Below are 71,751 nucleotides of genomic sequence, written 5' to 3' on the forward strand. Positions count from 1 at the left end.
CTATATTGAAATTACAATATAACAAAACCAGGAAAAGCAGCCGAGTCGAGGAGGGTCCTCTCTCCGCAAGACGAGATACGCCCCGGTAGTGCTCTCGGTTTGGCGTGTCGTCCCCAAAGATGAAACGGCTTCGTCTCGTAGGTAGCAGCACCGCAGACCAACGAGCTCCGGCGAACTGGAATGAGGCGAGAACAGAACTTAACAGATGGTGCAGAATGCAGCAGAGTTTGAGTGTAATGCTTGTTTCAGATGTGTTGATGATGCATGGAGGCTGTCCTATTTATAGGCACAGACCACATCAATAGGGGGAGCCTGCGGGTTTAATTCCATTGATGGAATTCAAATAGTGTCGGGAGTTACAGGCAGTAACAGACTGTTTGAATCTGCCATGACTCCTCCGACAGCAGTTACGTGGGAAGCTTCCTGGGAGACCAAGGGTCCTCCCGGGCCAAGCCCTAGCGGGCCTCGTGTGCGTGCGCGAAGTTGGGCCTCGTCCCCTTTGAACCAAGTTTTCGTTGGTCCAAAAAGATAAGAGTCGGTGTGGGCCTAGGGTAGGCCCAAAGACCACCCAAAGACCAATTGCCAAGATCCAAGTCCACGGCTAGGCGCCGGACGCCGGGCGACGGGGCCGAGTGCCGGGGCCGGGCGGGCGGCGGCGGCGGCGCGCGCGTGTAGGTTTCGCAACCCGTCACGTGTGCACACAGTTTTATTACAAGCTCTGATGTAATAGCATTTATACTGTAATAAATGTTATCCACATTTCAATGTGGGATAAGCATTAAACCTTCTTTAATGCTTATCTTTTCCCACAGCTCCATGTTTCAAGTCTCAGCTTTAAATAATTATTTCTCACTCACCGAAAATCGATTTTGAGTAAATAAATATACTACGATCATCTACTCGGAACGTAGATCGATCCTGTCCCATTTAATTCTGCTAAATTAAATATTTTCGGTACTAAAAAAATTATCAAATATTGGTTACTCACAACCAATTTCCAACAATTAGAGCGTGTGGCAGTTAACCACAAGGTTGGAGGTTCAAACCACCATCTCTTTAGCTAATATATTTCTTTTACAAAGTTGTAGTATATCTTTTCTGAATATATTTTCTATTTCATTGATTTGATTTCTCATATTATTCATTTTTTTTCTTTAAATTATTCAAATTTCTGAATATGTCATTTTTCTATTTAATTTTTTATATTACCCCTCCTAACCGTTCTTTTTTGTTCAAATTTCTAAATATTTTTTTTTCTGATTGAATTTTATAGCGGAATTGATTTTTTTTTTTTTTGAATTCTAAGTTTGATTTGAAATTGGATAATTTGTTCTTTGTATTAGCTCTTACGAGTCCTAAGGGTTCAAATAAAGAAGACCTTTTATAGTTATATGTGAGCCAAATCAATGACCAATATCTCAATAACATATTTTTATCAGCAATCGTTAGTAGCTAGTTAAAATATTCATCAAAATATCCATATATTTTTTATATCAAATTTCTACTAAGTAAGAAAGATTCTCTAGAACTTTTTTTTATGCATGCTAGAAAGAAAGATTTTCTAAAATTTTTATTTTTTGATGCATATTATATAACTACGACTTTTTTTTCAAAATACTTCATTTGTCCCAATTATATAGACTGATTGAATTTTGCACAACGATTAAACAAAATTTTGATAAAGAAAATTATACAAGTAATTTTCTAATATGATTATATTTATTATTTGACGATACATTAATGCTAGAGTCAATCAAAGAATTAAATAGAGATATATTTATAAATGGTTTTAAAATGCATGATCTTTTATGAAAATCGGCCTATATTTTGAGACATAAAAAAAAAGAAAAATAAATCTATTTAACTGAGACGGATAGAGTAAATTTTATCTACGCGGATGTAGACAATAGACATGAGAGGATTTACGCTCCCGTGTATGCTTATCTTTTTACCTATGATCGCAATACCGAAGTGATGAAGGTGTTTTGAGAAGCTTGGTGTTCGACAACAAATATATTTCTTCATTTGCAGATTGCAGTGTGACACTTAATAGTGTTGTAATTGACGCACTATTACGACCCGTGTCATTCTATGCCTTAATAGTGTTTAGAAATTTTGTATTAATGAATATAAAAGATATCATGTCGTAATAGAGGCATTATAGAGACATATATATTATGGTGTCGTAAAAGTTGCGTAGTAATAGGCCTTTTTTCTTGTAGTGGCGATGGGTTATCTATTTCATTATGGAATTTGCAATTCTTGTCCGGCCTTCGAGCAATTAGCAAACTTTATGACGAGGTGGTACCTTGCACGAAGGAGCTTCTCGGTGTCAATCAGGATGGGAATCGATTTGTTCCTATAAGTTGTAGATATGTTTTCCAAGCCTATCATACTATTGGGAATGACAATGGAAAGGCTCCAAGATGCTCAGTCACGATTGAGGAGTGGATCAAGTAGTTGGGCTGTAGGAACTTATTTTTGGGGGAACTTATAAGCTCTTCGGGCTTATTTTTAAAGCTTATAAGTTGTTTAAGAGCTTATAATTACCAAACACTTTGAAGAAACTTATAAGCTCATAAACAACTTATAAACTGTTTTGAAGAGCTTATAAGCTCAATCAAACACCCTCATTATCATTTATTGGATATTGATGATGATGAATGTCATAAGGATTCATCCTCATACCATAATGGAATGCAAACATTAATTTTCATGACGTTTTTTGTTTTGATGCAACCTCACTAGTTAATATATATAGTTGCCTTTAGTAACCGAGTGCTTAGCTGAATTGGTTGAGACTCTCTTGTATAAACAAGAGGTCTTGGTTAAAAAACCTAGATGTAACAGTTTTAGGATCTCTGTGTATGTGTGTTGATCTAGTTTGGTAGGAGGGTTAATATCAGGTCTTGGGTTCTTTGTGTGTGTGTTGACCTAGTGGTAGGAGGTTAATATCCAAGACCGGGTCTTGAGTTTGAGTCCTCTATCGCGTAATCTTTAAATTTTTATTTATTTATTTATGTAATTTATCAAAAAAAAAAAAAATAGTTGCCTTTAGCTATTTAGTCGGTGTTAATCATCAGTATCGGTTTACTTTCTTAGGTTGCACTCTACTGGTACATGAGCATTCAAAATCGTTTGAGGGATTTTTCAGTAATTTGGTGGCAATAGGAGAGGTGCAGTCTACTAGAATATTGATCAGTCAATGTCAAATTATCTGAATTTTTGTTAAATTTTCTTTATTTACTTATGTAATTTATATAAAAAAACGCCTTTAGCTATTTAGTCGATGTTAATCATAATTATTTATTTACTTTCTTAGGTTGCACTCTATTGGCACATCGCATTCAAAATCGTTTGAGGGATTTTTCAGTGACTGGTTGGTGGCAATAGGAGAGGTGCAATCTACTAGAATATTGACCAGCATGTTAAAGTATCCGAATTTTCGTTTGGGAGTTATATCCGATATCGTATAATTAACATTTTTTAAGATTCAAATTCTAAAAAAATGGATATAGATCTACAGATCTGGAATGGATGCAAAATTTTATCCACTATACTACAAATTGAATGTTTGTGTTATGACCAAAATTTTCTAGCCCAAAAATAAAAATGACTCAATTAGCCCTAACTAAGTAGCCTAAGTAACAATCTAATAGAGCTGGGTTGAACTCAGATATATTTCTATTACTGAATACTTGAAGTAAATCCGGTAGAGTTGTGTTGAACTCAGACATGTTTTTATTATTTATTTGCTTATCAAAACTGAGCTAGGGGTGGGACGGTACGGTATACCTTATTAAATCGACCATACCTTATACCTTACATTTACCTACGGTATACCTTAGTTCGGTATACCTTAAGTACAGTATGGAGAATATACAAAACCTTTACCGTACCTTTATTTCGGTATACCTTACCGAATTTCGGTATACCGTACTTTCACGGTATACCGCACTTTAACGGTATACCAAAATAATCGGTATTACCGAAATCGAAAAAATTCAATACGGTAAAAAATTGATAACTTATTTATTTAAAACATGTTTAGATAATGAATAATATTTAACAAATATAATAATGACATAATAATTAAAATATATTACAAATAAACAAAAAGTAATACATTTATTATTAATGATATCAATGTAAATTAACACCCATCAGGTGTAGTTTTTATTATATTTTATATATAGAAAAAGAAAATCCTAAACTTTAGAGAATATAATATATTTAGTTCATAAAAAAAAATAGAAGACATACTGAATGAAATCAAAGACTCCAAGACAGAACATATACTTAAAACTAAAATCACTATTAATCAATCATCTCGTGCCCAAGTATTCAATACTTTCATATAATTAGTCTCATATTTAAATTATATAACTTACATACTATATTATATTTTATTCACTTTTATATCATTTGATGATATTTATATTCGCGTACTTGTATGCATTCATGTAATATATAGTAAATTATATAGATGTTATAAGTTACATACTATAATTTATATGTTAGACGTAATATTATTTATAATATAATACTAATATGAGTAAAATTTTGGAATAGCCAAAATGGATCATAAAACACAAATTATGGCCACTCATTGAAAAAACATAAATTTTGGCCATTTTTATAGCTTTGGGACGTTTTTGCCCTTAATTGGGCGGACTGGGTAGGGTCAAGAGCGCGGGTCGCGTGCCGGGTAGGATCAGGCACGCGGGTCGGGTTAGGCACTTATGGTACTATTAGTGCCATAAGTGCCAACGAAATTTTTTTTTACTCCCCCTGCCCTGTCTACCCCCTAGACCCCCGACCCCACCCACCCCCAAGTCAAAAACAAAAAACAAATTACTCCCCCTAGATAAAAATAAATCAAATTTTACTTTTGTTATTTTATTTTATGGCACTAATAGTGCCATAAGTGCCAACGAAAATCCAAAATAAAATAAAGTGAAATGGTCTTTTTAGCACTTATGGCACTATTAGTGCCATAAGTGCCAAACATGCAGAACAAATATAGAAACAACAGCATCATCTAAACGCTAAATGGAACATTTAAACCCTAAATGGATAATCTAAACCCTAAATGGAATATCTAAACCCTAGGGGAAGTGTTTAAAAAGTTCTTTTTGGCTTGGGGGTGGGTGGGGTCGGGGGTCTTGGGGGGTAGACATGGCAGGGGGAGTAAAAAAAAAATTCGTTGGCACTTATGACACTAATAGTGCCATAAGTGTCTAACCCGACCCGCGTGCCTGATCCTACCCGGCACGCGACCCGCGCTCCTGACCCTACCCAGTCCGCCCAATTAGGGGTATATTAGGCATATTGCCTAATTAATGACCATAATTTGTGTTTTTTCAATTAGTGGCCAAATATTGTGTTTGCATGTTCAATGTGGCCATTTGACACCATTGTTTCATACTAATATTATAACTATGCTATTATATATGTAACTATTACTATAAGTTAGATGTATAATCTATTGTAAAACAATAATTTTAGTTATATATTATAACTATACTATAATATCAAAATAAACAATTTTATTTTATTGTATGACTTATACTATATACTATATTTTATTTGTTTTTGTATCATTTGATGATATTAATAAATTCATGTACAATTGTATATGTTCACATAATATAGAGATTATATACATCATTTTATAAAATTTATAAATATTTTTAAAAATTTATATTATATATTTTAAACTATAGATTTTGATACGATATATACTGCGATTTTCGGTATACCAATATATACGGATAATTGCGGTATATCAGAATAAGGTATTGTACCTTATTACCGGTATATACCGAATATTAAGGTATACCAGAATAAGGTATGATACCGCATCACTGGTATATACAGTAATATTCGGTATACCAGTAATACGGTATCATACCGTGTTCTTGTATATACCTTTAATACGGTATTTATTGATTTTTTCGGTATATACCGCGGTATCGGTATACACCGGTATACCCCGGTATTTGGAAAATGCATATCTTTACATTATCGTAAATCTTCGGTACGGTATCATACCTTACCAAAAAAATCGATATACCTTAAATTCGGTATTTTACGGTACGGTATGACCCGTATACCGAGTTTTTGGTGTATTTTCCCAGCCCTAAACTGAGCACTCAATACTCAACCGCTTGTAATTTTAAAGAAATCATAGCCCTGCGCAAAGGATGAACAAATAATATTTAAAGAACATACAGTACTAAATATTCAAGTTGCTGGAATAGCTCAGTTGGTTAGAGCGTGTGGCTGTTAACCACAAGGTCGGAGGTTCAACCCCTCCTTCTAGCGTTGTACTTTTATGTTTTGGTTTTATTACCCATCTCATGTTTTGGTAAATTTTTGTACTTTTATGTTTTGGTTTTATTACCCATCTCATTTATTTTTTTTTATTTTTCTTTAGCCCTTTTTTTTGGTCGTTAAGTTTTTGTATTTTTGTACTTTTATGTTTTGGTTTTATTACCCATCTCATTTATTTTTATTTTTTTTTCTTTAGCCCTTTTTTCTGGTTTTATTATTATTTGCGTTAAGTTTTTTCTATTGTAATTTTATGTTTTGGTTTTATTACCCATCTCATTTATTTTTTATTATTTTTATTAAGCCCTTTTTTTTTGGTTTTATTATTATTTGCGTTAAGTTTGTTCTATTGTACTTTTATGTTTTGGTTTTATTATTATTTCTTTACCCATTTTTTAAAAAAATTATTTTCCCATTTTTTTTTCTTATGTACTCATTTCTTTTTTATTATTTTTCTTTAGCCCTTTTTTTGGTTTTATTATTATTTGCGTTAAGTTTTTTCTATTGTACTTTTATGCTTTGGTTTTATTATTACTTCATTACCCATTTTTTTTTAATTCTTTTTCTTATGTTTTTTTTCTTTAGCCACCTCTTTTTTCTATGGTACTTTTATGTTTTGGTTTTATTTTTTACTTCTTTACTCATTTCCTTTTTATTTATTCTTTCTTTACTCATTTATTTATTATTATTTTTCTTTAGCCCTTTTTTTGGTTTTATTATTATTTCTTACCCATCCTTTTTTTTATTTATTATTCTTTCTTACCCTTCTATTTTTAAATTATTTTTTTTAAAGTTTTTTCTATTGTACTTTTATTTTTTGGTTTCATTATTATTTCTTTACCCATCTCTTTTTTAATTATTCTTTCTTTACCCATCTCTTCTTCTTTTTTTTCTTTAGCCACCTCTTTTTTTATTATTATATTTTTTGGAAAAGTTTTTACTATTTTACTATTGTTTATGTTATTTGATGAGGAGTAAATTACACATCACCGCTGTCATTTATTAAACTATTCATTATTCCATTATTTTACTATTTTTATCATTATTATAACCAAAGATAGGATAATGAAAGACAAAGTATTTGAAGCCAGCGCCGTCAACACAAGGGAATGAAGCCAGCGTCGTCAACACAAGGAAATGGAGCCAATGCCGATTGAAGATAGACAAAAAAGAATCGAGAATGGAAACAACACCAAAAGAGTCAGCGTCATAAACAAAAGAAGATCAACGATGATTATTTACGAGGTTTATGAATAATAACGGCAAGTTAGCAACAAAGACACTATAGAAGTGGAATTGAAGTCGACGCCGTTCAATGTAGAAAGAAGAAGAATCAACACTCATCAATAAACTAAGCCAAAGACGAAGTATGAGACATCGACGCCGAATAAATATCTGACAGAATGACCGATAAAAGCTGCTAGTTAGTTATCATTGATGTTATAGGAGGAAGGAACTTGGTGAAGGGCATGCAGCGTACGTGAACCGTCGAATTTACTGCTTTACCCTTCTTGTATCTCTCTTATAAATAGCTAGTTCACTCCATTTATAAGACCTACACTATCAAAATATAACAAATTCATACATTTTTCTCCCGGGGTTCTTTGAGTGTTCTTCGAGTTCTTGGACGTTTTTTCATCTTGAATCGAACGAATTCTTCGACTCAGGTTTAATTTTCTCAAATTATAATATGTTTTATATTTTCTTTAGCCACCTCTTTTTTTTATTATTACGTATATTTTTTTGAAAAGTTTTTTCTGTTGTATTTTTGTTTCTGTTATGGTACTTTTATTAATTGATTTTTAATTTTCCAAAATCTCACTTGTACTAAAATATGCATAACTTTAGTATTTCCATCTTTTTTTTAATTTTCAAAAGTTCTACTACCTACGTGCATAAAGAGTATACAACTTTTGGTTCGTCACGAGTTTTAATAAAACATTATATTTAATATTTCCAAATAAAATAAAAACTATATTGTCTAAATGGTTATTAAAGGAAATAAATGTAGGATTAAAAAAAATAAAATAAAAATCTTTAATCCATATAAACCATGATTGAAGTCATTCTTTTCTATTAAAAAAGCAAGCAATAAAGAAAAACGTAAAAACTGAAATAACTGTTTGATTCAATTGTCAACTTTTAAAGTTTAATGCAGACATAGTAACAACTAAAACATTTACTTATTATATCCCACAAGATCAACATGATGACCTAATTAAACTAAGCCATACATTTTTTGTTAATTATATCCAAGAACAAGTATAGTGTTATGGTAGATTATGTAAAGAATTACACACACACATGAAAGGGAAGACACGCGATTGATGAGTTACTTGTCGACAATGAGCTTCATCCTAGCAAATTCAACATAACTTTCAAACTGATGGACCAAACCAAAATGAGCCATCAACAACCAAACAAAGCTTATAAGCTCCCCTCCTTTGCTCAACTGCTCCGCAAGCAGGGGCGGAGCCAAGGGGGGGCTAGAGCCCCCCCCCCCAAATTTTGAAAAAAAAAAATTTTTTTTTTTTTATAATATGTCTAAAAATGTTGTTATTATTATTATTATATTTGTATTTTAGTAAAAAAATGTCTAAAATGTATTGAATGCCCCCAAAAATTTTTTAGTAAATGTTGAACTATATTATCTATGAAAATGTTGTTATTATTATTATTATTACTATTATATTTGTATTTTAGTAAAAAATGTCTAAAATGTATTGAATGCCCCCAAAATTTTTTTAGTAAATGTTGAACTATATTATCTATGAAAATGTTGTTATTATTATTATTATTATATTTGTATTTTAGTAAAAACTGTCTAAACGTATTGAATGCCTCCAAAAAAAAATTAGCTAATGTTTTGAACTATATTATCTATGAAAATGTTGTTATTATTATTATTATTATTATTATTATTATATTTGTATTTTAGTAAAAAATGTCTAAATGTATTGAATGCCCCCAAAAAATTTTTTAGTAAATGTTTTGAACTATATTATCTATGAAAATGTTGTTATTATTATTATTATTATTATATTTGTATTTTAGTAAAAAATGTCTAAAATGTATTGAATGCCCCAAAAAAAAATTTAGTAAATGTTTTGAACTATATTATCTATAAAAATGTTGTTATTATTATGATTATATTTGTATTTTAGTAAAAAATGTCTAAAATGTATTGAATGCCCCCAAAAAAAAAATCGGGGGCTACCGCCCCCGAACCCCCGTAACAGTTCAGCCCCCCCCCAAAAAAAATCCTGGCTCCGCCCCTGTCCGCAAGAGCTTGCGGTCGGCATGTGACGGCCGCGTACGTCAGCATCTCCACCCAAAACTTTGCTCATTACCTCCCATTTCCTGTACCCCAGCTCATGAAGCTTGTTGGCCAGTCGGTACCCGTCGTACAACACTGATTTGCTCTTATCTCCCTTGAGGCAAACTGGCTGTATCTCCGCCTTAACACTGCGGATCTTTGTGGCAAATTTCTTTTGCTTCTTCATCCTTTCCTTCATCTCATCCCATGTGAAGAAGCGCACAACACAACAAGTATACCGTAGATGAGGCGGGAGTAGAGGCAGAAGCACGACGACAAACAGCGAGAGGATAAGAGATACAATGGGTGAAAATATAAACCAGGGGAGACATGCGCAGAAAGCTTTAAGAGCAGTCTTGATGAATTGGATTGAGCTGGGGTGCTTCCTCTTCTGGTCTGCGACTACCTCCACCTCAGCACAGGTATCACGGAATCGAGTCTGCCCAATATCCGTGACGCCATGCATGATTTCAGGCTGCATAACCACGAGATACATCATGTAATCGGAGAGGAGCTTCGAGATGTCTCTTTTCTTTTCGAGCTCAGGCTCCAAGATATCATCGTCGTCCTCCTTCCAACACCAGCAAAGCTCGGTAGCAATATGCCACGACAGGAGACTCTCATCATACTCCATGCCATCAACATAATGAAACAGATCTCCGAGGGCCATGTCGGTGTTATATATATTATAACGGAGGGCCACGCCGCCTCTCGCTGTGATGGCCTCTGGGAAAGATTCAGAAGATTCTGCCAATTCAGACCTGAGCTTCACCTCCTCGAAGATGTGATTCCTCAGCTCGTCGGTAAACGGCTCACGTTTCACATACCACAGGCCATTAAAATAGTTAATTAGTCCGAAAAAGTCCATGATTTCTCGAGCCTCTAGTGGGAGGAGGTTGAGACTATACTCGATCAAGTTGTGAGTTGACACAGATTCAGACCACCGGTGGAAAAACAACTTCTTAAGCACTGCGTTGGGCTTAGTGACACCTGGTATAAGCCAGTTTAAAGAGTCCCGATAATTAGCAAAAGCAGTGAGCCAATAACTCGTAAAGAACTGAATAAATGCTATCACATCCAATGCAATGGCGCCTACGAGCAAGGCATAGGTAATGCAAACATCGGAGCGTTGGAATTTCTTCTCCTCAGAGTAGAAGAGACCAAACGCAGTAACCACCAGAGCTGAGGAAAACAATCGGAGCAACAACCCTTTACGCGTGTACACAATGTTGGCCTTGGTGAAGAGGATATCGTACATGAAATTCAGCTCGAGTGCTATTATTCTGAAGGCCTCCTCTGCTGAGCTGTGGAGGAAGAACTCCCGACTTCTGACGCGTTCGGAGTAGCTGCATTTGAGGTCTACAATGAGACGCTTGAAGGTCAAGAAGAAGCGGTAAGCGAAAAGCACCGCCTGCTTATCAGTCAACGAGTTTATTTCTTTCACCCTGTTGGGTATTATCGCGGCACGTCGTCGTCCACGTACTCGTTAGCACGAAGCCAATGAGCTCTTCAAGCTTTGGAGGGAGAGAGCAGCAGCAACAGCAGGAGCGTGACAGCAGCTGTGACTTCCCTGGGAGCAGCTGCGCCGCGGCGACGTTCCAGCTCCAGCTGTAGAAACACGAGCAGCAGGGGGCCAAGCTTCGGCTCAGTCCCGTTTCCTTCTCTAAGCGCACAGCAACGTGCACCACAACTTACTCCGGTAGCTCCACGCACCCACGACACCCTTGACCCTCTCCGGCGGCTCCTCACAGTAGCTGCGTCGGGAATACACGAAGCAGGGGGAGAACAAGCAAGACACGAAGCTTCTTGTTCGATCCACGTGAGAAAGGTGAATGGAGAGATAGAGAACACGATTCGCTCGATCACACAAGAACAGCGACAACAGTCGTCTTCTCTCCCACACTCAACTGCACTTCTCACTTTATCTCACTAAGTGAAGATAGCTTCTCCCAATTCAAACTCACGCTGCCTCTCTCTGCACACTTTTCCCTCACTTAGCAATTAGGGCAAAGAAGCTTAAGTAGGCTAGGATATGGGCCTGCCAAGATGGGCTTTGGTGTGTGGGTTTGGGCTTCCAAGGAGTTGGGCCAAATAAGACTAACAATCTCCACCTTTGGCCCAATCGTGGTGCACAAACGAGAAGGACAATGGGATTCATCATCGCCGAGATCCCTGTAAAATCACACAGACAATACAAGGGAAACAAGTGAACAAACACAAAGTAAGCTCCGATCACACAGATCACCGTGTAAACTAACCGTGTCCAAACACCTGCAAATCACACAAGATAAAGCAACCAGTAGAACACACATAGAACATATAGATCACTAAGATCTAACAATCCAAAAAAAAAAAACCACGCAGATCACGGAGGACAGACTCAACACACAGTTGGACAATCACAAAGATCAAACCTGTAAAGTCACAAAGACATCACAAGCAAACTAAACAAACAACACAATGCTCAAACACACAGAAACACGAATGTTCAGATCACATAAACTAAGAGGGGTGAACAACTCCACCTCAAAGTGAGCAGTATCATAAGACAGACTAAAACACACGCCAATCCAAGTCTCTTTCAACTTGGGTGTCATCCACACAGTTAGACACAACAGTAACAGGATCAGCAAGGCAGACATACATGTTATCACGTTTTTCAGCTGTGAAAACAATCAAAGATCCTCTCATAATCTCCATTAGACCCTTTCCCCACCTACCTTCTAACCCATCACTCTCTAAGGCGGAACAAGACAGGAGGTTAAAACACAAATCAGGCACATACCTAACATGCTTCAAAGTGAAAACATATCCAGACTCAAACTTAAGACGCACATCACCAATGCAAACAACATGACATTTTGCACCATTAGCCATAGACACACAGCCATTACTAACGGTCTGAAAGTTTGAAAACAGATTCTTAAACGGCGACATATGAAAAGAGCAACCAGAATCTACACGCCATTCACTTTCACACAGACAATCAGAATGCATAGATTTCAACAGGTTGTTATCACATGCTCCAACCACCGAAAATAAATCACCCATGTTATCACTACAAGAAGCCAAATTAGCATGCTCATTTTGCAAATCACCATCAGACTCTGACTCACCATCTGAACTAGAACTACAACTAGAACTAGAACTAGGACAGTCTTTAGCAAAATGACCTGGTTTACCACAGTTATAACACTTCTTAGTCCTTGTCTTATAAGACTTTTTCTTCTTCTTCTTAGTGACATCATTATCTTGGTTACTAGCATGCTTTTGAGGCCTAAATTGATTTCTCTCTCTCACATGCATAACCTTGATCTCGGATTCCCTCCCAATATTATGCTTCAAATCAAGTTCCTTGCTTTTCAAAGCATTCACAACAGTATCATAAGTCACGTTATCTCTACCATACTTAATAGCAGACTTGACATCACTGTAAGACTCAGGAATAGCATTCAACAGCACAATAGGGGCATAATCATCAATGTGTTCATCGCCAGTCAGTTTAATGTCTTGCACAAGTTTTGAAAACACATCCAAATTTTCGTCTACATCCTTAGACAAATCAAGTTCAAACTGAAAAAATCTTTCGAGTAAAAACAATTTGGATGGTAGCGACTTTTCAGTGTAAAGCTCTTCCAATTTACACCACAAATCTTTAGCAGAATCACATACTCCTACTTTTCTAAGCACACAGTCAGATAAGTTGAGTATGATAGAGGACAAAGCAAGTTCATTCATATCAGATTTCTTTTCTTCAGTCTCATTATCAGCATATGAATGATCAACAGCCTTAAACACATGTTGCTGAATTAAAATGCACTTCATCTTCTGCTTCCAGATACTAAAATCGGATTTTCCATCAAAATGAGCCATACCAAAGAAAGACGCCATACCAAGCTATCACAGCAAGACACAACAAAGCTAAACACCGAGACCAAACACTAAGATGCCTTCACAGAATCACAAATGCAGCGGAAAAACACAAAACAGAGCAGATTCACGAGGCAAACAACAATTTTCAGATTAATAAGATAAAGGCACACAACTTAAGTCAAATTACTCCCAAATCAAAACGCACATTGGGAAACAGCAGCAAACCCAAGCCTAAACTGCACCACTCGGCAGTTTTCTAAATATAAGACAACGGGGGAGGTTTCGCCACTTTACCTGAGCGAGGTCCTAAGATCAGAACCTCGACTTACCAAAAGCGATTTGAATCGCTGCGTTCCGATGCAGCAGGTCAGGGACGCGACGACGTACCAACCGTGGCTCTAATACCACTGTTGGGTATTATCGCGGCACGTCGTCGTCCACGTACTCGTTAGCACGAAGCCAATGAGCTCTTCAAGCTTTGGAGGGAGAGAGCAGTAGCAACAGCAGGAGCGTGACAGCAGCTGTGACTTCCCTGGGAGCAGCTGCGCCGCGGCGACGTTCCAGCTCCAGCTGTAGAAACACGAGCAGCAGGGGGCCAAGCTTCGGCTCAGTCCCATTTCCTTCTCTAAGCGCACAGCAACGTGCACCACAACTTACTCCGGTAGCTCCACGCACCCACGACACCCTTGACCCTCTCCGGCGGCTCCTCACAGTAGCTGCGTCGGGAATACACGAAGCAGGGGGAGAACAAGCAAGACACGAAGCTTCTTGTTCGATCCACGTGAGAAAGGTGAATGGAGAGATAGAGAACACGATTCGCTCGATCACACAAGAACAGCGACAACAGTAGTCTTCTCTCCCACACTCAACTGCACTTCTCACTTTATCTCACTAAGTGAAGATAGCTTCTCCCAATTCAAACTCACGCTGCCTCTCTCTGCACACTTTTCCCTCACTTAGCAATTAGGGCGAAGAAGCTTAAGTAGGCTAGGATATGGGCCTGCCAAGATGGGCTTTGGTGTGTGGGTTTGGGCTTCCAAGGAGTTGGGCCAAATAAGACTAACACACCCAGGCTGCCTTTTTTTTTACGTATATCTCTTCTCTACATGTGGGAAGGCCAAGCCTTCTCTTTGGATCGAAGACACTCATCATCTTGGCATAATTTGGGCCAGGATCGGGCTTCTTGCGCATGGAGTCGCGGAGGTTGTTGAAGCTGGCCATATACAGAGACCTCGTTCTCTCGTAGTACTTGATGAAGCCACAAGCAAACATGAGCAGCGTGGGAAGCCACAGCTGGTTATGCGGGAGTGTTTGGATGAAGATATATGTAGCAGAAACACATTGGAAGGCCAGCGCCAGCGCATGCCTATGCCAGAATTCGTTGTCCTGTAAAGCAAAGGCGGTGATGGAGTCGGGGCCGCCTAAATGCACCAGAAGAAATGTGGACCAGAAGGCCAGAGGCTGGTTATCTTTGTGATTCTTGATGCTGCCTTCGCTGCTAGTGATCACCCCTGCAGCGTAGTTGGCCGCCCAATCCGCGAGCAAGTATAAGCACAAGATGCCTCCGACCACCCAATTGTTGGAGGTCCGCTTTCTCAGAGGGGCTAACAAGAGCAGAAGAGTTTGAAGGGAAAGGCTCAGCAGCATCAACCCTCTCACATCCCATTTATCCCAAAGATCCTTCATCAAACGGATCACTTGCTTCATATCCATTTTTCTCCTTTCTACTTGTCACCAAAATGATATCACTACATTCACCCATGCTTAGAAGCCCCAATTTAGGATGCATTTCGTCCCAGAGAAGCAAACTAAAAGATTCCTCGTTCTACATGCTACCTCATGAATTAGTACGAGCACCACCAATATACGCAACAGTGAAGCTAAAGAATATTTTATTACTTTAATGACATGAATTGCAATAAAAGAGATAAAGGCACACAACACGTGATACACACATGGAAGAAAAGAAAAGACAGAGAAGGAATAAATACATCGAGCTCCTCGCAGAGCCAACCATAAGAGGATCCCTTTCTTTCAAGTGTTATTTGAAAGTGTAGAAAAATAAAATGACGATGAACGGAAAAGATGCAGAACCGAGGCGAGAATAAATCTCTTTCCGTAAGGCAAAATTACTTTCGTTCTGTGCTAGCGGATCTACAGTAATTGTCCCAAAGATACAACGGTTTAGGGATGATAGACGAGTCCTTAGCTATGTTGCTCGGACTCGGGTGCAGGGATGATAGACGAGTCCTTAGCTATGTTGCTCGGACTCGGGTGCGGGTGTCGGACACGGATGCGGGGATACGTGTCCGACTCTTAATTTTTCTAAATTTAGGATACGTGGACACGGCTAAAAAGGATCCAAAATTAGGATACGGGTGCGGGGATACGTTTGATAAATAAAATGATAATCTTTAATAGATAATAGAAAAAGAATTGATAAATAATAATTTGCAAAAATCTAATAATGTGGCAGTATATAATTGAATTTAGTAATTTTCGTTCTGAATTTCAATTTTATTTATAGTAGTATAATCTAAGTTTAATTATAAAATAATACTAAAAGAATTGAATAATTAGGGTAAAAGTATAATTCTTTAGAAGGGCCCACTTAGTCAAAAAGTTGCGGCTTTGATGAACAAAAAATATACTCCCTCCATCCCATGAAGCATCCGTCCCATGAAGCATGACACACTTCTTTTCGGCACGGGAATTAAAAAATTGGTATTTTGTGTGTTAAGTGTGGTAGATGAAAAAGTGAAAATGTGAATAAAGGATAAATTTTTTGCCATTTTTAGAAACGTGTCATGCTTCGTGGGACAGACCAAAAAGAAAACTGTGTCATGCTTCGTGGAACGGAGGGAGTAAATTAGAAAGTGTCACAATGAGTTCCACCGCCTCAACTATGTATCAACTATCAAATTCAGGCTAAAGCACCGCCTCACACACCAATCAAAGCGTGTTGACTAAGCGGTAAGGGGTTAATGCTTAAGGTCAAAGCAGTGGCGGATCCAAGATTTATAAGTTGGGGGTACAAAAAAATAATCTCATAAACTCAAATGTAAAATATACTTTAATGTTAAAAGTACTATATCATAAAACATTGTTCAAAGATAGTTAGATGCAAAAATAATCTCATAAACTCAAATGTAAAATAATCTCATAAACTCAAATGTAAAATATTTTTTTTACCTTCAAAACTTCCACTATTATTTTTTAGAACAACTTGTTGTAGACTTGTAGTGCAATATGTCAATATCTATTATCCAACTCTACTCTCCTCTCTTTAATTTCTTTTCTTTTTCTTTGAGGAATAAAAAATCTCGCCCCTGTCTAATTTTTCTCTTTTTCTTTGACGAGTCAGAAGTCTCGCCTCTCGTCTCGTCTGTTAGCCTCCTCTCTCTCCAATTCTATTGTTTTTCTTTGAGGAATTGTTTGTAATATCTAATCACAGCCGCCACTTTTATTAAAGAGAGCCGCCACTTTTTCACATTCTAATGGGCCAAAGGCCCAAAGTCCAATTCTTTTTTTTTTTGCAATGCCTGGTGGGACTTGGAGTTTGGGATTGGGGGGACAAAATCAAGCAGCAAACTTTAATTACATAATACATATATAATACTACTACTAAAAAAAAAATTTGGGGGTACAGCTGTACCCCCACCGCCCCAAGTAGATCCGCCTCTGGGTCAAAGGTTTTGGGTTCGAATCCCTTGTGGCATGGTCTTTCAATTTCTTTATTTAATACTGTTAATTTATCAAAAAAAAACCACAAAAGCATCAAACGGTGCGTTCTCGCCGCCGAGTCCGCACGATATGTGAAGAACCCGGTGCGTATTCCGCACCCGGATCCGTGTCGTACCCGACGGACATGGGTACTCTCACATTTTTGAAGATAAAAGTCATGGAGGAAGAGATTGCGTCTTTAATGAAAAACAAAATATGTGTGCTAGTTGATAAGTCAACTGCTCAAAGCTGTGTCAACTGCAAATGGATTTACAAAAATGAATTTGAAGTTGGTTCAAAGAGAATGTTAGATACAAAGTTAGGCTGGTGGTTAGAGGATTTACATTGAAAGAATGTGTTAAGTTTAATGAAATTTTCTCACCGATAGTCAAGCATTGTTCTATTAGGTTGCTACTTATTATCGTTACCCAATTTGATTTGAAACTTCATCAACTAGATGTTAAATAACTTTTCTAATTGGAGATCTAGAATAAATTATCTACATATGAATCAACCAAAAGATTTTGTGATACTTAGATGTGAATCTAAGGTGTGTTTGCTTAAGAAGTCACTATATGGATTTAAACAAAGTCTAAGGCAGTGGATTCAAACAAAGCTCGTTGGGAAGCTTTAAAGTATATCTTAAGATACATATCAAGACTACTGCAAATCATGGTATAATGTTTGTGACTGAGGGAGAAACTTTGCTTGTTTAAACTATACATCTAATATTGATACAAGAAATTTTTCAAATTGGTTATGAGTTTACTTTGTATAGAACTGCTATTAGTTGGAGGTTGATGTTACAATCTATAATGACTCTTTCAACCACAGAGGCTGAATACATAGTTGTTAGGGAATTTGGTTAAATTAGAAGAGTTTAATCTTCCACACTTCTACAGAAGGTTGTTACTATACTTTGTGATAGTCAAAGTGCTATTCATTTAGTAAAGCATTAAGTCTTTCATAAAAGACCAAGACATATAGATGTCAGATTTCATTTTGTTAGAAACATTGTTGAAAAGAGAATAATTCAAGAGGTGAAACTAAGGCTAATGCATTAGACATTTTAACCAATTAACTATTGTCTTAAACTAATCAGTATTACCTCTCTTAATGAGAAGTGCAAAGTTTTGTTAGTACGAAATGAAGAGAAAAAAATCAAGTATCAATGATAAAGCAGTCGAGGTGCAGATTATTGGAAAAAAAATGTGTCTGCATCATACAAGTTTTATGTTGGATACTCATGTGAGAGATAGCTGAGAAAGTTATCAATTGATTAAGATTGTCAGTTGAGGGATATGTGAAAATTAGTTGAAAAGTTGTTAGCTAACGATAGAAGAACTTATCAACTGATTGAGATGGTTAGTTTGTCAGCTGACTAAGTTTGTTAGAGCAATGATTATTCAGTTAACTAGTTACTTTTCTGGAAGCTAATCTCCGATGTTGATCAGTTCATCCATGAAGCTATAAAGACAAGTTGATGCAGTAGCATTTTGTAACGAGAAACATTTTGTATTAAATTTAGTTTATAAAGAATAACAGTTAGAATAGAGAAAAAATAAAATAAAATAATATTTCCTCCGTCCTACTATAAAAAGCTCAAAATTTTTCGGCATGAGAATTAAGGAGAATGTGTAAATGTGTTAAAAGTGGTAGGGTCCACACTTTTTTAAAGGGTTAAACTTTGTCATTTATAAAAATAGGTCACTTTTAGTGGGACGGAGGAAGTAGTCAATATTCTTGACCTGAGAGCTACAAGTTCTTTTGTATTTGGAAAGTTATGTTGTTGTAACTTCCATCGAGATCAATGTATCCATCTTTTTCCTTCACATGAACTTAGATTTTATAATCAAATTCAAACTACGTAAAATTCTTGTATTTTGTTTTTATGTTTGAGTTTAAAGATTCTGGAAATCATGGTGGATCAATCTTAACAAAACTAATATGGCTTCTAAAAAATACTCCATCTACTCTATTTTAAATGACACAATAAAAATGAGCACGGAGATTCAGGATAAAATATTAAAGTGTAAATTGGATAAGGACCAATTATTTAATATGTGTAGAGTGGATTTGGACCACAAACTAAAAAGATAAGTGTGCTATTATAAGTAGGAGGAAGGGAATAGGTGTTTGTAAGCCAATAATCTTTTCCTCATGGTCACATAAGATATAATCTACTCCATCACTTTATTGATAAGTTACATCAACATTGAAACAAACTAAGCCTCGATGAGGAGCAGAGCTATAAATAAACCAAATCACTCGTAAATTATTCGAAGCTCAACTCAAGAAAAGCTTGTTCACTCTCATGTAGTGAAGTGCGATAAATAAACAAATCAAAATTGAGTTTAATGGTATTTGATTTGTTATCTCGTGAACAAGTTCATTAAGTGATTTTATGAAGACTTTAATATACTCTGAAAATAAATCATCAATCAATATATCTAATTCAAAATAAAGTTTACAATGATAATTAGTACTTGTAAAAAAGATTAGGAACTAATGTTACAATTTAATCATTTGGTCACATTGTTCTACTTATATGTAAAATTTCGAATTAAATATCGATGACTGTTGATCCTTTTGATAATTGTTAGTACAATAGATTAATCTGGATGCAAAATATGGCAAGACGTAACCCAATGCAAGCGTCGTAGATGCACCCGAATGGGCTCGTCTTCTCCCGAAGGTTCGAGAAACCCTTCACCTTCCACCAAAACTCCTTGAAATCTCCCGTCATCTCTCCTTCCCAATCTCATTCATAGATTACACCTTAATCTCCAACATTCCGAAATTCCCAATGGCCGACGAAGCCAAAGCCAAAGGCAACGCCGCCTTCTCCGCGGGCAAGTTTGACGACGCCGTCCGCCACTTCACCGACGCGATCAACTTAGCCCCCACTAACCACGTCCTCTACTCCAACCGCTCCGCCGCCTACGCCTCTCTCAATAGATTCTCCGACGCCCTCTCCGACGCGCAGAAGACCGTCGACCTCAAGCCCGACTGGCCCAAGGGCTACTCCCGCCTCGGCGCCGCGCACATGGGCCTCCACAGCTACGCCGACGCCGTTTCCGCCTACAAAAAGGGCCTCGAAATCGACCCCAGCAACGATGGCCTGAAATCAGGCCTCGCCGACGCGGAGAACGCTCTGGCCCGGAGCTCGCGGCCCGGGTCTGGGGGAAGTCCCTTCGGAGAGGCTTTCGGGCCGGAGATGTGGGTGAGGCTGGCGAGTGATCCCAGCACGCGGGAGTATCTCCAGCAGCCTGATTTCGTGAAGATGATGCAGGATATGCAGAAGAACCCCAACAATTTGAACTTGTATTTGAAGGATCAGAGGGTTATGCAGGCGCTGGGGGTTTTGTTGAACATAAAGTTTCAGGCGAGAGAGGATACGGAGATGGCGTCTAATGGATCGCCGGAGAGGAAGAGGCCTGCAGAGGCTGATCCTGTGAAGGAGGAGAAGAGGCCGGAGAGGGAGCCGGAGACGGAGCCTGAACCAATGGATGTATCGGAGGAGGAGAGGGAGAAGAGGGAGAGAAAAGCGCAGGCTCAGAAGGAGAAGGAAGCTGGGAATGCTGCTTATAAGAAGAAGGATTTTGAGACTGCGATTCAGCATTACTCGAAGGCGGTGGAGCTCGATGATGAGGACATCTCTTTCCTCACTAATCGTGCTGCTGTTTACTTGGAGATGGGCAAGGTATGTCTCTTATGATTATGGCTGATGGGTGATTGTTGTTTCATGTATGCTTGCATGCTTGGTTATTCGTGACAATGTGATTCGCCAAGAAATAGAATGGCATTCTAACGTTGGAAAAGAGACATAATTTTCTGATTGTTAAATTTTTTGAAGTCCAAGTTTGTCCAGCAATCTGATTAAAAAATCATTAGGAATGCTCGTCGTGTTAACCTTTACCACCTTATGATTGTTGACAAGTGTTGTTAATTTGGTGCATTATCTGTTGATGCTCAGATCTTATTTGGTTGGTGTCGGACACTCATTGAGGCTTGTTTACTTTGATGGTTTATAATTTGGTGATAGGTAGTTTAGTGATCAAGAGAGATATTTTTTATATAGTTGGATTGGTCGTTTGTAATCCGCTTTCTTATCCAACAAAGTAAACTGAGCCTGAGGTTTACTTGGGACTTGTTGATGCAGAGTTTATCTGGCATTGAATCTTGAGAAAAAATAGAGGTGCTGTTACTTGTATAACTTTCATATGGATGATTAGTTCTGTCGCTACAGCATCTTTTGGATGTGCCAATTTTCTATAGATGACCTTGCTCATTTAGTATATACTTTGAGGACAGTCAACAGCTCTCTCGCGGTTCTTCTTTCAGTTTCGTAGGATGCTGCATTGGGCAGATTGGTTTGTGGTAGTTTTTGGTGACAATGACTATTAGCTGCTCAACCATCGTTATCTTAATTCCAAATGAATTGTTTGTTTTCTTCAAAATTAGTGTTTCTTCGGTTCCCTTTCCGCTGCAACTTGTGCTATGTAGGATCAGCTACATTGAGCCCTTTGTTTCCTTTATAAGCTGTTATTTGCTCATTCAGAGTAATTTGTTGTCTTGTTTTTGTTATGTTCTCGTCTGTTTGGACTAGTATCGTGTTAGCTGTGTGGGTTGAGAAGCTTTGTTATCTCTTCATCTGTAGGTTCTCTTGTCATTTTATCTTTAAATGATATTTCTTCGTGAGAGGCTAAGAGCTACATCTGGTGAAGTGGGATTGAAAGATGCTGTTGTATTTTTATATTTTTAGGAATCAGTACCTTGTTTTTGTGGAAATTAGAGTGTTTGTACTATGCACTTTGTTGATTCTTTTTCGAAACTATAATTCTGGAGGAGGGTGTTGCTAGTTTCTACTATATTATCTGATCATCATTTTTATACCTTCTCAGTATGAGGACTGCATTAAAGATTGTGAAAAAGCTGTTGAGAGGGGCAGAGAACTGAGGTCGGATTTCAAGATGATAGCTCGGGCTTTGACAAGAAAGGGAACTGCTTTGGTGAAGATGGCCAAGTGTTCGAAGGACTATGAACCTGCAATCGATACTTTCCACAAAGCCCTCACTGAGCATCGCAACCCAGACACACTGAAAAAGCTCAATGATGCAGAGAAAGCAAAGAAAGATCTAGAGCAACAAGAGTACTACGATCCAAAACTAGCTGATGAGGAGCGTGAGAAAGGTATTGGGTCTTTTTTCCAGCACGCCATCTTGGCTCACCTTGATATTATTAACTTTGATTTGGTGATATTTTACAGGCAACCAGTACTTTAAGGAGCAGAAGTACCCGGAGGCTATCAAGCACTACACTGAAGCTTTAAAGAGGAATCCAAAAGATCCAAAGGTAGTTGAGACCGTAGATATACATGTGCCTAACACAATGGAATTCTTGTTTGTTATCATTGACTGTGGTGTGGCGGGATGTGCAGGCGTACAGCAACAGAGCCGCTTCCTACACTAAACTTGGGGCTATGCCTGAGGGACTCAAGGATGCTGAAAAATGCATTGAACTTGATCCAACCTTTACGAAAGGTTATACAAGGAAGGGCGCTGTTCAATTCTTCATGAAGGAGTATGATAAAGCGTTGGAGACATACCAGGAGGGTCTAAAGCATGATCCCAACAACCAGGAATTGCTAGATGGAGTCAGGAGGTACGGATCATTGGCCAGTTGATATCTCTTATCGGTCTCTAATTGGAACGAGCTGATGTTTTGACATCTTTCCCCAATTTTCATGCAGATGTGTAGAGCAGATAAACAAGGCTAGTCGCGGAGATTTTAGTCCTGATGAATTGAAAGAGAGACAGGTTTGTCATCTTTTACAAACTGCAGTGTTGTGATCGATTAGGTAGATGCCGGCTTTAACATCCCACTTGAAAATCTGTTTTAGGCCAAGGCGATGCAAGATCCCGAGATCCAAAACATCCTGACAGATCCGGTGATGAGACAGGTAAGCGAGAGTTGCGTTGTTAATGGGTTTTAAGGTTTGAGGGTTGAATTATGGTTGGATTGAGCGTGGATTTGTGTCGTGTCTGGATAGGTACTGACGGACTTGCAGGAGAATCCAAAGGCGGCTCAAGACCACATGAAGAACCCTCTGGTGATGAACAAAATACAGAAACTTGTGAGTGCAGGAATTGTACAAGTCAAATAGGTTGTAAGTGTCATATTTTTGGTGGCCTCGTGAGTTTGCGACCAACTTTGCTGGGAAAGTGAACCCACATTGTTTGGATGGAGATTATCTACATTTCTTCTGATTTGGCAATCATGTGAGCTTGTTTCTATTGACACGTCATTGTACTGCTTTCACATTTCCAGCCATTACAACACTTATTACATCGCTAATTAGTGTTGTATATAGAAGCATGGTTCATGGGTTCCTTCAGGAGAGGTGGTTTCTACAAGATTCAAATTCTATCGAATATTTAAATTGTTTTCTTTGTCAATTAAATAAACATGTTAAAATTATTCCCTTTTGAATCGTATGGAATCGTAAAGGAGAGAAGGAAAAAACAAATATAAAAATAGGTGGTGAGTTGAAGAATCACATTTGAATCCTTTCTGTGTGGCAAGCAGAAACTCATTGTAACCGCCATCCATTGGTGAATAATGAGGAAGCACTCTTATGTCTAACCCCGTTTCACATTGGAATGAAAAACTGTTAGAAGCAAGACCATAATAGCCAAGCAAACAATATTCTCCCTCGGTTCGGTAGTTTACTTGCTTTCTTCTGTCGATAGTGAGTATGATTTAAACCAAAGTGAAGAACAAGCATCTTCTTCCCGGCATGGACTCAGAACTCCTTCGAGAAAATGAAGAGAAGATCGGCTCATTCTCTGAACAAGTTGATCTCATTCTTTCGTTCTTTCAAGAATATGCCTTAAGGACCAATGATTAATGATGGCTCTGATGAGCGGTTTTGCTAGAATAGGCAATAATGAAATCACTGTTTTAGCTGGACTGTAGGAAGATTAACACTTTCGTTGGCTTGAACTACCGGTTCAGGAGAGAACATCTTTGGCATGCGCAATTGCCCACAATTCTAGGCTAAATATCTCTTTCACTACCTCCTCTTGAGCTTAGGGCTGTAAATGAATAGAGCTACTCGCAAGCTATTCGAGATTCGGTTCGAAAAAAGTTCGTTTGGAGTTCGATTTGATAATAAACGAGCCGAACTCGAGTCTAATTTCAAGCTCGAGACTTTTATCGAGCCGAGCACTATCAGAGCTCGAGCCTGACAGTGCTCGGCTCGTTGAGCTCGCGAACATGTTTGGATTTGATTGTTCGCGAACATGTCAGCAAGTCTGTGCACTAATCTTCAGTCGAGCCTTCAATTGAGTTAATACACGAACCTTAAACGAGTCAAACTCGAGCTCGAATAACATATTTAATTAAAAAAAATTATATTTATAACAAATTCGAGCTTGAACATCATATATATGAACATCTAACGAGTCGAGCTCGATCGAGCTCGAATTCGACATTATCAAGCATCACCCGAGCCGAATTCAAACCGAGCTCGAGCTTTGTGAGTGTGTAACGAGCCGAGCTCGATCATCAAGATAAAAGCTTGAATCGAGCTCGAGCCGAACTCGAACACCCGAATATTTAAACGAACCGAGCTCGAGCCTGCTAGTATTCGGCGCGGCTCGACTCGTTTGCAGCCCTACTTGAGCTCCCAAAATTTTATTCTTTATCAATTTTAGCATCCCAAATTTTTTATAGTTTCATACATAAAACGACATACCCTACATATTAGACACTTTGCTGATAAAAATGGAGATATTGCCGTTGCAAAAAAACGGAAACAATGGTGTTGTTATTGCTACATTCCAAAAGTAACGAAAATTGCTAATTGAGTTATATAGTGTTGCCACTCTCTCTTCAATAAACTAAGAGAGTAAAAAAAATATTATTCCTTCCGTCCCTCAAACATCTTTCTAAGGAAGAATGACACAAATTTTAATAAAAACTAGTGTATAATCCGTCGAAACTCGACGGGTCATTATTTTATAGTATAATTTATAATAAATTTTATTGTTAATTATTATTTTAATTTGATATTATCTGTAGAAGTTTTAGTGTGACATATTTTTTTATAGGGCAAAGGTGCAGATTAGTCCCTGAACTCGACCCCCCTAGAGCGTTTACCCCCCACACTCGACCCAGGCGCAAAAACCTCCCCCATAGTCCATGAAAAATATGCAACTCAACCCACGAAGAAAACGGACTGCTAACGCCGTTTCCTTGAATTTTTTATTTTTATTTTTTTCATTTATTTTGTAGTGGGTCCCACCTTAAACAAATCAACTACTCTCCTCTCTTCCCTTTCCTCTTCTTCCTCCTCCTCCGACCACCACCACCACCACCTCCATTCCTCCACCTTCTAAGGCAGCGGCGCTGCCTGGGAGAAGCAGGTCCGCCACTCCTCCATCCCCGCCGCCCAAATAGCTTCTCCGTCCTGCTCTTCCACCCCCCGCCGCCCCAACAGCTTCTCTGATAGCTTCTGCTTCACGGTGTCTCTACCCAAAACTCATCCGACCGCGCCACCACTGCCGCCTCATTCATCGCCAGGTGGCCGTACAACACCGACTCCACCACCACGTTGCTCAGATTCTCCCCGTCGTTGATGATCACGTCTTTGGACCGATCCTTGACCCCTCTAGGTAGTCGTCGGGATGCATAACCCCCACGTCGCCGGTGAAGAACCACCCATTTTTCAATGCCTTGACAGTGACGACAGCTCTTTGAGGTAGTCGGCGTCACGCAGCCGCCACTGAGCACCACCTTATTTTTTCTCCTCCTCCTCCTCCGACCACCACCACCACCACCTCCATTCCGCCAACAACCTCCATTCCTCTGCGGCGCCGGCGAACCTCGGCGCGGTGGCTCCCGCACGAACCCCGTGTCGCCGGCGGAGGTGACGGTGTAGAGGAGCTAGTTGTCAGAGAGAACCGCGTCTCCGCGCTTCTTGGACGGAGAAGCTAATGGGGCGGCGGGGGGTGGAGGAGTAGGATGGAGTAGTGGTGATGGCAGACGACAGCATGGACCTTCAATTGAGAAGGGTCTGCCGGCGGGGAGATTAACAAGGGCAGGGGGAAGGGTGTGAACTGACGTGTGTGAGAGAGAGAGAGAGAGAGAGAGAGAAAGACCCACTTCAAAAAAAAAATAATAATAAGTAAACGGCGTCAAAGGTCCGTTAGTAGCCGGGGCTATTTGCATATTTTTCATGTACTACAGGGGAGGTATTTGCACCAAAGTCGAGTGTGGGGGGCTAAACGCTCTAGGGGGTCTACTTTAGGGACTAATATGCACATTTACCCTTTTTTATATATATTTTCTATTGTAGACTGAATACTTAAACAATTATTAGTGTTATGTACGACATATAAGGAAACTAAATCGTAGAACATTAGGCCATAATTTAGTAATCAAAAGTAAAGTTAACGGTACTCAACACAACAACCCACTAAACAGGCAATTGGCCACATCTTCAAAAGCAAGCAATACAACAGTAATTTTCAATTCCTCACTACAAATCTGAATCTACAATAACCTTCATAAGCTTTAGCTTGAAGATGAAGTTTCTAAATCCAGAATTGTAGATCCGCACATAGCCTCTGCAAGTAAAAGATCCGCACATAGCCTCTGCAAGTAAAAGATACGATATACATAAGCAATTTTCATACATAGAAATCCAACACTCATTCCCATCCATCTAGAATAACAATGTTAAGTAAATAACATTATAAATGTTTAATAAATGCTACTGGTCTATAAAGATATGAATAAGATGATCAAAGTTATATCTTTCTTACCTTTCAATCTATAAAAAATTTCATTGTATACCACGTTAGTTGTTGTGTTGCTTGTCTGACCATTCTCATCACATATTAAAACTTTAAGACCTTTTTTGCTAGTGTGTAACCCGTCGAAATTTTGATGGGAACTAATTTACGTTGTTATTTATAATTATTTATCAATTTTCATTTGTATAATATTTGAAGTTATATTAATTTCAATCACTTTTATCAATTAAATATTACCTTTATTGGATAATAGAAATATCGCTTTGAACATTGTCTCGTTTGAAACTTGAAAGGTCACGTTTGACCTTTGAATAGGGATGTCAATCCAACTCGAAACCTGTGGACTGATCCGAATAGACTGATAACTTGAGAGGTTTAAGGTTAAAAGATTTCAGCCCGATAGAATTGCCTCGAGAATAACCCACAACTCGATAGAGTTAGCTTGAAAATAACCCGAGCCCTATAGAGCTGACCCGAAAATAATATGTTTGCCTAATTTTATAATAATTTTCTCGTTATCTTATTTTTCAATTTCACTACTTTGCTTCCGAAAGTTAGTATAATAAGATTTTTTTTCCAAATATATGTGAAATATATTTTGATTCATTATTTGAAAGTTCTACTCATTATTTCTCTTGTTTGTATTTTGAATCTAATATTTAATATAAATACTTAAATGTAAAATTAGAAAATTATAATCATTTACGAAAAATATATGCATATTTATCCCTCTATGATTTTCATATTGGTTATTATGTAATTCGATGTTGAAAGATCACTTATTTATGTGTATATTTATTTGTTACAAATGTAAAATTTATCAAAATAAATATTTTAATTAATTTTTTATAAAGATTTTGAGCCCGAACTAACCTGTCGGGCTAGCCCAAAATCTGAATGTTTAGGGTTAAGGTTGAAAATTTGTAACCCGAAAAAATTTCAACCTGAATAGCCCGCGGCCCGTATAGCCCACAACCCAATAGGGTTAGCTCGAAATCCGATGGGTTGGCCCGATTGACATCCTTAGTTTTGAGCATCATCTTATCAGGAGTTTAAAGATCGTAACTAACTTGTGATCATTATCTCGTATGGAGTTTGCAACATTGTAATTAAGTTATAAGAATTATCTTGTTTAGAGCTTTAATAGATCATCTCTGACGTCTGAGTTTCATCTCATTTGGAATTTAAACTATAATTGAGCTCTGAACATCATCTCATCTCAAACTTGAACATTATCCTTGTCATAACTTAAACATCTAAAAAGTTGTAAAAAATAATAGAGAGAGAAGAAAAAAATATTTTAAATTTTTATTCTTTCATAACTAATTTGTTTCAAATTCATTTTTGATGATTTTTTTTATCATACTATTAAAGATCTTATCATGAGTTTAAATTTTAGATTCATATTGATTTTTTTTATGAATCAAATTTAACGATGTTCATATAAGAATTACAAAGAGAGAGATGAGAGACAAAATTAGTAGGAATAAAGAGAGAAAAATAGTGAAAATTGAAAAAATTGATGGGAGAAGGGAGAGAAAAAGAGATAGGGAAGAAAATGAAGGGTAAAAACCTCCTCTTTTATATATTCCTATAGATTCGTTGTATCTATTCAAATTGAAGTATTTAGATTATTGTTAACTATTATTTTATATTTAGTAGCAATTATTTAAATAACTAAAATTACTATACTAATATTTTGACATTAAAATTTTGATAAATTTTAAAATGTAAAAAGTTGTTAATGAGCCAAGTTCACCGGGTTGTTGATCCGACTCCATGATGATGTGAAGAAGTAAATATTTTCTCTCTCAAAATATATTATAATATAAATAGGAGTGGTCTAAAATAAAAACGCATTTTAAAATATAAAATAAAAATTATTTTTAACCTTAGAACATTAAGATCTATAGTTGATTAATCACTTTGTTAGATGAATTCATGGTCCTAAGTTCGAATTCCATAAATAACGAAAATTTTAATTTTTGCAATTCAACCATTTATACAATTGGATGAATTAATGGTCCTAAGTTCGAATCTCATAAATAAAAAATAATTTATTTTTCGCAATTCAACCATTTATACAATGATTTCATAAGTGTTCTGCATAGAATTTATACATTTACATACGATTTCTCTAAGATTAAATTTAAAATAAGCCGGAATTCATACATTTACATACGATTTATCTAAGATTAAATTTCAAATAAGCCACTCTCACGTAAGCGGGACCTCTACACCACACAAATGTGAGAAAATAACCGCACGCAGGCGGGATCATTACCCACACAAAAGTAGGAAAACTACACCGCACGCATGCGAGATTGAAGTCAAGACCTCTAACAAAAGATTCTTTTGTGTGGAAAACTACACTGAAGATTGAACCCAAGACCTCTCACAAAAGAGTCTTTTGTGTGGATAACTACACCGCACGCAGATGAGATTGAACCCAAACCTTCTCACAAAAGAATTTAGGTGCCTCAACTTTGCCATTAGAGTTAGGCCTCATTGATTTTAATTATAGGTAATTAAGGTTTTAGTAAGAACTTATCGTTCCATAATTATAACTTAGCAATTCACAGTTAAAAAATTATTAATTCACAATTAAAATCTATTAATTCATATTAAAAATTTAATTAAAACTATAATTATCAAATAATTAGGATTAGGATGACAACATACATGAATGCAACTCTTTTGATAACGCGTCAAAACATACGAATGATACATTCATTAATCGTGCCATATAAAACATTCTAATCTAAGCACTAAATTTTCTAGCCACCAAATTATAAAAAATCTTAAAAGCAACCAAACTGTAATAACTGTATAATGCACAAGTAACCAACAACCAGTACATCCCTCTAAAAAAAAACAGTACATCATAGTCAGTACATCATAGTCAAATTATATGCAGTCTGGTGGTTATATTCACTCCATCATGGATTCATGATTATCATTCTTATTATCAATATTATTATCATACAACAAAAAAAGGGTATATTGCAGTCTGCTACAACAATTTTAAAAGAGAATTGCCCCCATATCTACCATCCATTTTACGCCTATTAAAAGAAACAAAAAGCAGTGGATCCAAACATCTAGATCTATGGTATCTCCACAGGGTCTTTCTTTTTTCTTTTTCTTTTTCTATTGCTTTCTTCTTTCTTTCCCAGCAAACATCTCTCCACCATCTTCCACTAATACAGAAAAGAGTTCAGCAAACGAGCATCAATTTCTACAATGGAATGAATCAACATACAGCTAACTCCCAAAAAATGACAACGACGAGTGCCAGACTCGCCTGGAGGAACACCTCCCTGCTCCCTCATATTATAGGTTAAATATCTTGTTGCTATATTTACAAGATAGATCAAGTCCATGGAACTATGGAAGACAATCAACTAGGTTTCATTCGAGAGAATCTGTAAGCGGCTAGTGATTAGAGAGACTGAACCCCATCAAGCATGAATCATCTGTACATTCTGTCGAGACCAAAATAAATCATGTGAGCAGAAAATTTAATCCATCAAACTGCATGAATGGTAAATAAGTGAACACATACAAAACTAACAATCTAGTTGCTCCAATTACCAAACTAACGGACATAGTGAAATAGTATATACATACAACACAAGTTGCACAAAAAGATAACTCTTCTTCGTCATCTGAGGGTGGGGTAAGTGTCAGTGACTGCAGACAGAAGTTGGTTAAATCAACCAGTCAATGACTCAATGGGTATACTATGTATACACAGTTCCCTCTATAGGTTAATTAGGAAATCCGCATCCTTATGCAAACTGAAGATTGTTTGTTTTCATTTCAAGATTTTCAAAGAAACTTTTTGCATGAATTTCTGATTTACCAGGATTTCTACATACTTGTAGCAAACAAATATGCAATTGCTGTGGAAGTAAACATGAATGCCATTAACATCTCACCATGTTGGGGGTGTTTCTTCCTTTCAGTGTCTTCATTGCTGCCTCTGCAAAAGCCTGGGCGGCTTCTGCATCAGCTTCTGCAGCCTCAGCCTCACGAGCTGCCTCTTCAGCTTCAGCCATTGCAGCTTCTGCTTCAGCAACTGCTTGCGCAGCAGCTGCAAAAGTGGTGAGATTCAGACTGAGATTCCATGGTTGCTGATCTTTGCAACCTCCTTGGACAGAGCATTCCTTTCTTTCTTTGCCTCTTTAGCAAGGTTAGTAACCTGGGCACAGATGAGTCCCACATTAGAGAAATATTCATGTTGGAATAATGTGTAAACAGTAAAATCAAGGAAACGGGCTGACTTCTGTTTGTAATTGAGATGCTTCTCTACTTGAGAATTTACTAAGAGAACCAGATTGAAGTATCAGATGTCTCAATCAGAAAATGGGAACAATTGCCAATACACAGAATGATACGGAGAATAATGTGTGCATGAAGTATTTTCCTGTGTAAACACAAATCCAGATAGGATGGAGGCTGGTTATATATCTCTTGCTTTGCTTGCCTTTATATCTTATAAGCAGAGCTTATGACACCTCGTATTTGCTTTCCAGCTTGCCTATATGGACAATATATAATGTTTTTGAGGATTAAACATCATAAAAAGCGAAACTTCATAATATAAGAATATTATCCCTCCGCCCAATTAAAAAATGCAATATTCCATCTCCAAATTTAACATCATAAAAAGCGAAACTTACATCGGTAAAATAAAAAAGAAAGCAAGAACCCAAATGATAATTAAATTGATGAATGATTCTCAGAAATCAAGAGTAAGATTTTTGTCACTGACCTGCGATCCTGGATCGGAACCAAACATGTTTGAGAGCAATCCGAGAAGTTCGATTAGGATCGTACTCTATCCCTTCCATGATTCCAGTGGCTGAAGTGCTTCGTTTCAGATCGATTCTGCGCTGAAATCGAAATCTCCTCGTCTTCGTTGAGAAGTTTCTTCCATCTACATTCCCGAAAATGAGTATAGTTAATTACAAATTAGAAAATGAGTATAGTCCGTGTATTTACGTACATGTAATTAACCCAAAAATAATAGCAAGATATGAAAAATGAGTAGGTAGAAGGGGGAAAGTTGTGCCAAGGACTATTCACTCCATAATAGTAAGCATTTACAATTCTATTCAGCCTGTGATATGAAGGTCAAGTCACCAATGGCTGCAATTTCTTTAAATTTCATCATGAGAGAGAATATGAGAAATCCCATTATCTCAAAAGCTAAATGCATCAGCAAATATACCAAGATTAAAAACAGAGCAATAGTTGAGTTAATGGATTGAGAGAGTGTTAGGAAACAATTACAAGTGAAGAATGTTCTTCAGTAGAGTTGAAATTTCTCCTTTGTTTTCTCGAAAACCTGCTCTGCAATCATGGCCCCATTCCCATCAGCTCTTTTGATTTCAAGATGAGCCTTCTGGTAGAACCCAGTTCCTCTCAATGCATCTGCTATGAAGTCATCGAACCCGATGGCAATAGCAGCTTCGGCTTTGGCTCCGTACACCAATCTCTGCAATACAGGAATGAGATCGTGGGGTTTTAGGCGGTGGAAACATTGAAAAGCAAAGAGCGAAAGTTTAACGCGGAACCTTGATTCTAGAGAGATGGATTGCGCCGAAACACATAGGACATGGCTCACACGAAGCGTATATCTCACAGTCTGAGAGCTCAATCCTGTTGAGCTTCTTGCAAGCCTGAAATACACATTGTAATAAACAAAATAAAGACTGATTTTGGGTAAATGTACTGTTCAAGACATATTGAGTTTAAGGATTTTTTTTAGAATAGAGTTCTGTTAGAGATGTAGTATAATACAAAATTAAAAAATTCAAATCATATTATCTAAGTATATGATGCTATAAAGTATAAACATATCTTTTTTTTTGATCGGGCAAAGTCATGTTAGATGTTAGTAATTAGTTCTCCATCCACTCCAAGAACCACCTTATCTCTCCATATCTAAACATATCTAATCCTACAACTACTGAACTAAGGACATTTTCAATTAGCAAGAAACGGCAGCATTATGTTAACATGAAATCTCTCTCTCTCTCTCTCTCTTGCTTTGCTTGCCTTTATATCTTATAAGCAGAGCTTATGACACCTCGTATTTGCTTTCCAGCTTGCCTATATGGACAATATATAATGTTTTTGAGGATTAAACATCATAAAAAGCGAAACTTCATAATATAAGAATATTATCCCTCCGCCCAATTAAAAAATGCAATATTCCATCTCCAAATTTAACATCATAAAAAGCGAAACTTACATCGGTAAAATAAAAAAGAAAGCAAGAACCCAAATGATAATCAAATTGATGAATGATTCTCAGAAATCAAGAGTAAGATTTTTGTCACTGACCTGCGATCCTGGATCGGAACCAAACATGTTTGAGAGCAATCTGAGAAGTTCGATTAGGATCGTACTCTATCCTTTCCATGATTCCAGTGGCTGATGTGCTTCATTTCAGATCGATTCTGCGCTGAAATCGAAATCTCCTCGTCTTCGTTGAGAAGTTTCTTCCATCTACATTCCCGAATTGACCGCGGTGCGGCGAAATCGAAGCATCGCTAAAACTGCTCGTCTCTACAGGAGACCTGATCCGTGTAATGATTTAGGAGTCAATTTCTCAGATCCGTGAATGAAAATGCCATTATTTTATGAAATACGGATGTAAGGCTAAGCGAGTAGAGAGGAACCTGAAAATGGAGGTGGATAGTCTCGCCGTGGCACTGCGAGAGATGTAGAGGCGGAACGGAAGACTGTTCTCACGGCCGCGGACATGACGTAGTGTGTTTAACGATCAAAAGCGCCGACGAGAAATGAAGAAGAAGAAGAAGCAGCAGCTTGAGAGAGAAATTTTTCGTGAAGAAGAATTGCGGCGCGGCGTTCCCTGGTGAGCTGCAGCCGGCGGCGGCAGCGACTGAAGGAGACGGAGCTGGCGGCGACGACTTATGATTCTAGATTTAGGAGGGAAAGAGAGGCGCATATATGGTAGGGCGTCAGAGAAGAGCTAGCATACCATGGAGGCTCCTATGGTAAGGCGTCAGATACCAAATTAGGCACCGATTGTTTGAGAAGTCGCGACAGAGAATAAATCTCTCAATTACACAGCGCGGATTGTTTGAGATTTGTGGCAAGATTGATGGAAACTCATATTGGGAGAGAAGCTTTGAGAGATGTAACGGCTGAAGCGTGGCTGTGTAAAATTTGTGGGAAAAAATATGTGAAGGCTGAAGCTAGGCGTGAGGAAAAAGCATTTGAGATAATATGAAATAAAGGATTGTGGGAGTGCCATGTAGGAGAGAGAATCACTATGAAGGCTGCAATATGTATTGCTTTATAGAATTGATAGATTAATTGTGTATTTGATGAGTGAAGAATAAGTATTATAAAAAATTGGAGATTGTGAATATAATAGTTAATAGAATTATTTTCAAAAATAGGTTAAAAATATGTTTCAGGACCCACCAAAATAGAAAGAGTTGAGGGATAAAGGGAGTATATATTTTCACTTCTTTGACATATTCCGTAAAAAGAATTAACTTTTTTCGTGCAAGATGAAAATAATATAATTGGACAGTGTTTTTTATTTTTTTTCACTTCAATTTATAATAATATCATCATTCAGTATTCAATGTGGTAAATTATTTTTTTCATCTTAAAGAATATGAGATGAAAAAGATGGGGATCATTAAAAATAGGGTTAATTGCATATAATATCATGAATTTTGTCCGAAATTCATTTTTCCCACGATCTTTAAAAATTTCATTTTTTATCAAATATTTTGACATTTGTTCAATTTCCCCACGATATTTTTTTACTCTCAAATCGGAATCGACGTGACGCTGATGTGGCTTGCCGGCACATGTCATTCCGATAAATTAAACGATGTGTTTCAGTTTAAAGATTAAAACTCTCGTTTCAGCAATTAGTGTCATCAATGGGCGAAGCACCGACGCCAACAATCGGTGCAAGCAATCGACGCATTGGTTTGGAAGACTGGAAACACGAAGCAATCGGCGCCAACAGTCAGCGAGCAATCGGTGTCACTGGTTTCGAAGACCTCGACACGAAGACTTACACACTGGTCTGGAGAGGAACCATTCGACAGAGGTGCTGGAAAGGAAAACAATCTTTTTTTTCTAGCACCAAAAGCAATCTTTGATTTCCTTTTACCCGATAAAAATGAGGAATTAAAAGAAATTAGGACTTTTTATTATGATTTAATATTATATGTGTAATTTAAAATTCATATATATCCACGTCAGTGTTATGTGTAAAATTAAATCCTTGTCATTGCTATGTCATTTTTTCGGTCATTGGAAAAAAAATCGTGGAAAAATTGAACAAATGTCAAAGTATTTGATAAAAAATAGAATTTTTAAAGATTGTGGGGAAAATGGATTTCAGGCAAAGTTCATGATATTATATGCAATTAACCCTTAAAAATATAGTTTTTGTTTATTTTTTACTCCCTCCGTCCACGAAATAAACTCTCATTTGCCCTTAAATGTTTGTCCTCCAAATAAACTCCTATTATGTTTTTTGGACAATTATGTCCTCCCTTATTTCGTGCATTTATTATCCTTTACCACTCATGGGCCCACCTCACAACACCTTTATCATTTTTATAATCTATATTTCCTACCATTTACCACTCATGGACTCACCCAACAATACCTTTATTACTTTAGTCAACTACCTTTATATTTCATCACAACATCTTTATCAGTTTTCTTAGTCTCCGTATCGACCATCAAATGAGAGTTTATTTCGTGGATAGAGGGAGTATTATTTTATCATATGATAAATTTGTCACTGAGGAGAAGACAATTTAATAAACTATCAGCAATCATCCGGTCATAAAGTTACACACTGTCAATTAGCTTATCCATCCCACTGTTTTCGGACGCTTTTGCTAGCAATCTAAGAGCATCCGCAATGGAGGTTCCTTGATAGCCTACTTGATAGTGTTTGTGTTATTGAGTAGGTAGTGCTGCATTGTGGTTCCTTGATAGCCTACTTGATAATATTAGTTTTGATTTTATGTTTTTCATTTAAATTTTATTGCATAATTTAAATAACATATTTTTGTAATAGTTAAATACGCCATTAAACATAAAATTTAAAATTACCTAAAACATAAAAAAAAATTATATAAAAATTTAAAATTACCTAAAACATAATTCAAAATTACATAAAAATTTAAAAACACCTAAAACATAAAATAAAGCCTAGGATAGACCACGACGCCTGAGCACGTCGGCGACCATGGACGCGTGCAATGCACGTTGTGCGTCCGTCATGTGCGTCGTATCCGTGTTCAGGAGCTGCATATCGAGCTCCCTCTCCCTGATATCGTTCCTCCGCTGGTACTGGGCGGTGAATGCCCTCATCTGCTCGTCGGTCCTCTCCAACCTCTCCACTATTTCTGGTGGAGGATCCGAGCTCGTATGCGACGCTGATGCCTTCCCTTTCCCCTTCGCCGCCTTGTTGCCAATGGGCCGGGCAGAAGAGATCTCCTCGCCCGACGTCGAGGTGGTGAAGCCGCCCTCTTCCGTAGTCTTTGTCCTCTTGGAGGCATGCACGTCTCCAAGGAGGTACATCAACTTGAACTTGGGATTATTCCGGAGAACTCTCAACGCGTTCCAGAAATTGAAGGAGGCCCTGTGTGGGCTTCGAGCCCTGAAGAGGGTTTGGGCCTTTTCACGAATCATATCATCCGAATGACCGGACGGCCAATTGTTGCGCGTCTCCACCCAAACAGCTTCCCAGAGACGCACATCCGCGCTCACCCGAGACCAGTGGCCTTGAAGTTGCTTGATCTTAAGGTCGACGCCGAGGATGGGGTTCACACGTTCGCGGATCCGGCCCCAATATGCCTCTCCCTTCTGATCCGTCCCACGGATCGAGTCGTTGGTCTCCTCCGCCCAAATTTGGACGATGAGATCCGTATGCTCGGGAAGGTAAGTATGACGGTACCTAGCTGGAGTGTCGTGCTTGATTTTGGTGGTCTTTTCCTTCCTCCGGCCGCCTTTCTTTGGTGGGGAGACACTCTGCTGTGCACTGACCGGTTCCTCCTCGGGCGGGCTCTCCTCCAAGTTGATTCCTCCCATATCGGGATGATAATCGGAGGAGAGATCGGGGCACCAATTTGGATCGTAGAAAGGGTTGCGTGGATCCATGACGGAGAAAATTGTATTGTTGATAAATGGAGGAGAAGAAAATTGGAGAAGAAGAGGTGTGAAGATGGTGGGGAGAAGGTGGGGTTTTTTAAAGAGGAGAAGAAGGAAAAAAAAAAAAAAATTGAAAACGGTCGGTCAAAGATGCGCAAATCGAGGAGGTGCAGTCAAAATTCGAATAAAATTCGAATTTTCCAATTTTTCCTTTTTTTTTTTTTTTTTTTAATTGGGCGCGTGCATTGCACCCGCCATCCCTTCCCCCCTTCGAGCATACCCGATAACTCGAGAACTCCTCGAGGAGCTCCCCCCCGCATCGCGCTCCTCGACGCCCTCCCTCTCCTCGAGTACCCGCGTTGCGGGTGCTCTAACTGCCAAGAAAACAGGGTCCATATTTTTCCCTATATTTGGAGCCACAGAGAAACTGTGTTCTCTTTTTCACAACTTGACCAATAAGCACTGCCACAATGTGACCTCTCAAAATTTTCAGGGATTTATAGACATATAAAACATCATAGTTATGTTGGCACAAAAAATTAATTCTATTATTCCACAAAACCAATGTATTTGTACATGGATACTTTGTAAACACTCCAATACCTTATCTAACCAAAACTGATTTGGCAAGTTCAAGAACAAAGCAGACAACTCAACCTTTCTTCGTCACGGTGAAGATCTGTTATGTGACGTTCGAGTGTCGTTCCTTGCATAAAGAATCATCGTCTGGTGTGCTACTCGTAGCCCTGTAAATCTCAGAAATAGCATCAAGCAGCAACAGCCTCCTCCTTCTGGGCGAGCTGGTTCTGAATATGTTGGGGGACGACGTCAAATTTGGCCAACTGCATAGTGTAGGAAGCACGGCCCTTGGTCATTCCTCGAAGAGTGCTGACATACTGAAACATCTCAGCCAAAGGTACCAGGGCATCCACCACCTGGGAAAATGGTTAATTTCCGGAATCAATTTTTGATCAGAACGATGTTTCAGAAGAAACTACTACTAAGATTCATCAGAAGGTTTATAACTCAAAGGTACATCTTAAACATTCCTTATTCTGACTATAATTATGAACAACCAAAGTTTTCTGCTTTCGTTCCAGGAACTCTTTATAAACAAAGAGGATGGATGGGATTTTGTTATCAAATGACTTTTTATGCCAACTTCTCTCAGTTTTTATCTTGATTAAAGTAGCTAAGGATTTTACTGTCCCGTCTGAAGAGATGCAGCAATACGAGAAAAAGTATTGTATAAAACTTCAACACGTACCTTCAAGCCACCAGGTTTATCTCCAAAGTTGTTGATCTGACCTCTCCTTGAGTTGAGATCACCAATCACATCTCCCAAATGCTCTTCAGGTGTGACGACTTCTACCCTCATGATTGGCTCGAGCATCTGAGGTCCAGCTTTCCTTATCCCTTCCCTAAACGCCCCTCTGGCAGCCAACTGGAACGCCAAAACACTTGAATCCACATCATGGTAAGACCCATCCACTAATACTGCACGAACATCAACCACAGGGTAGCCAGCCAGCACTCCGTTCGGCATGCTTTCTTCCAATCCCTTCATCACACCGGGTATGTACTCTCTTGGCACTGCACCTCCCTTGATCTCACTTTTGAACTCGTACCCACTGCCTGCTTCCAGTGGCTCAAACCTGACAGTGATATCCGCAAATTGACCTGCACCACCAGACTGCTTCTTGTGCACATACTTGACTTCCGTGACCTTCGAAATGCTTTCCCGATAGTTGACTTGGGGTGCTCCAACATTGGCTTCAACCTTTATTTATATATAGAGCGAAATCAGTTGCAGGAAACAATTTAAGGAAACCAAAAGTAATACTTTTATGTGCAAGATATGAGGATTTTATTTGCAACTATGGATTCAATTATTACTTCAGAAACTAAAGATTTAAGTTTATCCTACTCCTGAAGTACACTAATAGAATATGATTCTTGTTCTTTTTTCCTTATTCTTATCCAACTCAGCTCCCAATTCCAAACATTGGGTGATACATATCTTCTTACCTAATGTGACATAAGAATTTTGGAAGAAATAAGAAATGATTATGTAGAGAACTCCTTCAAATGATATCATATTTGAATGAAATCACTAAGGTGAACTGGAATGCAATATGTTCCAAGTGAAAAATCCATATAGCAAGAGAAGATGTTTGTGAAGAGAGTGTAATTAGTTCAGAGAAGCAGACCTTATATTCCCTCTTGAGCCTATCAACGATAATTTCAAGATGCAATTCCCCCATTCCTTCAATAACTGTTTGATTGGTCTCTTCATCCCGCGAAAAGTGGAATGACGGATCTTCCTGAGCAAGCTTAATTAAGCCAACTGCCATCTTATCAATATCAGCTTTAGTTTTTGGCTCAATTGCAACCTTAATCACAGGATCTGGGAAATCCATCCGTTCTAAAACAATAGGCTTCTCCGGGTCACACAACGTTTCTCCTGTAATTGTATCTTTTAGACCTGCGAGCGCGATAATATCTCCAGTTAAGGCCACTTTAGTGTCCTCTCTGCTATTAGCGTGCATTTCCAGGAGTCTACCAATCCTCTCTTTCTTCCCTTTGTTTGAATTCATTACATAGGACCCAGACTCAAGCTTCCCAGAATACACCCGCACAAATGTAAGAGAACCCACAAAAGGATCACTCATGATCTTGAAAGCCAATCCAGAAAATGGTTCATCATCACTGGCAGCCCTCTCAATAATCAACTCTGGGTCATCAGGGTCCGTCCCTTTCATTGGTGGCAACTCCACAGGAGAGGGCAAGTAATCTACAACAGCATCCAGTAAAGGCTGAACCCCTTTGTTCTTAAAAGCTGAGCCACATAAAACAGGAACGAAACTGCTTGATATAGTCCCTTGCCTTATTAACTTCTTGATGGTGGCCTCATCTGGTTCGATTCCTTCCAGGTAGTTCTCCATAGCTGTATCGTCCAGCTCAACTATGGTTTCAATCATCTGGGCCCTGTACTCTTCAGCTAACTCTTGAAGATCAGCAGGAATTTCCACATACGCAAACTTTGCACCCAATTCTTCCCCAGACCAAACCACTGCCTGCATCTTCACAAGATCCACAACTCCTTTAAAAGTATCCTCTGCACCGATTGGGATTTGAAGCACCAGCGGCTTTGCACCCAGGTTCGACACAATCATATCTCTAGTCCTAAAGAAATTTGCTCCTAGCCGGTCCATCTTATTGACAAAACATATCCTAGGAACACCATACTTATCCGCCTGCCTCCAGACAGTTTCAGACTGAGGCTCCACACCAGCAACGCTGTCAAATAGACATATCGCACCATCTAAAACCCTGAGCGCCCGCTCCACTTCTAGGGTGAAATCAACGTGGCCAGGAGTATCAATGATGTTGATCCGGTGTTTGTTCCAGAAGGTGGTGGTTGCAGCAGAAGTGATCGTGATGCCTCTTTCTTGTTCTTGTTCCATCCAGTCCATCGTTGCTGTTCCCTCATGAACCTCACCAATTTTGTAGTTTCTACCAGTGTAGTATAGGACTCTTTCAGTCGTGGTGGTCTTCCCCGCATCTATATGTGCCATAATTCCAATATTGCGGTAGTCCTTTAATGGAATCGTTCTCTCTGCAGTAAAAAAGTAAATAAAAGTTATGATATTTCTCACTCGCACATAAATTAGCATATTAACAAAAGCAAATCTGAGGATGTAATCATTCCCCACACTTGAAAATTCACTCTGCAATTCCGTAGCCAATTCATTATGATAACAAGTAGTTAACTAGTCAAAAGACAATACTTTATGCTGGTAATTTCTACTATAAAAGAAAATTACATGTTCAAAACAAACGAATCAGATAAATCTGCTTAAACTCGTTATCTAATTCGGTAACAATGATAAGCATGTATTTATGCAGAACATGAAAATCACATCCACAATCACAACATAGCATTTTTTTTTCTCTCGTGATACTTATCATCCAATTATAGCGTATGATCATAGCAGCAGCGAGATTTGATCTCTACGGAAATTACTATAAAATTCGCACTATCCTATTATAAACTAGCCGCCATAGTTGAGTTCTAAGCATTATAACACAGTTAATTCATCTTTTGCTTAGCAAGACCATGAACATTAGAGAAAAAGGACCACTTATAGAACAATTGAATATGAATTCAGAGAGCAATAACCAGAAACGATAGCTACAGAAAAGGCATATAACATCACCAGCAATAACTCAATACACAATTCACCGGTAGCTCAATTCCTTTTTTGAATATGTAGCGCAATTACTTAAACAGTCACAACAAACAGACTTTTATTACAATGACACAAACACACAAACGCGCACACACACAGACAGACAGAGTACCAGCAGCCATAGCAAAGACGGAGAAGTTCCTCCTCTGGTGGTTTTGGCGCAAGGTTGAGAGCTTTGTGGAAGTAGAGCCAATCGCAAGACTTCCAAGAAACGAAGAAGAAAGAGCTCGAACTGTGGCGGAGGAAGTGCTCCTACGACGTCGTGTGGAGTGAGATACAGGCGGCAGAGGCCTCCGCGAGGAACCATTTAAGTTGCAGAGGGCTGAAGAAGCATTGGATGGCATTTTCATCACGGATTCTGCCGCCATTTTCAGTTTCTCTGCGCACGCAGTGACACACTGAATGCGTTTCTGTTTTTTCCTTGGGTTAGAGAGAGAGAACAGAAAGAGAGGCGACGAGAATTATGGAATTTAGGGGATAATGCAATGGGGCAATAAATTGGAGGTGGGTTTTTGTGTGGCCCTAAATCAATTGCAAGTTTGTTGATAAATATTTCCGTTCTTTGGTTGTTCTTGCTCCCTAAAATTCATCGATTCTCCTTTCTTATTCTCTATTTTATTTTTAATATACACGGTGTGTTCTTTCGATGGATATATTTATCATGCACAAATAAGTAAAAATAATATATTCTTCTTTTAAATGTCACATTTATTTTCCTTCATTTCTTATAAAATGGAATTTCATCTTTTCACATTCATCTTTTTCACTCCAACGAAGAATAATACTACATAATAGAATTTCAGATTTTCTCATTCATATTTTCACTTTAAGAAATGACAATATTACCACACCAGAAATAAATGTATAAAATTATCCTCATTGGAATAAAAAGAATGAATAAAAAATAATGAAATTCATTTTTACGAAATGATGGGAAAAAAAGAGGCATTTAAAGATTTTTTTTATTATTCCTCATTTTCTTAAGATAAATTTATCAATCAGAGAACACTTTGAAGGGTACAAAGCGAGTTATATAAGTATGATCTATTTTAAATTACTCCATCCTTCCCACTATTATTATTTCACTTACTATTTTGGATTGTTCCATTACAATTGTCTCATTTTCATAAAAGATAATGTGTTAATAGGCAAAATTGTCTTATTCCTTATGTTGTGAAAAAAAGGTGAAAATTTAAAATGCCCTATTTCTTAAGTTATATGTGAAAAATACCATATTTTATAAACATAAACATTCTATGCCATATTCTTTAAATACCATTTTATTTGATGGGTTTGCATGGTTTTTTGTGAAAGTTTTACACATTTGACCGATTTGACAACTATCAGTCATAAAAGTCAACGATTTGACAGCCGTCAGTCAAGAACTCATCTGACCGGTGGGTGGGTAGGTTATGTCTATCCTAGGCTGAGTGCCTTCAAGGCACTGCCGTTGATATGCCGCCACGTGTATAGTTGATAAAGCAGTTGGGTTCTCTATTCAGAACCAGACCGGTTCTTTAATAAAATCATACCGCCGGTTTTTTTTTAAATAATTTCTAATACCACCTAGAGAAAGTTGTCCTGGCAGCATGGTTTCGCAGACGTAAACTTTTTGCATTGGATTATGTGCCTCCAGCTTTGCTTAGGATTCTGAAAATCTTTGAATTACACGTTTCAATCTTTGAAAATCTTTACATCATTTCCTCCATTCGTTTGTGCTCGATCGCTTCGCCTTCCAAGCTGATTTTTGTGAAAGGTTGGGTGGTCATTGCGGTTTATTTGCTTGGTGTTCTTGAGCTATGCGTGAAAAAATTTAGACCCCTTTTTTTTAAAGGAGAAAATCCCAGCCACGTGAAATACTAAATTTTGTGATGTGCTTGCTTTGTTTTGCCTCATTGACTCATAATTATGAATTATTTCGCCAAAGTCCTTCCGCACATTTCTCCCGGCCCAATTTTTTTTTTTTTTTTTTTTGTAATTTGAGGCGTGTATTCATTATTTATGCAAATAGTCGAAATCTTTTACTTTAAATTTCATTGGAATAAAACTAAATAGAGATCGACCAATATTAATTTTTTAAAAAAAGAGATATGATGATTCTCAAACAAAGGTACAAAAAAAAAATATATTAAATATACTGGTATGTCATATCCATAAACATTTTGGATGAGACATTAATTATTCACCGATCTGTTGGGGTTTTCTCACAATGTCACAATAAATGATTCAGTAATATATTGGGTATATTTCACATTATACGAGTCACTAATTTATTGGAGATATTTCGTGATACCATTAATATTTTTCACCATTTTTTTATTAGGATATTATCTGAAAATATTTTCCATTATCATTCTTTATTAATATATTTTCTTAATTGAATTTCCACTGATCATACTTGAATTTGAGAATCCTCAATTGAATTACTCGCTAATCTTACTTCAATTAGTTCATGATTCATTAATGGTGATGATCATTCTTAATTTAAAGTATGATTCTCATATTAATGATACAAAAAATTCTCACTTGATTTATTAGAAATCGTTAGTAAATCAAGAACCAATTAGTGAATTCTTAGTTTGATTATTAGAATTCTCACTTGAGATTCTAGAAATCATTAGTGAATCAATAACCATTTAGTGGATTCTTAGAATTCTCACTTGATTTACTAGAAATCATTAGTGAATCAAAAACCAATTAGAGAATCCTTACTTTGATTCTTAGAATTCTCACTTGAGATTCTAGAAATCATTAGTGAATGAAGAACCATTTAGTGGATTCTTAGTTTGATTCTTAGAATTCTTACTTGATTTACTAGAAATCATTAGTGAATCAAGAACCATTTAGTGGATTCTTAGTTTGATTCTTAAATTTCTCACTTGATTTACTAGAAATCGTTAGTGAATCAAGAACTAGTTAGTGAATTCTTAGTTTGGTTATTAGAATTCTCACTTGAGATTCTAGAAATTCCCAATCGATTGAATTATTTGATAATATCGTCGTAATATTTGATAACATTGTCGAAATACATGATTATACCATCGGGAAAATTGAGAATACCGTCGAAAAAATATAGAAAACCCGACGGTATTCTCAATTTACCCGGCGGTATTCTCAGTTTACCCGACGGTATTATCTATTTACCCGGCGGTATTCTCAATTTACTTGGAGGTATTGACAATTTACTCGACAATATTCTCAATTTACCCGGATAATTGAGAATACCTCCGGGTAAGTTGAGAATACCGCCGGGTAAATTGAGAATACCGCCGGGTATTCTATATTTTTTCGACGGTATTCTCAATTTTTCCGATGGTATAATCATGTATTTCGACGATATAATCAAATATTACGACGGTATTATCAAATAATCCAATCGATTGGGAATTTCTGGAATCTCAAGTGAGAATTCTAAGAATCAAACTAATAATCCACTAAATGGTTCTTGAATCAAGAACGGTTCTTGAATCAAGAACCATTTAGTGGATTCTTAGTTTGATTCTTAGAATTCTCACTTGAGATTCCAGAAATTCCCAATCGATTGAATTATTTGATAATATCGTCGTAATATTTGATAACATCGTCGAAATACATGATTATACCATCGGGAAAATTGAGAATACCGTCGAAAAAATATAGAATACCCGACGGTATTCTCAATTTACCCGGCGGTATTCTCAATTTACCCGACGGTATTATCTATTTACCCGGCGGTATTCTCAATTTAATTAGAGGTATTGACAATTTACTCGACAATATTCTCAATTTACCCGGATAATTGAGAATACCTCCGGGTAAGTTGAGAATACCGCCGGGTAAATTGAGAATACCGTCGGGTATTCTATATTTTTCCGACGGTATTCTCAATTTTCCCGATGGTATAATCATGTATTTCGACGATATTATCAAATATTACGACGGTATTATCAAATAATCCAATCGATTGGGTATTTCTAGAATCTCAAGTGAGAATTCTAATAATCAAACTAAGAATTCACTAACTGGTTCTTGATTCAAGAATCATTTAGTGGATTCATAGTTTGATTCTTAGAATTCTCAATTGATTTACTAGAAATCGTTAGTGAATCAAGAACCAAGTAGTGAATTCTTAGTTTGATTATTAGAATTCTCACTTGAGATTTCAGAAATTCCCAATCGATTGGATTATTTGATAATATCGTCGTAATATTTGATAATATCGTTGAAATACATGATTATACCATCGGGAAAATTGAGAATACCGTCGGAAAAATATAGAATACCCGGCTTCATTCTCAAATAATCAATAAGGAATATAAGAATCTTAGTGTTCTTGAATGATTTATACATGAATCAGGATGAGATATTGAAATATTATGATTCTATATATATTCTCAATTAAATCAATAAGGAATCAAGGAATATTAGTGAGAATTTCATGATTATATATAGATTCTCATTTAAATCAAGATGAAATAGTGGAATCTAAATGGGGATTTTGTGAATCTTTCTTCATTCTCATTATTATCACCAAATAATTAGTGCAGTTCATGAAGTCGTTAATCTTAAGATTTGGTCTTCATTCTCATTTCAAGCAACAAATCATTAGTGGAAGTCGAGTGCCAATTTTAGGAGCGATTATTGATTCAAAATTTCATAAAATAATAAATTAATTAAATCAGTGTTTGAATTGAACGATCGTTACTTCATTATTATTTGAACCATGAAGAGGAAGTAGTGCAAACTTCATTAAAAACATAAGATTATCATTGAATTAACACTCCAGTCACATACGTACTAATGGAATGAAAGTTAGAAATTTATTTAGTGATTTCGAAATTGATTTCTCGAAAATAAATGTCATTTTTGCGATTTTCAGGTTGAGATATGACCACATTCAAAAAAATTTCAACATTGAAAATATTTAACGACACTCCATTTGAATAATTTTGTTTAGAACTCTGCATTACATGACCATGCGTTAGATAGACAAAATGCAACCATCACATAACACACACTAGTACATCCATTCGTGTGATGCACGACGAATATCGAAACTAAACGATATGTTTAAATAAATAAATATAAATATTAAATAGAATAAAAAAATAAAATAAAATAACCCACATCAATTACTCAATAATATTCCGAATTTAAAAATACAAATTTCAACTATGTGTAAAGTTTAACGATGATTATAGTTATTAAATAATTTTGAATAATTTTAAATCATTTGATAATGAAAATTAACATTACACATTATTAAGAGTTTAAGATGATTATTATCATTTTCAAATATTCATCTTACTATTTAAGATTCTTATTATCATTTTCCAATAATCTTCTTAGAGTTTAAGATTCTAATTATCATTTTCAAATATTCATCTTACTATTTAAGATTCTTATTATCATTTTCCAATAATCTTCTTAGAGTTTAAGATTCTTATTATCATTTTCCAATAATCTTCTTAGAGTTTAAGATTCTTATTATCATTTTCAAATAATCTTCTTAGAGTTTAAGATTCTTATTATCATTTTCAAATAATCATCTTAGAATTTCAGATGATTATCATCATTTTCAAATAATCATCTTACTATTTAAGATTCTTATTATCCCTTTCAAATAATCATCTTACTATTTAAGATTCTTATTATCATTTTCCAATAATCTTCTCAGAGTTTAAGATTCTTATTATCATTTTCAAATAATCTTCTTAGAATTTAAGATGATTATTATCATTTTCCAATAATCTTCTTACTATTTAAGATTCTTATTATCATTTTTCAATAATCTTCTTACTATTTAAGATTCTTATTATCATTTTCCAATATATTTACTATTTAATCTTGTAGCCTCATATTTACAATTTTTTTTTAAAAAAAACTCAAAAATGTATAACCTCCATTGATAACCTCCATTTATAATATATTTACTATTTCATCCATCGCTTGAAGGAATATATTTTGCTTCCTCTTATTTGAATGAATATATTTTTACGGAATAAAACTACTATGAATGAGAATATTCAAATGCTAAAAGATATTGGGTAGACAAACATCTTATTTGTGTGAAATTATTACTTTAATTTGTGGGGGCTATAATTGGTAGCGTATATTTTATCAGAATTTTAAAATTAAACGTAAGGATAAACATTCAAGATTTCAAGCTATATCGAACCGTGTCGGGCAAGCTAAAAAAAACCAAGCCAACATTACTTTCACATTTACTTAAATTCGAAAAAAAAAATTCAACAAGTGAAGCGCTGTGAACAAACAAATCAATGGCAGTACTAGGTTTCGTAGGAGGCAGGTGAAAAAGGTACTAGGTGGTATTAGAAATTATTTAAAAAAAACCGGCGGTATGATTTTATTAAAGAACCGGTCTGGTTCTGAATAGAGAACCCAACTGCTTTATCAACTATACACGTGGCGGCATATCAACGGCAGTGCCTTGAAGGCACTCAGCCTAGGATAGACATAACCGGGTGGGTAGATCATCTGACCGTCCGGGCGATCAGATCATTTTACCGGGCGTTCAGATCATCCGACTACCCAGATCATATGACCGCCCGATAAAATCATCTGATTGCGCGCCCGGTGAAATGATCTGACCACCCGGGCGGTCAGCTGATCTACCCACCCACCGGTCATATGAGTTTTTGACTGATAGCTGTCAAATTGTTGACTTCTATGACTGATAGATGTCAAATCGATCAAACGTATAAGACTTTCACAAAAAATCAGGCAAACCCATCAACATCAAAGTGTAAAATAGGTACTTCACATAATTTGGGCATAAAGTTTATAAAGTAGGGCATTTTTCATATACAACATAAGGAATAAGGGATTTTTGCCTATTAACACGATATTAAATGTGAATTGAGGTTGAAAATGTAAGGATGTGTATACCAAAATAGAAATTTTACATTTATTATGAACGGACCAAAATGACAAAAATACCATATTTTTCATAGATGGATGAGTATTTGAAAGAAATTAAAAAAATATTATAACAAGAAATACTAAAATAAAAATATATCTATAAACTGTTATTTATAAGATTTAAAGAAGGGGCTAAATGCTTCTAAGTACCCTCACTATTTTAGTTTTTGCATTTTGTATTTGTTTCAAAATATTTACCCCACTATACCTGAACAATGTTACTTATCCAATTTTACATCCGATGAACTAACTTGTCTATGTGACAATTTAAGTTATATGGACATAGAAGGAGATAGGGAAGTAATGGTCATATTGGAGATGTTACATTCTAAGATGTTGGTGTTGGCTGGGTGGGGAAACAGTTAGATGAATTCACTGAGGCAATAAGTTGGGTGGGCAAGATGAAGGTGGAGTTCTAGATAATGATGCAAGTTGAGCTATAGATAATGATGCTAGTATGCTCAGGTTGGGGATAGGGCAGAAGATATTGAGGGTCAAAGGGTGGTAATTGAGAGTGAAAATAGTGAAGATAAAGATTTTAACCCATATAGTGTGGGTGTGGATTCTGATGTTAGTCTAGATGACCTAGACTACATTTTTTTATGATGAATTTATACAGGTTAGGGTTAATCTAAGAAATATTAGTAATTTATTTGACTTAATTAGCTAATGCAACAGAGATGCTTGATAACTTTGACACTAGTGTTTACCATGTTTGTGAGTGTGAGGAGTCAAAGGATGACGTGCAATCTTCAGAGAGACAGAAGATGATGGTGATGGTGAGAGACTCAGAAAACAAAGAGTAATTTATGATCATAAATGCAATCAAGGGGACTTATGGATTGTTTTGTGCATGCAATTCTAAGATGAGTTGAAATGTAGAAATGTTTTGACTACAATGGCCATAGGAGGTTCATTCACTTTAGGAAAGTGATTAAAAAATGCTACTTACACTACAACAAAAATTGGATACGACATCACACATACGACACTGTATTTTGTCAAAGTCTGTGGTCTTATATATTTTGTCTGTGGTCTTATGTTTGTCTGTGGTCTTTTAGCATAAAAATATGCTAATAGACACTAGACTTATGTGACTGTTGTTATAAATGAGAGGTTAAAAATAATCTATAACACTGATTCTAATAGTTCATGGTTATATGTGTGATGTTATTTTTAAAAAAATAGAAATTGCTTACAATAACTCGACACCATTAAAAAAACTTATACTTAATTAAATTACTTTTTTTCCCAACACAAAACATCCCTTGCTCAAAATTCTGAAATCTCTATCGCGCGCGATGTCATGACAGACTTTGTGTGGTAGGGTTTTCACCTCCATCAGCAAACAGACTATTCTCCGGCGGATCTCTGGATCGAAATCCTCATCAAATTGCCGGTCAAATCCCTCATCACAAACCCCAATTTTAGTTTCGTAGCCTCTCCAATGCAAATCTCTCCATCACAAGCACGAGCACTATCATGTGCTCGAATTCGCCGCTAGTTATGGAGCCTTCGACATCAGTTCCTGCTCAGAGCTCGAATTCTCGTTGAAATCCCAAATTGGATATTTCAGGAACGTGGGCTCACCACTCCTGCGACGGCCTCGTCTGCTTAACCGACGATTTCTTCATGTGTCCTTCGTGTTCTATGGAACCCTTCCGTTAGAAATTGTGTGACCTTGCCGCAGGCCATCACCAATCCAAAGGGGCCCCTATATCGTCGTGTTAGGGTTTAGAGTTGCGAACGGTGTGTACAAGGTTGTGTGCCTCGTCTACTGCTGAAAGCCCGACGACTACGACTTCAACGTCCTGTCGCAGGCCGAGATATTCTCGCTCGGAACGGGGAGGTGGAGAAAGGTATGGGGATTCGATATCAAGCTTAGTATTCTCGAATTCATGTAGTGTCAAGTTTTATTGAATGGTTTTGTGCATTAGCTTGGCTATGAATCGATTGATGATTATCATAGATCCCATAGTTCGACTTTAGCTGGAATTGACAGGGAATGCCTCCAAGTTTGTTCTGTGTTAACTCATGCTGAATAGTTGGAATCAGTTTGATCTTGAGATTTCAAAAGGAAATTTTAAAAAGTTGGTTTTCTGAATTAGGCGTATTTAAAGATTAGCATCTGACAACGTGTTTATTTTCCTGGTTTGTTACCCATATATGATAGAACTGTAATCTATTCGAAATGTAAAATATCATCCCAATCTCAGTCCTGAATCAGAATTCACGAAATGGTTCCGCTAGCTAAAAAAATCAGTTATGTACACTATTTAACTCATCAAACAGAAGTATGTTCGTGTTACTGGATAAGTTTTGTAGAAGTGTTAATATTTCAGTCACTATGCAATTTCTAAGTATGCCTGCTTTTTTTTCTGAACACATAGGTTAGCTCTGTAGTATATTAACCTTTGGTTGATGTTATTTGCCATAGTCAAATTTATTATCAGGACACTATATCTTACTTTTGCTTTAATAAATTGCCATTTTGAGTTCTCAACTTATATATCTATTCCTAAAAACAATTAATTTTAAGGAAATTCTGGATAGTATATTTTCGTGAAAGCTGTAATGCTGCTACTGCTTTGTGGGCAACAAATCAGTTTAAGGTTGCGTTGCTAGTGAAAAGGATCTCCAAGAGTCGTAGGGTGACATTGGCTCTGATATCCCCTTCTTCTTCTCTCATGGTGTTGCATATTGTACAGTACAGGTAAATGTGAGGTCAGTCTTAAGTTTGGGTGAATTCCACCATCATCTTTTGTTTATGTCTTTCAGCTTTCCATATCATTGTTTAGGTATCAATTATGAATAAGGACAAAACATTTTATGACAATTCACATGCTTAGACATCTGATTCTGGTTGCTGGAAGCTATATAAGTTAGTTCTTAGTCAAGGTAGACTTGAATATTTTTTTATTCCTCAATCAACACAATTCATTAACACATCATGTTGGATGCAAAAGCATTCTCAAGTTGTGGAATTTTCCTATAGTTTATGAGCACACAGCATTTTCCTATAATGCACGAGCTTAGGCATCTGATTATGGTTACTGAAAGGGAAAATTATAGAAGTTTGTTTTTTAATCAAGGTGGACCTGAATATCTCTCACTTATGTCGGTTATCTCTCTCATGCCCGTAACTCACTCTCTGCCACAATCATTAATTTTGGGAATTCTCAAGGCTTGTAATTAATATCATTGTAGGAGCATAGATGGAAGAAATGAGGCGAATGACTTCATATTTTTTTTTTTTTGAGAAAAATTCCTAACTTCATATTGAGTATCGAAATGATTTAAAAACAAGCTAACCTCTTGTTGTCTGATTGAAACGAGATGCCAACAAAAGTATAAACTGAATAGCCTAATTGTGATTATTAATGTTGATATATACGAATATCCTTGTCGAACTTAGATGTTGAAATTGAGGAATTTTGCTTCATCTTTCATTGATAAGATGAGACAGGTGTGAGTTAAGAAGTCATTTTTTAATATGGAATATGTGAATTTTGTCACCTTATTAAAGGACATTATACACACACTTAAATGTAGTAATTAAAAACTATTAAAATCAAACTTAATTGCTAGTTAAATTTTAACTTGCTGACTTCGACACATATTGTGCTATATTGCTAATTCATTAATATTAATATTTGTATATGATGTGTGTTTTTTCAAAACGTTTATTAATTTGTTTTTTGATTGAACTTTTAACTAATTATATTAGTTTATGATTGTGTTTGAAGGATATATGGTGAAGGCAATGAAGACAATATTGGACATATTGAATGATGCATCACATTTTGAAGGAAAGAAGGAACAACAAGTGTTGATTCATTTGAAATATTGTTAGGATTACTTATTTTGTAATGGATACGGTAGAATTGGTTGGATTGAACTTGAGTTGTAATGACCATTGGAGTTGTAATAAATGATTATGTTATACAGTTGTAGTAATGATTGTGTCATGTTTTTAAATAAATATTTAATTTTAAAAAATAAATTCTATAAAAGTAGGATCTAATTGATTTTAATATTATATAATAGGGCATAATATTTTTGAACATACGACACCGGTGAAAAATCGTGGTGGTCTAGAAACAACGACATTGGTTTGTTTTCAACAATAGACAAAAACTAGTGTGGTAAACAGAAAAGACCACGGATATTCGGTACCTACGACAGGCTGAAAACCAATTTGAAAGTAATCAAACAACCTCAGACTCTATGCTCTCAAAGACCACGGACAATGTCTATTGTCATAAATATCTATGACAACAGGCATTGTCTGTGGTCTTTGAGCACTTTTTTTCAGGCACCTACGACACTACCATCTACAACAACAGACAATTTTTGAATATGACAACAGGCAATGCCCATTGTTTATTAGCTTTTCTGTAGTAGTGTTAGTTAAGTGTAATCAACCCTGTCCTTGGAGAGTATTCAAGTGTCAACAAGTAGGACATTGGAAGTCTGACTGTTCCATGATGAAGAAAGCTCAAGGTATTTCTACTGCTCTTGTAACGGAAACATATTCAGTTTCGAGATCTTCCCATCAATGGGTTGTTGACTCGGGTGCAACTGACCATGTTTGTTACACCTTGCAGGGGTTCCTGCGGACAAGGGAGCTTAGTGGAGGCGAGCTGGCACTCTACATGGGAAATGAAGCAAGCTTACCTGTTGTTTCAATTGGAGATGTGAATTTGTTGATTGATGGACATGTTTTGGTTTTGAGAGATGTACTCTATGTTCCGGGTTTTCGAAAAAACTTGATTTCTACCATTCAATTACGCAAGTATGGATATTCTGTTCTTTTAGAAGACAGTGCAGTATTCATTAAAGATGGTCAAGTTTTATTTAGAAGTGCAACTAATTCTCTTTATACTTTTTCATGTCCATTCGATTATTCTTCATCTGCTTATACTTTGACTACAAACCAAAATAAGAGAAAGACTTCTTCTCTAGAGAACCAAACTCTTCTTTGACACCTAAGATTGGGTCACATCAATCTAAGGAGGATCCAAAGACTGGTTTCCAATGGTATCTTGGAGTCTCTCCAAGTAGAACCAATCCCAGTCTGCGAATCCTGCATAGAGGGAAAGATGACGACTCGGCCTTTCAAGGCCAATGGGTATAGGGCCAAAGAAGTGTTGGAACTGGTTCATTATGACTTGTGAGGACCTATGTCCACTCAAGCTCGTGGAGGGTACGAGTACTTTGTCACTTTCATTGACGATTACTCAAGGTATGGATACATTTACTTATTACGCTACAAGTCTGAATGCTTTAACAAGTTTCAAACATTCAAGGCGGAAGTAGAGAAACGACAAGGTAAAAGTATAAAGTCATTGCGATCTGACCGCGGTGGCGAATACCTCAGTAACGAGTTTATAGCATACTTGTTACAATCTGGGATTACATCTCAGTTGACTACACCGGGTACACCCCAACAGAATGGTGTAGCAGAGAGAAAAAATAGGACTCTTCTAGAAATAGTTCGTTCGATGATAGTTTCGCTACTTTACCTATTTCGTTTTGGGGATATACCTTAGAAACAGCTGGTTACATTCTTAACTTAGTGCCTTCTAAGTCGGTTGCAAAGACCTCGTCCGAGCTGTGGTCAGGGCGCAAGCCTTCTCTTAACCACATCCGGGTTTGGCGGGTTTGGGGCAGTCCAGCACATGTGCTGAACAAGGATGCCGATAAGTTGAGCCCTAGAACTGAAGTAAAGCTGTTTATAAGATATCCTAGAGGAACGAAAGGTGGTTATTTTTATTGTCCTAAGGATCAGAAAGTCGTTATTTGATTCTTGGAAGAGGACTATGTAAATAATCACAAAAGTAGGAGCAAAATCATCCTCGGTGAGGTCAAAGACATTGGCATGACAAGTCAACCAACTCAGCCAATTGTGCAAGATGTAGTACCCCAAGTCTCATCAGAAAACGCACAAGCTGTCGATACTGAATCTGTAATAGTGCCACGTCGTAGTGAGAGGGCATTAAAGGGCAAACCGCCCAATCAATATGCGTTTGTCAACGAATCTACGGATTTAGTTGATGATGGGCTTGTCGAAGAAGCACTAGCAGATCCAGATGCTCTTGAATGGGAAACATGTATGGTTTCTGAATATGAATCAATAACTGCCATGGATGTATACGAGAAATATTTGCTTCATGTTGGTCGTGAGACCATTGGTTGCAAATGGGTATACAAACGCAAGAGAGGACCAGACGGGAAGGTTACGACCTTCAAAGCGAGACTAGTGGCGAAGAATTATACTCAACGACCTGGTATCGATTATGAGGAAATTTTTTCGCCAGTAGCCATGCTTAAGTCTATTCGAGCTCTCTTGGCCATGGCTGCCCATATGAACCTAGAGGTGTGGCAAATGGATGTCAAGACCGCATTCTTGAATGGGTATCTTGAGGAAGATAGAGATATCTATATGCTACAACCAGAGGGGTTCATCAAGGAAGGTGAAGAGCATCTAGTATGGAAGCTTAAGAAGTCCATTTGTGGACTTAAGCAAGCTTCACGATCCTGGAACAAACGTTTCGATGACGTGGTCAAAACTTATGGTTTTGAGCAGTGTGTCAACGATAGTTGCGTTTATAGCGTCTGTATCGATGGGAGTTTGGTATTCCTTATACTCTATGTGGATGGCATACTTCTCATTAGCGATAATGTGAATGTATTGTCGGGCATTAAAGAGTGGTTATCCCAACAGTTTCAAATGAAGGATTTAGGAGAGACAGCATATATTCTCGGGATAAAGATCGGTCGTGACCGATCTAAGAGAATGTTGAGTTTGTCTCAAACAGCCTACATTGATATTGTATTGGCGCGGTTCAGCATGCAGAATGCCAAGAAAGATTTCTACCTTTCAAACATGGTGTTCCGCTATCTAAGGCAATATGTCTCACAACGCTTGAGGAGATAGCGAGCATGCAGACAATTCTCTATGCCTCGGCTGTGGGAAGTCTCATGTATGCGATGCAGTGTACCAGGCCTGATATCTGTTTTGCCGTTGGCATTGCAGCAAGATATCAGGCGAATCCAGGTCAAGCTCATTGGACTGTTGTAAAGCACATACTCAAGTACCTTAAACAGACTAAGGAGTATGCGCTAGTTTACCAGTCTGATGATCTGACACCGGTAGGGTATGTGGACGCCGATTATCAAGGTGATAAGGACAAGAGGCGGTCTACTACTGGCTATGTGTTTAAGTTTGGGGGTGGAGCCATTGTGTGGAGAAGTGTAAAGCAGAAATGCAATTCACTATCCACCATGTAAGCCGAGTATGTAGCTGCTTGTGAAGCTGCTAAAGAGGCTGCATGGCTCAGGAACTTCCTAACTGAGATTGATGTGATTCCTAGTTTGTCAAAGTGCATCACAATTTATTGTGATAACGAGACTGCTATTGCGAATAGCAAGGATTCAAAATGTCATCAATACATGAAACACATTGATGGCAAGTATCATTACATTCGGTTTGTGGTCAAGCATGGTGATGTAGCTTTGATGCATATTGCGGGAGTTGATAATCTGGCTGATCCCTTCACGAAGAGTGTTCCGGGTGCGATGTTCAACAAGCATGTTGAAGGCCTTGGAGTTCGTGGCCTCCCTATACTAAATTAAACTTTAGTATAAGTGGAAGATTTTGTAATAGCTAGATGATATTATCAGTTTTTTTTTTCCAGTCACATTATATACTAAAAGTTTGCTTTAGTATAAGTGGGAGAATTGAAGGGTTGTATACTGAAAGCAAGATTTTATGCTTGTATACATTGATTCTTTAGTTCACTATGATTCTTCTATCTGAAATATTATTATTGCATAATCATATAATAATCCAATTTATCGCATACTATAGATTATATGGTGTGTTGTGGATCACAGAAGATCATGTAATTGGAAAAAATTGAGATATAAATTGAGTTCACAATCGAGACAACTATGGACGAGTTGTTGGTTTAGATTATAAAATAAATGGATAAATAGTTTATCTTGGTTGTTTATTTATGCTAGTACCTTCGTGTATTGAACAGGATCACAGTGAGATGAATTCTTATATTCTGACTAATCAAGTGGGAGAATTGAAGGGTTGTATACTGAAAGCAAGATTTTATGCTTGTATACATTGATTCTTTAGTTCACTATGATTCTTCTATCTGAAATATTATTATTGCATAATCATATAATAGTCCAATTTATCGCATACTATAGATTATATGGTGTGTTGTAGATCACAGAAGATCATGTAATTGGAAAAAATTGAGATATAAATTGAGTTCACAATCGAGACAACTATGGACGAGTTGTTGGTTTAGATTATAAAATAAATGGATAAATAGTTTATCTTGGTTGTTTATTTATGCTAGTACCTTCGTGTATTGAACAGGATCACAGTGAGATGAATTCTTATATTCTGACTAATCAAGAATCAAGATCTCGGCGACTTAAATATTCTTAACCTTAGTTGGATTAATCGGTGTGAATAATATATTGATTATTGCTATGATTTATCATGGGTGAAAGTTCTTTTGAAGCTCAATATACTCGATACTTTGGGTGATAGCAATTATTATATGACATGCTATTATATTGCAATAAGGATCTGTGTCCTGCTAATAACAGGATGATAATATCCTCTCGAGGAACTTAATAAGTTTTATCGTATTAAACCCTGCAGGTGGAATTAGTTCCGATACGATAATAAGTTTAAGTGGCAGCACTCGAGATGTCGTTTATAATTAAACGACTAATTAATTAATTAATTGATCGTCAGGGGAATTAATTAATTAATGGATGTTGGATATCTTAAACACAGGGATTAATTAAGTCTAATGCTAGCCCCGACTCACCTAAAGAGTAAAGAGATAAATCAGTATTAATTTTCTAGTGGAATAAATTAATATTTGTGTCTCGATTTTATTTTGGGCTGAATAAGAAAATCGAGCACTGGGAGGCCAAACTTTATTCAAGCTAGTAGATCCCCGCTTGGCCCAATAAAGGTTTAACTCCTTAAGTAGGCGTCCCATCTCCTCTCTTAAGCTTTTGGGCTTGGTCTGATTTAATTATGTTTTGGGCTTATTATTTAGGTATGTCTAATACCTGGTATAAGTAATAAGATAACCCTAAACCTAATTAACTATTCACACACGTGAGAGCAGATTTGAGAGATAGAGCAGATGCCAACTTTGCTGGAGAAGACTTCAAGATCGTTGCCACCCAACGTGAAGTCTTACCGTGGGAATAAGTTGGAAGATCAACACTAGAGTCGATCATTGCCAGATTTGCAAGTAAGATTCTATCCTCTTGCTATAGGCACATGGTTTTTGTATGTATTCGTCAGCTCTGCACATGGTCAGCTCTGCAGAATTGACAGCGCTGCGGCCAGGTCACGTTGCGGCTTTGTCAGCGCTGCGCACCACTTTGAGCCCAAATACGCAATTTTTAATCCAAAAACTCCAACTTAGCATTCTTCCTCCTGTTTTATCAAAAGCTCCTACAAAGCATCAACAAACTCATAAACGCACCAAATTGCATAATATTTAACTTAAAATTAGCACAATCAAACCCCCAAATTGAGAACAATTAGGCATCAATCATCTTCCAAGAAAAGGTTCAGCTGATGCATTGCTGCAAAACCCATAGCTGCAGAATACCCAAGAAACTTATGAAGGGAAAAGAAGTTGAAACTAAAAAGCAAATTACTAAGAAAAATACATATATAATACGCCTGACAAGATAGAGGGCTACCAGCAGTGCCTGAGGGCGGGGGATTATTCGGACCACCATAGAAGCCAAAATGACGAAGGGCACTCTCATGCTTCAGAAGGCCAATGATATCAAACCTATTATGCTTCACATCTTTGGGGTCATAAACGAGTGAACTAAGTTTATTCATGATAGATATGTCTCGAGGAGAAATGGCATCTATAGGGGGAAGACGATTATTAGGGCTGCAAACCTCGTAATTCCAGGACTGAGTGGAGAATCCCCATGAATTCTCAGAAGTCAAAATGGCGAAGCTCTTTTCTATCCATTGACCATCTTGGCTTAGGCCGGTAACGGCGAAACGGATAGGGTTATTTCCGCCAGAGCGAAAACAGCAAAAGCCACTTGAAAGCTTCTGGACATTGAAGTAGCAGACAAAAGCAAAGGCAGAGAGGCGATATAGATAACTGGAAAAAATCATGAAGAACCCAAACAAAACGCGTAGGGAAGAAGGTACTAATTGATTAGGCATTATTCCAAAGAATCAAAGACCTCAATTAGAAAATGATGAAGTGGAAAGCGAATCCCTGCATCCATTTGTTGCAACGAGAAAATCAAGGCCAGAAAGGGAACCAGGTTAAAGTAATTATGATCTAGAGGGCGGGCAAAAGTAAAACCCCTAAAACCAAAGATCGATTTGAGTCTAGCGATTTCTTGAGGGAGAATCAGTGAATTTTGCCCTATCAATTTAGATGAAAGTTCGGCGTGAACTTTTTATAGAAGATGGGAGAGGCGCTGATCCAAGACGTATAAATCTACCTCTATAAGATGATCGATAGAAGCAGCTTCTTCAGAATGGTGGTTATCGGAAGTAGAAGAGGTGGTCGAAGGATAATCAGCCGCCGCCGACGGAGATTGATTTTGGGAATTAGATTCGGAAGGATTTGGCATGATTTAACCCTAGAAATTTAATAAAAACAGTGGCAAGTAAAAGGATGAAGAAGGAGATAGTACCTGAGGGAATCAAGTGAAGATAAAGCACGAGCGGGAAGTAAGATTAATTGCCGAAGGAATAAGCAGGGGATTAGAAAATGAGATATGAGGAAGATGAAATGCATGCGACAGAAGAAAGCCCGATGAAAAAACATATAAGGAAAGGTGAAGAGACAGTTTTTTGATCCGATGGATAGGATCAAAGGCAGAAAAGAAATGAACGGTCAAGATTGTAGGAGTTGAAAAGGCGGTGAAAAGACAAAAAATTAGAGGTAGGTTATTGTGTAGTTGCAAAAATTCAAAAAAGGTAATGATGGAAACGTGGGCGCGAATTTCCAGCAAAAGACGGAAGGGCGTGTTTGGATGGAGTAAAATCTTTAAATCTACTCCCAGCGATGATACCACAAGGAAAAGACGGAAGGGCGTGTTTGGATGGAGTAAAATCTTTAAATCTACTCCCAGCGATGATACCACAAATTAAACATCACTCAGAGTAGGGGGGGGGGGGTTGACGTGGGGTTAATTAAGCCCTACGATTATTCACTCACAAGATGGGTATTAGTGAAGGCCCAATAAGGACAAATATTGTCCTTAGATCCGGCCCATAATTGTCAGGGCTGAAAGAGCACTTTAGTACAGCACGCTCCATTGGCACCGAGCCCTTTGGTTCAGTGCTGGAGAAAGAGCTCGGCAAGTATTGGATCTTTAACTCAGAGCTGAGGGGAGAACTTGCAAATCTTAAAGCTCAAGCTCTTATCCCAGGACTGAGGAAGAGGAAATATGTCACTCTCTAGGTAGCCGACAGTACGAAAAAATGACGCGCTTGGGCCGTTTCCTCGCGCAGCAGTAGCAGAGGGAATCTGTCAGTAAAGGATAGATTGCGATACGCCACGCATCGACATATCATTAGGTGATCACAATCAAAAGGACGATGACACCCTTTTTGTTCTCTTAGGAGAAAGGACGAATTTGTCCTTACACTCTCTCTCTCTAGTAAGCTAGTATATAAATATCACCATAGTCAACTTCAGAAAGTAAGTTTAATCCATTCACCTAAAAATTATCTTTTCTTTCTTTCTTTCTCCCCAAATTATTTTCCTTTCGCTAACTTGGGCGTCGGAGGGTCTTCACCGGAACCCACCTCCGGTGTTACACTTGTTTTGCAGGGATCCATTTCGAAGGAGCTTCAACGTCAAGCGTAGAGAAGGTAGTTAACAATGTATTTCCCGAATCTTTATCCTCTTTTTTATAGCAAATATCTGCCTCGTTGATAAGGATTTAACCCGGCCATATCAGCACTCACTCAAGCGTATAATATAAGCAACCAAATTTCATTTCAAATCAATAAATTCACAGAGTAACCATGAAAAGATCCGGCACTAAGGCTATTCAATATCTTTTGCACAAAGTTATGGCAAATAAGTCTATTACAATGTCAAAAAGGTAAACAATACCAATTACAAGGATTACTTTCATACATTAGTAAATTTAGTAAATTTAAAAAGGCCTCTTGGATAGTAGAACGGGTCGTGAAATTGGTCCACTCGCAATCCGACTAAAACCACCTATCAAGAAGCTCAATTTTGACTCGCATGGCTGTATATATTTCAATCCATATTCCAAGCTACACTTCAAACAAGAAAAATAAGTTGGTAATGGTAACAAGAAACGTAAGCATTTATGTAAAAAAGTTTGAACACATTACAAATCAAGATTTGATAAATCATGTGCAGATGAAATTATAATTAGTATATACCTTACGAAGAGCATCAATTAGGCTTGAGCCTGAAGGTGAAAATTTGATATATTTTCCTTCGATTCATCATCACACTGGCCTGGAATGTCTTCATTGTCACTGCCTCAGTCTCGTTCTTCACATCACGTGCACAAAAGGTTAAATAATATGTGAAGGCACGGCAAACTCCACCGCCACTCAAATGCATTTTCTCAATATACTCAACCTTATACTTTGTCTCCTCCTACAAAGAAAAGAAATGAAGCAAACAAAAGGTCAAGCAAATGTACCATCATGTTGGAAACAATGAAATTAAGGTACGAGGAGGAAGGAGGCTTACACACATTTTTTAAATTATACCGATCAATAACCAATTGAGCTATACATTTAGGATCACCATGGAAAGTATCATGGACTGATGGGCAATAGCGCGAATATTCAACTGGCATAACAGACGTCACTCCATGGAAGTGACCAGGATATACGTCGAAATTAAATCCCTAAAACAAGACATGAAAAGATCACTATACAAGAACTCCAATACCGACACCGACACAAACACAAACATGAATTAATTAATTTTACCTGGCTCTCTGAAACTTGTATTAAATACTTGCGTAAAGCATCGACAACTCGTCTAGCTTTAGGCCTCTGGTGCGGTTTACAAAGATTTACTATCTCATCATTAGTCATATCATGATACTTCTTAGATTGTCGTCTCCTTTGATTCTTTGAGTCAACTGATTGTTGATTTTGACATTGACATGGTAAATCTTTTTGCTTCCTTTGTTGAGTTGGAAAGGAGGCCGAAGCAGAGAAAGAGCACCTTTTCATCCTTGAGGAGGCAGAAGCAGAGGAAGAGCACCTTTTCATCCTTTCCTTGAGGAGGCAGAATGTAAACTTAATAACTATACCAAGTATAGAAAGATATGAAATTATACAAAAAATAAAACAGTATGGTTTATTTTCTTAATTTGTATTATCAAGCCACATATATGATCCTATTATATTGGCTGAGGTACAACTGCTATTTTCTTAATATATTTAATACAATCTTGTAACTAATTATGAAGCCACATATACGAAAACGCCCAAGTATGCCGGAAAAACGCTCTCCTGGACGTTTTTACTAATAATTTTTTTTTTAAAACTACGGTTAAAATTCTGTCAAAATACGTGAAAGCTTCAAGAAATTCGAAAGAGAACCCATAAATCCTACCTTTATCGGTGTTGCTGATTGTGGGTTCGTTGAGTTTATGTTCAGTTCTTCATTTGATTTATAATTAGTCTTATTATATATACACAAGAACTAACAAAGACCATCTCATGTTTTAGTTCGTAATTTAGAAATCAAGCATTATTATAGTAATTACGACTTGAGTGGTGTTAATTGATAAGACTGGATTATATTATAAGGCCATTGCTTAGGAGAGCCCAATCGGTCTTGCACCCTGAATTAAAACGCAACACACATGCAGAAGGTAGGAACATATTTCTTTAGTTGAGAAGACACACAGCAGATTAAATCTGCGAAACTTGGCACCCACTCACTCTCCTCTTTCGGAAATATCACCTCACACCAAATATAGATACAGTAAGAAATTCTAGAGCAACTCAACAAGCTGCAGGAGCAGAAGCTCAGAAACCACGACCAAAATCACACCAAATTCAGTAAGTCTTAACCTATTCACAGTACACAATAGAAGCTGAAATTGAAATCTTAAATCTGCAAATTCACAACACCATTGAATCACCATCACAGTTGATCCATCTCATAATTTACTACACTTAAATCTTAATTAGAATTCCCAATTTAATAAGAGCAAGGATTTAAAGATACTTACTAATCACTAATAATAATAGTACCCTAATTTATTGTCTGCCGTGAGAGAAGGGGGCTGAATTAGAATTCCCAATTTAATAAGAGCAAGGATTTAAAGATACTTACTAATCACTAATAATAATAGTACCCTAATTTATTGTCTGCCGTGAGAGAAGGGGGCTGAAAGGTGACGACGAGCCGTCGATCGCCGGAAATCTGAGAGGTTTTGTGCAATTATAGAAATGACTAGAGGGAGAAGATTAGGTTTTCGGTTTTGTGCAATCGATATTATATATAAAGCAGGAGTTTAACGGATAAAAACTACCGCCTTGTTTCAAATTTTAGTTTTTGTTAACTATCTTCCGCATTTGGCGTAATGATCATTTCATCTGTCTTCCAACTTTGAAAATGTGGATATTATATATAAAGCAGGAGTTTAACGGATAAAAACTACCGCCTTGTTTCAAATTTTAGTTTTTGTTAACTATCTTCCGCATTTGGCGTAATGATCATTTCATCTGTCTTCCAACTTTGAAAATGTGGATATTATATATAAAGCAGGAGTTTAACGGATAAAAACTACCGCCTTGTTTCAAATTTTAGTTTTTGTTAACTATCTTCCGCATTTGGCGTAATGATCATTTCATCTGTCTTCCAACTTTGAAAATGTGGATATGACTCAAGTTGAGCCAATCTCATCCCTTTTCAATTTCTTTTTCGTGTTTTTTTTTTTTTCCTTCTTTTTATATCTAATAATCATATAGTTTGATCAATAATAAAATACTAAATATATATCAAGTTCAATATAAGAGAGAGAGATGATAAAATTATTCATAAGTATTTTTATCCTCATTTTTTCATTTGTCAATTGTACTAAATAAAAGCAAAACGATAAACTAACGAAAAACAAGAAGAAAAATAAGTTACATTGTGTCTCAATCATGTTGTCAATTTTATAATAAAATTGAAACAATATATATTCAATGTAACCAGTGGCGGATTCAGGGGGGGGCTAGGGGGGGCTGAAGCCCCCTCCCAATTTTTGAGTTTTTTTTTTTTTTTTAATATAGAAATTTATTTCACTTAATATATCAATATATATGTATATGTGTATATAAATAAGAAATAGAAGAAAAATATAATACATTATTTCTAGTATATCCCACTATCCATATTAATTCTTTGAAATTGTACATTGATTTGTTACATTTATGTTATTTTTATCCTATTTTTTTTCTTAATTAATTTTTAATGTTGAATTTGAGTCCATTCTAAAGTTAAAAGTAAAATTACTAATTATTAACAATGAAAGTTAGTTTATTTGTTTAGAAAATGAAATATATTTTTTTAAAAGAATGCATAATAAAAGTATTGTTTTGTATACTTTCAATCTACTTGATGTTGAATTAATTGAATTGCAAACATATATCTATTATATTAAGTGATTGTTAAAAAAATGCATGAAAATAAAGTGTACGGAATGTTCAAAAAAATTTGCTTCGGGGGCTCCCGCCCCCGAACCCCCGTGTAAATGTCTACATACGTCGTAGATCAATAAATTCAGCCCCCCTAACCTAAAATCCTGGATCCGCCCCTGAATGTAACTACAATATATGCATGCATCAAAAAATAATTATTATAGCATATGCTATAAAATACTATATGTATATATTTGCTATTATCTTATGTCAATTAAATTAAATTGTATATTGATATGCATATATATTAAAAATATAATTTATAATTTTTTTGAGTGACATTAAATTTTGATATAGAGTTGAAGTAATGATATGATAGAGTAAGTATTTGCTAAAAGTTCATGTATTTTACGGCAAATATCCCAATATAAATTATTGTTTTGTTATCAATTGATGTAAATCATAAATGATGATTTTTTGGTGTGTGCATATATATATTACAAAATATATCATGTACTCATGCATTGCCCAAAGAACGTAAAAAAATATCGTATACTTTCAATGTTCTCTGTGCATCGCACATGCGGGCGTACTAGTTATAGAAATGACGAGAGAGAAGATTAGGTATTCAGTAGGAATAAAAGATGAGAGGACAGAAAGCGAGACTTACCGTGATGTCAATTGAAGAAGTAGCGCTGCACAGCGGCGACGGCTCTCCGTTTGAGGGTTGCTGCTATCACCCGATCGAAGAAGGCGAACAGCGGTGGCGGCCTTCCCTTTTAGCCGTTGCTATGCGTCGCCAATCGTGGTGAGGGAGGCGGCTGTTGTTCACTCCGGAGAAGAAGAAGAGGGAGAAAGGGGCCACTGTCCTTTGCTGTTCGATTTAGAGGAAGAGAGGCGTGAGATGTGTGTGTGAGGGTGATAATTCTGCTGATTGATTTGAGGGTTAGGAAATGGGCTTTGAATTAATTATTGGATTGGGCTTGGGTAGTTTATTAGGAAAATTTGGATGTATGAATCCTAATCAAATTGAAGAAAAAATGTGGGAGAAAATAGGACGCCAATTGAAGAAAAAAAAGAGAAAAAATAAATTAAATATGAATTGTAGGAAAAAATAGGACACCAAAATTAGGGATACAAATTAAATATTTTCCTTTGATAAAAGTTGTTTTATGGAAATACATTTGATAAAAGTTGTTTTATGTAAATACATAAAGTTATTTTATTTTATTATGAAAATGAAATAAATTCAAAATAAATTCAAAAACTTCAGTTTTTAATAATTCCATGATAAATATAGATATTTGATTATAATTTGTTTCACTCAAAAAGAACGTTTAATTTTTTAAACATGTCTATTCTGCAAAATCAATTGTAATGAAAAAAATAAGAAACTATAAAAATTAAAAGAAAGTGAGCAACAAAATAAAAAAAAAAAGTAAAAATCGAAAGGAAAAAGAGAAAAAAGGGAAATAAAAGAAGCGGAGAAGTTATGGTCAAACAAAAATAACTTAAGGGAAAGGAAATTAAAATTTTAATTTGAAAATTTGTTGTTAAATTAATTTCAAATTTTAAACGATCATAACTTTTATGTTTTTTATCCGTTTTTAACAAATCACATATCAAATTAAAGATATTTTCACAAATTTTAATATGAGATCCATATTGCATATTTTTTTCTAAAGAAAACTGGCTGATTTTGAGAAAAAAGGAAGTAGAAAAAGAAAAAAGAAAAAATGAAAACTAAAACTTTATGCAATGGACAAAAAAGTAGAAATCCACGTGTGTACAGGCTAACACAATGCATAAATTTTGGGCTTGGAAAGTAAATTGTATTTGGGCCGGTAACAGTGTTTTGGCGGAAAACCAAAATGAAGAAGTTTCCGTTTTAATATATTTATATATTTATATGACTCAGCATATCCTACACTCAACTCCCTACACTTCATATGTTAAGATGATGACACGTGTACATTCTTAATTCCTATCTTCATGAGATATCAAATTGACCCCTCATAATAACAAATAAACACAAGAACCCCATACAAGTTTCAATTTAGACAGAAAGATCATTTCTTCATTTCAATAATTGTAAAATCATGCAATTAATAAAATATGGCCCAACATGCTTCCGTAACACTTCAAAATAATTTTAAACATAAATCAACATTATACCTTCCGCCAGATGGTCTTCTTCAGGAGTCAGTCTTTGTCGCGTTTTACGGACCGTCTGCCCTCCAGGCTCCGTCCAACCACGCACTCGCAAGAGATGGTTGCAACCTTCATCCTTCACTATGTTCTGACGTTGAATACTTTGTTGATAAATGAAAGAAAATTTTTACTAAACCGAAAAATTGGGCAAAATTAAAGCGTTTATAGAGGAATTATAAAATATTTAGTTTATTTCATAATATCTCCCTAAGGGAGGAGACAAACTTGTTTAGCTACTCATTGGTAGCTGATACTTGTATACATAAAATAAAAGAAACTAAAACTAGATTTGAAAAACTTTTAAAAACAAAATTAAAAAATTACAAAGATAAATTCTAGAGAGAGAGTGTGTTGTGTGAATGTGTTGAGAATTTTTCGATGATCTCTTCTCTCCAGAGCTTGTGTTTATATAGAGGTTTGATACCCTCTATAATTGCCCGGTAGTTGGCCTTGGATTCCTTCTTCGTGGCCAGCTTGCTTGAATGGTGATAGCCACCTTCTTTTGTCGGCCATTATTACCGACACTAGTTAGTGTCTTCACATGGAGTTGAACCTTCCTTTGTCCTTTTGTGATAATGGTTGGTGAGGTCCAGCTGCTTTATCTTCCACCCAGCCTTGTCTTCTGCTTTCGGTGAGTGGTGTTTTCCTGGTCCCATACTTCATTATTTCATTGATAATGTTGTGAGGGGCCAGCCTGCAACTTTTCCACCATCCTTTGTCTTCTTTTGATGAGTGGATTTCCTGTAGAATTACCCACTTTTGCTAGTGGGTAGTTGATCCGCATAATCTTCCACTCACTTTTGTCGTTTCTTTTTTAGTGGGTGGCCTTCTTGTCCTGAGTCACATGACTTCCTTTTCTTTGTCGGGCATCTTACTATTTTGGTGCCCGCGGTGCTCGTCCACGTGGAGTCCTGTGCTCCTCATATTCGTCGGACCGGAACTTCTTTTTATTAGGCTTTGGAAAGAAGCATTTTCCGAACTCTGGTTCCTTCTGCGTGGGACACTCCGCGCAGATGTGATCTACCCAATGGCCTAAATGAGCCATGTTGCAGAACTTGTGTCGGGTTTTTTTGCTTCCCGCCACCTTGTTGTGCCAGAGAGTCTGCCTTTTTTCTTCGAAGGCCTTCTCCGCAAAGCTCGTGGTTTTTCCTGTCATAGTATTTAACAGGAATGATCCAAGTCCTGCGTTATGAGAGAACTTGAATTGGTACTTTACTTTGTCCATCTCCGTGAGACATACCCATAGTCCCCATGCACGTCTTATGGAGATTTGATCCCCCGTAAAAGTGGTGACGATGGAGATCTGGTGCCTTAATTCTGTTTAAGGCCTCCGTGTCGGGTCTCCGAAGCTTAATAAAATGAAAAGCCTCATGATTCCCTTTGCCTGCTGGTTCTGGAGCTGCACTGAGAAAATATAACTCCAGGACGTCTCCTCTGTTTAGAGACGGATTGTTTGACCAATCATCATAGACTGTTTCTTGGATCCACCTTGGTAGACCCTTGATTTCGTTAAATGCTGGTGATATAGTATAAACTGAGGCTAACGCCCCAAATTCATACCACTCCTTGACCTCCTGAGGATTGGCTCCGGTGGTCATCCAAATACGGGGATATTTTCCTCCCACGTCAACCCGGCTGTAGTTCGGATTGAGCCCTTTTCTCGTATTGATTTTCTCCCATCTGGACTGGTACATCTGCCAAACAGGAGATATTTCAATAATATTAGTATCAATCTTAGATTTGCCTGTCAGCGGCCTAAGACTGATCTCTCCCTCTTTTACCCCAGAGGTGGAGGGTTGACATGTTGGTTTGGTCGGTGAAGACTTAGCAACATCTTTTTCTTGAGGATCCGGTTTTAACACCTTAGCCTCAGAACTTGTGCTAGGGGTACTTGAATCCCCTGCTACCGGTAATCCGTCCGGTACGGTAATGCCTACTTCGATCATGGGAGCCATAATCCCGCGCAGGAGCGGCTTGTGGGTTGCCTCATTAAGACTTAACATCTTTTTGAGACATTCTCGTATACGGTTAGACACTTTGGATTCATCATCCGATTGTATCATTCCCGCTTGTTTGGCATGGAGTAAGCACTCTTGCCATTCTTGTTGTAGCATCTCCAGGTTTTCCAGGAGCTGCCTCTAGTTATCCATGATGGTGTCAACCTCAGTTGGCTCCATCCCTTGTTAAGAAATCTGCAAGAACATTTTCATCAGATTTCAAAATGACAATATCATAATCTTAATATTGGCATTCAGCTTGCCATCTAAGTAATCTAGCCTTTTCAGGTTTAGATTCTATTTTCTTGGTTAAGAAAGCTTTAACATTAGTATTATCAATTTTCAAAACGAATTTCTTCGCAAGTAAGAATAACGGCCATTTTTTGAACGTTTTTCTGACTGCATATAATTCCTTCTCGTTTATGTGCCATCGCACAGCTTCATTGTCGGAGAAGAGACCGCTACAGTATCTGCAGGGTTCTTCTCCATAAGGTGTAATCTTTGTAAGCACTGCTGCCCACCAAAAATCACTTGCGTCAGTGTAGAGAACTAGATCGTCCTCATCCTGTGGTATTGAAATTTTTGGGAGATTTTTGCAAATCTCCTTCAACTTCATCATACCCTCCTGATGCTCCTCCTTCCATATGAATGGAACATCTTTCTTCAGTAGTGGACTGAAGACTTTTCTGTGTTCTGCAAGGTTTTTGATAAACATCCCTGCAAAGTTGACAACTCCGAGAAAGCTTTGGAGCTGCTTCTTCTCCTTGAGATCCTCCGGAAAATTTTGGACCTTTTCCACAATATGTTCTTGTAGAATTATTCCAGATTCATCGATCTCAATCCCCATTAACTTCATTTTTTGGGTGGCAATGACTGCCTTCTTTTCAGACAGCACTAGACCTTCTTGTTGACAAACATCCGCTAAGATCTCCAGATGCCTGACATGTTCATGAATGTTTTTTGATGCAATAAGAATATCATCAATATAAACAAACATAAACGAAGAATAATCCGTGAAGAGATTATCCATCTTTCTTTGGAATATCTGCGGCGCGTTGGCTAACCCCATTGGCATGACATTCCAGACATAATGTCCTTGTGGAGTTGAGAAGGCTGTGAACTTCTTACTCCCTTCCTCCATGCGAATCTGGTAGAATCCTGACTTGCAATCAAATTTTGAGAATACTTTTGCACTTCTGATGCAGTTGATAAGGTGTTCTCTGCTCGGGATGAAATATCCGTCAAACTCAAGAATGTCATTAATCCCTTTATAATTAATGACCAATCTTGGTTTTCCTCGCTTGATCTCCCCATGATTTCTCACCAGAAATCCCCGACTGCTGTAGGGTCATCTTCCTTGTTCGATCAGCTTCAAATCAATGTGTTCCTTGATTATACTCTGCATATCCTGTTGATCTTGAGTGTTCATCAGGATAGGTCTATATCTTACGAACTCATGCTCCTTTCCAGTTTTAACTTTTAAGGTAGCTCTGAGTTGATTCTTGTCCCACCATGCCAAAGGATTCTCGTGGTAACACTTCTGGATTCTCCTTTTGACGTCAGCTATGGACACCTGTTTTTCTTCCTTAATATCTTTGTGTGATATCAAGGATACTTTGAGGATTTGTGTTTCCTCTTTGGAGAGATCTGGGAATCCCTCGATTCTGCATTTGAGCAAAACCTCTTCGAATCTCCTTTGATCCTTCATTTGTGGTCTCCGGAGTCTGCCATCATCACCACGCTTGCTGCGGAATTGGAATGGCATTGAACGATTAAAAGCTCCTTTGAGCCTTTGCACAATGATTTTGTGGTCACAATTGGTTGTGAACACCAGCCTTCTGGCCTCATTGTCCTGTGTGTACCGCTTGAAAGTTTGCAGAAAATTATTGCCGAATAATATATCTGCTCCGGTATCATGGAAATATATCGGTGGAGTCTTGACCTTGTACCAAGGTGTCTATCCTGCACCGCCGATCAATATTTATGTCTGTTTCACTCCATTTGATAGGAGCAAAATCTTTTTGGAGAAATCCCTTCCCGCAATTCGAGGCAGTTCTTCTTCAACTTCTGCTGGAAAGGCTCCTCGTTTTGCTGTACAGATTCCTGCTCCTGAATCCACATAAGCAGTAAAGTATTCTGTTTTGAATTTCTCGTATAACATCCCTACAGAGATGTATATCGAGAATGGACTTGTCATCCGATCAACAATCTCTTGTTTTCGATTGTGATCTCCATTCCACTTGCTTTCCATGACCATGGTTGATATTTGTCAAGGAAATTGCGTCCTAAGGTTAGGACATCAGCTTCTTGTCCGGCTTGGCCTTCGACTTGAATTTCAAAGTCTCCGACCTTCAGAATTCCGATGTATCGGTTACTTTCTGGATTTGCCAAGTAATACAATGTGTTGCAAGGGAACTGATTTTTCCTTTCGGTTGTATCAATTCTTGTAGAAACCCTTTTCCATCTTTCGGGACATTTGAGTTTTATCCTTATGTCTGGAGCTGGTGCTTCTTGGATTGCCCGTCTCTCATAGGAATGAGAGAAACTTCTTGCTAAAGGCCTTGAAGTCAGCCTATCTCCTTGAAATGATAGCCTTGGTGCTCTCAATCTAAGACTTTGATTGTGGTTTAGCACCTGCTTGTCTCCTACTTCGATATCAATTTCCCTGATCTGGGGAATTTCCACTCGGTTCGGATTGACCGCCTTGGCTACTTCTTTGAATATTTCTGGAACTTCAATAAATTCTTTTCCCAGAAATAATTCTGTGTGGTGGGAATTTGATAGGGCATACGATACTTGATAAGTAAGCGAGTATGGCCTATTTCCTCCCGTCATAAGATCATTCCTCTTGTAATCCTGATAAAGTGTCAGGGCTCAACTGAATGATGAATCTTGTAGATTATAAGCGATTTGTGGGTAAAGCTCGGTTATAATCTTCTTGGCATAGAGATTGCTTGAGAAAGCTCCAAGAATTGAATCTTTGGCATCTCTAATTCTCTTGTCGCAGAGTGCAACATCAATCGGTTGGTCTGTCCCGGGCGAGAGGGCAGATTTGATTACCAACTAAATTGCTCCGATATGAATCCATTTCATCGTACTGGCGACTTCTGGCTTCATTCTTTTGAGATCCCGCCGGATATCTTCGGCTGGAACGAGTTGGATCTCCACCTGGTTACTTGTTATCTCAATTGGAAGCGCCAATTCTCGACTGGTAACGCCGAAATAGACATGATGCCTCCTTTTGAATGGACTCAAGCTATGTAAGACTTGATTCATTCTTCCGCTAGAAAACCCTTGGTATGTTTGTACCTCTTCGGTTTCCTTCTTGAGTTTTTTCACGAGCTTCTTCACCACCTCTTCTTGTGGAATCAGAAAATAGCTGGTAAATCCATTCTGATCCTCCTTCTGAGTGTGAAAAATCTCGTTCTCTTCTTTAGTCTGA

At 37.2% G+C, this 71,751-nt stretch overlaps 4 protein-coding genes, 1 long non-coding RNA gene, 1 other non-coding gene and 1 pseudogene across 10 annotated transcripts; 3 read left to right on the plus strand and 4 right to left on the minus strand.

Moving 5' to 3' along the window:
• Window positions 1-6,253: 6,253 nt before the first annotated feature.
• TRNAN-GUU (transfer RNA asparagine (anticodon GUU)) lies at window positions 6,254-6,327 on the plus strand. Its single transcript has one exon. It is a non-coding gene; the product is annotated as a tRNA-Asn (tRNA).
• Window positions 6,328-8,546: 2,219 nt separating this feature from the next.
• Window positions 8,547-15,356, minus strand: LOC131008264 (uncharacterized; annotated as a pseudogene).
• A 4,466-nt stretch (window positions 15,357-19,822) lies between these two features.
• LOC131025494 (hsp70-Hsp90 organizing protein 3-like) lies at window positions 19,823-23,642 on the plus strand. Its single transcript, XM_057955292.1, has 7 exons — window positions 19,823-20,948; window positions 22,150-22,438; window positions 22,515-22,600; window positions 22,686-22,909; window positions 22,998-23,064; window positions 23,148-23,207; window positions 23,298-23,642. Exons 1-7 carry the CDS (start codon window positions 20,052-20,054, stop codon window positions 23,409-23,411), a joined length of 1,737 nt encoding a protein of 578 aa, XP_057811275.1. The 5' UTR covers window positions 19,823-20,051; the 3' UTR covers window positions 23,412-23,642.
• Window positions 23,643-29,994: 6,352 nt separating this feature from the next.
• Window positions 29,995-33,499, minus strand: LOC131008271 (guanosine deaminase-like). The gene is made up of 5 exons (XM_057935160.1): window positions 33,421-33,499; window positions 32,649-32,827; window positions 32,365-32,569; window positions 31,008-32,008; window positions 29,995-30,551 (listed from the first exon to the last, which is right to left on the minus strand). Exons 1-3 carry the CDS (start codon window positions 33,497-33,499, stop codon window positions 32,381-32,383), a joined length of 447 nt encoding a protein of 148 aa, XP_057791143.1. The 3' UTR covers window positions 29,995-30,551; window positions 31,008-32,008; window positions 32,365-32,380.
• A 4,266-nt stretch (window positions 33,500-37,765) lies between these two features.
• On the minus strand, window positions 37,766-42,115 carry LOC131025502 (elongation factor G-2, chloroplastic). Its single transcript, XM_057955299.1, has 4 exons — window positions 41,605-42,115; window positions 39,450-40,858; window positions 38,507-39,019; window positions 37,766-38,174 (listed from the first exon to the last, which is right to left on the minus strand). Exons 1-4 carry the CDS (start codon window positions 41,858-41,860, stop codon window positions 38,007-38,009), a joined length of 2,346 nt encoding a protein of 781 aa, XP_057811282.1. The 5' UTR covers window positions 41,861-42,115; the 3' UTR covers window positions 37,766-38,006.
• Window positions 42,116-49,649: 7,534 nt separating this feature from the next.
• On the plus strand, window positions 49,650-52,416 carry LOC131025507 (uncharacterized). 2 transcript variants are annotated; one of them, XR_009102182.1, is made up of 3 exons: window positions 49,650-50,272; window positions 50,953-51,137; window positions 52,160-52,416. It is a non-coding gene; the product is annotated as an uncharacterized LOC131025507 (long non-coding RNA). The 2 variants fall into 2 exon arrangements; XR_009102181.1 differs by having other exon boundaries at window positions 50,953-51,126.
• An 8,021-nt stretch (window positions 52,417-60,437) lies between these two features.
• On the minus strand, window positions 60,438-65,031 carry LOC131025512 (uncharacterized). Of its 4 annotated transcripts, none has more exons than XM_057955320.1 (5): window positions 64,772-65,031; window positions 61,447-61,740; window positions 61,206-61,361; window positions 60,883-61,105; window positions 60,438-60,755 (listed from the first exon to the last, which is right to left on the minus strand). In XM_057955320.1, the coding sequence occupies exons 2-4, from the start codon at window positions 61,732-61,734 to the stop codon at window positions 60,896-60,898; spliced, it is 654 nt and encodes a 217-aa protein (XP_057811303.1). In that variant the 5' UTR covers window positions 61,735-61,740; window positions 64,772-65,031; the 3' UTR covers window positions 60,438-60,755; window positions 60,883-60,895. The 4 variants fall into 4 exon arrangements, with proteins under 4 accessions (XP_057811303.1, XP_057811293.1, XP_057811290.1 ...); XM_057955310.1 differs by having other exon boundaries at window positions 60,438-60,750; window positions 61,447-61,735; window positions 64,772-65,030; XM_057955307.1 differs by having other exon boundaries at window positions 60,438-60,750; window positions 64,772-65,030.
• Between the last annotated feature and the right edge of the window lie 6,720 nt (window positions 65,032-71,751).

The sequence above is a fragment of the Salvia miltiorrhiza genome, chromosome 1 (assembly GCF_028751815.1).
Source record: "Salvia miltiorrhiza cultivar Shanhuang (shh) chromosome 1, IMPLAD_Smil_shh, whole genome shotgun sequence".
Lineage (NCBI taxonomy): Eukaryota > Viridiplantae > Streptophyta > Magnoliopsida > Lamiales > Lamiaceae > Salvia > Salvia miltiorrhiza.

What these genes read in the sequence shown, in the direction of transcription:
- LOC131008271 (XM_057935160.1), bottom strand. Translation starts at nt 33,499, where the DNA reads ATGGAAAGGATAGAGTACGATCCTAATCGAACTTCTCAGATTGCTCTC. An exon ending in GTTCCGATCCAGGATCGCAG is followed by an intron (nt 32,828 to 33,420) that starts GTCAGTGACAAA and finishes AAAAAAATCCTT; the next exon opens with AAACTCAATATGTCTTGAAC. An exon ending in TCCATCTCTCTAGAATCAAG is followed by an intron (nt 32,570 to 32,648) that starts GTTCCGCGTTAA and finishes CCTGTATTGCAG; the next exon opens with AGATTGGTGTACGGAGCCAA.
- LOC131025512 (XM_057955320.1), bottom strand. Translation starts at nt 61,734, where the DNA reads ATGAAAAGGTGCTCTTCCTCTGCTTCTGCCTCCTCAAGGATGAAAAGG. An exon ending in TACAAGTTTCAGAGAGCCAG is followed by an intron (nt 61,362 to 61,446) that starts GTAAAATTAATT and finishes GTCTTGTTTTAG; the next exon opens with GGATTTAATTTCGACGTATA. An exon ending in ATCGGTATAATTTAAAAAAT is followed by an intron (nt 61,106 to 61,205) that starts GTGTGTAAGCCT and finishes TTTTCTTTGTAG; the next exon opens with GAGGAGACAAAGTATAAGGT.
- LOC131025502 (XM_057955299.1), bottom strand. Translation starts at nt 41,860, where the DNA reads ATGGCGGCAGAATCCGTGATGAAAATGCCATCCAATGCTTCTTCAGCC. An exon ending in CGTCTTTGCTATGGCTGCTG is followed by an intron (nt 40,859 to 41,604) that starts GTACTCTGTCTG and finishes TTTTTACTGCAG; the next exon opens with AGAGAACGATTCCATTAAAG. An exon ending in ATAAACCTGGTGGCTTGAAG is followed by an intron (nt 38,175 to 38,506) that starts GTACGTGTTGAA and finishes CCATTTTCCCAG; the next exon opens with GTGGTGGATGCCCTGGTACC.
- LOC131025494 (XM_057955292.1), top strand. Translation starts at nt 20,052, where the DNA reads ATGGCCGACGAAGCCAAAGCCAAAGGCAACGCCGCCTTCTCCGCGGGC. An exon ending in TTTACTTGGAGATGGGCAAG is followed by an intron (nt 20,949 to 22,149) that starts GTATGTCTCTTA and finishes ATACCTTCTCAG; the next exon opens with TATGAGGACTGCATTAAAGA. An exon ending in GGAATCCAAAAGATCCAAAG is followed by an intron (nt 22,601 to 22,685) that starts GTAGTTGAGACC and finishes CGGGATGTGCAG; the next exon opens with GCGTACAGCAACAGAGCCGC.